The sequence below is a fragment of the Lagenorhynchus albirostris genome, chromosome 11 (genome assembly GCF_949774975.1).
Source record: "Lagenorhynchus albirostris chromosome 11, mLagAlb1.1, whole genome shotgun sequence".
Taxonomy (NCBI): Eukaryota; Metazoa; Chordata; class Mammalia; order Artiodactyla; family Delphinidae; genus Lagenorhynchus; species Lagenorhynchus albirostris.
In genome coordinates this window covers 59,763,055-59,833,605 of record NC_083105.1, presented here as the reverse complement: position 1 = coordinate 59,833,605, position 70,551 = coordinate 59,763,055, and the positions used below count along the sequence as shown (strand labels likewise).

Sequence of the window (70,551 nt, the reverse complement as noted above, 5' to 3'; positions counted from 1 at the left end):
GCAGAATCCAGCCCCAGGGCTGAGGGAGGGAGACGATTGGCATATCCAGCCAGTCTTTAAACAGGCAGGGTACCTCTGCTACATTCAGGCAGCGGGGCAGACACAAGACAGGGATTCTCCATGTCTGGGGCTGAGCTACGGGTCAGCCGTTCACTGTAAGTTCAGACCTATATTAGACTGCCAGTATGTGCAAGGACAAATAACCAAACCTTGCCCTAGAGGAGCTCAAGTTCCTGTTGGGGGGAAAACAGGCTTGTAAATAGATAATTCCCCCCCCCATAAGTGCCATAAAAAAGAGGTGTCTATAAAATCCACAGGAGCACAGAAACTTCCCACCTGGGGGTATCAGAGAAAAACAATCCAAAGAGGGGACATTTGAACTGGGCCTTGAGGAATGAGTAGGAGTTTGCCAAGTGTAGATGGAAAGTATGTGCAAAGACATGGAAGACCAATATGTGCTTGGAGAGTTATGAGTAGGGAGGCAAGGAGGCAACCTATGATAAGACTGGAGGCCAGATCATCAAGGATGGAGGTGGCTTGAGCAGGAGTCTGGACCTTTTCTTGCAGGCAGTGGGGAGCTACTAGAGTTTAGGAGAGTGACCTGCCCTGATTTGTGTTTTGGAAAGAGAAAATGGAAGGTGCAGAGGAGAGACGGTAGGCAGGGGGGTCCAGTTAGAAGGCTGAAGCATGTCCCGGCTGAGAGATCCCGAAGGTCTGGCCGGTTAGGACTAGGCAGTGGCCCGGGAGCTGGGAGCAGGCAGGTTAGATTTCAAGCCTCCATGAGTCTGGATATAGATACTCTTAAGCCTCGAGCTGCGGCGATTTTCCTCACCACCCACAGCCATCGGACCAGCATGGGAGCGGAGATGGGCAGGAAACCTGGGCTGAGGGTTGGGGATGAACCGGACTCTCCTCCACAGAGCTGGGGAACAGGGGGATTTAGAGCCAGGCCTGGCTGAAGGGTCAGACTTCTGAGTTCAGTCCGGCTTCAGCAGGGGGCGTGGCCATGAGAACAGAGATAAGCAGAAACCCGCCCAATGGGTGGGCATAGGGGAGGGGCCGCGCGGCGGTGCCCCCCGTCGCCAGCAGAGGGCGCACGGGAGACAGGCCGGATCTGGAGAGGACAGTATTGAGGTGGCCGCGCGGGCCGGGGCGCCCTCTGCTGGGGGCCTGTCCCGGAGGCCCGGACTCGCGGCTCCCACAGTGGGGTCTCCCATCTCTGGTTTACAGGTCCGCGCCCGCTGGGTTACACCCAGAATCCCTCAGGGAACTGGGGTCCTGCCCTAGAATATTGGATCCTAGATCTGAGACAGCCAGTTCTGGCTTGAACTCCCATAGCTCACAATTTACGTAAAATAATACTTTCTCATCCATTCTTCTTTCCAACCGCCTGGAAAGTGAACAAGACAGGGGGTACATCGCCATTTCACAGATGGGGAAATGGAGGCTTCAAACCGAGGTCACACAGTTAGTAAGAACAAAATTTTAAAACCAGGCCTCCACCCCAAGGCTATATTTGCTGTCCCTACTATGTGCTCATCAAGGTGTGGTCATTGTTCGCAGATGAAGGGTCACAAGGCAAACAAACTTGTGCCAAGCGGAATACCGGCCCGCCTGGCGCTGGCGGGGCAAGCTTCCCGAAGGAGCCCTTTCCCAAGGGTACAGAGAGGACATTTAAGGAAGTGCTCTGAACGCGCCAAAGGAGGGGGTGCGGGGGGCCGAGGTGCAGCGGGAGCCAGTGTGCAGACCTTCGTGGAGATCTGTGCGGCCAGCGTGCGGTCCGAGACTCGAAACCTGAGCTCATCCAGACACAGCTCGCCGCATCCGGCTGGGGATGGGCCCCCAGCAAGCCCCAGGTGGGGACGGGTCGCAGGACCACCCTGAGTCTGTCCCAGTGGGTAGTCAGAGTGAGAGCACCTGGTCGGACGCCGCCTACCCTTCGGATCCTGCAGCCTCTTCCGTCGGGGAAGGTTGGCCGCCTCCACCTAGGCTTCTGCCAACTGTGTCTCTTAAACTATTATTACCTCTCGCATGCCAACAACCCCTGACGGGCTTCCATGATTTCGGGTAACTTGCCTCCAGCCCCTGGGTACGGGGTATCATCATCCCCTTACACCATACAGCGCAGGTCTGACTCCAACAGGGAAGTCCTTCCTGGTGTCTGACCACCATTCCTCCTGCTGCAGCTAAACCTAACAAGTTAAAGTGGGTGCTTTAACTTTCCTTCTTTTAGCTAAACAATCCAAGCCTCCAGCCCCTTTTCCACATCCTATTTCCCCATCCTGACAAGGCCTCCCTTTAGCGGTCGTCGCGATCTTCGTTTCTCCTGCCTTTCGTGGTCAAAGTAATCCAAGGTGTTTTCTGATTGGTTGCCCCTCCCTTCTAATATCCCCTCTCAGTACAGGACCTCCCCAGCTGTACTGCTATCCAAGTCCCACTCGCCAGGGTCCATAGATGGCCTCAGTTTCCCCGGTAGGGAGTTGCGCTGCCTCTGTGGCGCCCTCGTGTTTTGTGAGGGTCCCTCCGCCAGCTTCTGAACAGGACACCGCCATATTCTTTCGTTCATCTCGAAAGCATTTATTGAGCGCCTACTCTGTGTCCGGCCCGAGTTCCTCGCCTCGACTCACTTGCAGCCCTCCGCTGCTCCTTAGGCTTAGAGGAAGGAGCGGGAGATCCAAGAGTGCCCATCTCCAGTCTGGAGCTCGAGGTGAGAGAGCTGAAGGTTATCTTCAGCCGAGTGAAGCCACCGGGGTAGGGTGGGGCTGGTCGGACGCCTGCGGGTCTGAGTGCTCCGGGGCCGCAGAGAAGACACGGCGCCAGGCGCCCCAGCCTCCCAGCGCTCTGGCCTTGCGCTGGATTTTCCATTCTTAGCGCAAGGAAGACCCCATGTGGCTGCTGTGGGAAGAGCGGCTGTTCCCAGCAATCCTTCATCCCATTTCCACACCGTAAAAACTCAGCAACTGCGACTTCGGGAATAGTTTTCTTACCAAATCACAGGAAAGATAAGACAGAAACAGTAGCACGTGTGACCGTGGTTAGACTTCTGGAAGGACTTCTCTAGAAGCGGTTGAGAGGACATCGCAATGAAAGGATGAAAGGAAACATGCCTTCCGACCTTCTCCTTCCCAGGCGGCGAGGACAGAAACATTTAGGAGGCGGGTGTGGGATTATCAGCCCCTGCCCCGCGGCTGCTTCCGCACTAAGGAAGCTCTCTCCAGCAAGGATGCTCTGGTGGCGTCCCCTCCGGGGACGGTCCCTCTGCCCACGCCCTAGGGGTGGGGGGGCACAAGGTCGTCGGGGACAGGGAGGGGACTCCACGTTCGTCACAATAGATTGTCACGGTCCTGAGGGGGGACCGTCAGGGCAGGGAAGATGCACCCCGCACACACCCTCTCTGAATTCCTTTAGAGAGCGGAAGAGCACTCACAAGGCTGCGCCCCTCCCCCCCCACGGACGCTGCTGGCGACCAAACCCGGGTCCGGGCAGTGTTAATTTGCATACATTTGCATACCCAGCTGCGCACAGCTGCATCCGGTTTTGGGCCATAAATTCGTGGCGGGTGGCTCCGGGCGAGCGGGCCCCACGCTGGGCGGGCGCTCCCTCCGTGCATCTCGGCCGTGCCTGTTCACGCCTCGGGCGCTAGCGGGTTCTCACGCCTCCCTGAGCCACCTCCCCCAGTTCGCGCCACCTTCCGGGCATCTGTCTGCCTCCCCCAGGCGCAGGCCAGGCCTAAAACCCCAAATCCCCGTTCTCCGTCTCTCTGTGACGCGACCCGGTCAAGCAACGAATTCATGTTGCTCTGATGCCTCGGGCCAGGGGCTTCTGGGCGGATTTTCCTGCCAGGACTAGTGCGTAGCTTCCTAGGTGGTAGTCCGGCCTCCCGAGGCACCTTGCCAAAAAACAGGTCTAAGTATGGTCAGCAGCTTAAAACTCTGTGGACTCCCTAGGCTGCAAAATAAAGCTTGTATTGTTTACTCTCACCAAGGAAAGCCCCTCACATCCTACCGGCATCTCTCTTCTTTACCTTTAGCCTTGTCTCCTGCATCGTAGCCAGACCCAGGCACACAACAGCGTGTGCTTCAGTTACACAAAACTGCAGGAGAGTCATTAAACTCCTCAGGAGCTCTCCTCCTCTGCCTGGCCTTTACCTGCTCCTCGTTTCCACCTAGACTGCCCCTCCCTCTTGTCTGCCTGACTAACACATCCTTAAATCGGTGCTAAAACGTCCCTTCCTCTGGGAGAAATTAGTTCCCTCCCTAATTTCTCTCACCTTTGGCAATTTGTAATGACATCTGTTAACACTTACAGTATAAACGTTTGGTCAGTTGCACCCACCAGATTGCTAAGACAGGGACTATGTTCGTTGCTGTGTCCCAGTTCCCAAGTTCCTGGCCCTCCTGCCCAGGAGATGTTCAGAAATACTGAATGAATGAATGAATGAAGCTGCAATTGCCCCAGGCACTCGGAGTAGGACACAGCTGAGACACCCGTGCTGGTCCCAAGCATCCTTTACATGACATCTGTGAGCCCACAGGAGAGTTCCTGCTCCCACCCCATTCCCTTTTGGTCCAAGCACCTCTCCAAGCAACAGAAAGATTGTGGGGAGTGAGAAACCAGGATTCTGAGAGGAGAGCCAGTGCAGTGAAAGAGCAGTGGACTCAGAGTCATGGGGCCTAGGGTCAAACTCTAGGGCTGCAAGGCCTCAGCAAGTAACTTCCTCCCACTGAGGCTGTTTCCTTAACTGGGAATAATAGGAATACTATTGACCACTTAATAGAGTCTTCATAATGATTGAATGAAGTAGTTCATGAAATGCTTACTCTGTGTTAAAAAGTGTTGGATTCCTTGATATTCCAGGCAGATGACGCGAGGATCCATCTTGTCCCTTCCCTGGGGAAGAGAGCACATCCGCTAACAATCTAAGCCAAGAACCTTAAGGGATGGAGGTTTCCAGAGCCTCTGATTTCACCAGTGTGCGTTCTGCAGGAACGCTTGGGACAGCAAGACGAAGTAGGGTGGAGGTCATACCAGCCTGTCTGATGAGGGCCGTCCTCACTGCTGTTCCCCTAATGGCTACCAGGGGGCAGCACAAACCCCCAAATCACATCACGCTGCCTGACCGCTAGAAGCAAGTACCCTCCGGGGCTAACCTCAGAACTGAGTCCTGGTCCCTGACTCTCTTGTCTGTTCTTACCATCCCCTCTCCTGTCTCCCCCGCCCCTCTCCCGGTGCCTCCTGTCTTTTTTGGTGGTTTCATGCTCTCTTGGTCAACTTACAGCAGGCTCCCAGGCCCCCTAATTGCCCGGCCTCCCCTTGATCATGGCCAATCTTGCCCTAAGTAGGCATCCCAGGACTGAGGAGGGCACAACTAAAAGCTCTGGGAACAAAACACAGCATGAAGTTCTGGGGAAGACAGACCTGGGTTCCAGGCCTGACCCTATCACTAATCAACTGCGACACCTCAGGCAATTCACAAAGGGCTTGGTCTCCTCTCAGAGTTGTGAGGTGTCAATGCATTCATTGCATGGAAAGCTCTACTTTGCTCTGTGGGTATCTTGTTCAACAGCCCCTGGGCAGAGTCAGAAGGATCCCTCATACCAGCCCTATTTCCTGTCTGGTCTCAACTTCCTTGAACTGGTGACAAGACCCATCATCTTTCTGACATCGTCTTGCATACACATACCCCTCCCCCGCCCCATTCCACAGACAGGACATTTGGTGAAGTTGTCCCCATCAAGACTCTCATCAACTTTCTTTTATGGCGATGGTGTCCAGGAGGTGCTGGACACAACTCATGTGCCCCTCCCTCATGTGGTGCCTTTCCTTCGCTCTCCACCGTACCTCATCCTTCTCACCTTTCTTTTTACTCTTTTCCTCTCCTTTTATACACCCACTTTTCTATTTCCTCTCTCCTCTTTCCTCTGGGACTTAGTTTCGACTTAGTTTCTTCCCATCCTCTAGAAAGCCTATCCTCTCTCCATCCCAGTGTTTCCCCTGCTCTCCTAGGGGAGCTCTCCATCGTCTCCCTCCAATACCCACCTCTGTCCTCTGCGCTTCCCTCCCAGGCCTGAGACACCACCAGGGCACTAAGGATTTAGGAGCCATTTTTGGAGATCCCAAACTCAGAAACCAACATTTTCTGGTGCTTCAAGGGACATAATGTGCAACCTCACTGCTGGGACAGCCTCACTGATAAGGGTATTGAGACCGAGACAGTCCCATGCAGAAAGCAGCAGGGCAGGAAGGAGGACTGGAGCTGGGGCCAGACAGTCCAGGCAGTGAGGGTCTTGCAAACCACGCTGGTGTTCTTGGTGAGTTTCACACTTGCTGGTGACGATGGAGACAAATCCAACCCACCTCGATGTCATACGTTAAATTATGTTCACATCCTGTTCACTGTCCATCTTTCAGAAAGTCAGTGTGTGATGACCATCCTCCAGCACCAGCCGTGTCCTGGACTGTGAAGTCAGAAGGCAGGGACGACATGTACTCCACCCGCAGAGCTCTTTGCTTTGAGAAGCCTTCAGGATACTCAGGAGGAGGCAGCAGGAGGCACGTGGACACAGAGGGGACAGAGAAACAGTTGAGGCCCAGACTTATAGGTCTGGGGCTCACGAGCCTTATCGTAAGTAATGGTTGAAGTTATGAGAGTGCTTGAGCTATCTCAGGAGGAGGAAACAGATGAGAACAAGTGTTGAGGGTGGAACACGGGAACCACCACTAGTTCGAAGGTACAAAGCTGAGTTGAAGCAGCCAGAGAGGTAGAAAGGGGCCTTCCAGACCCCAGGTCCTGGTAGAATTCATATGTAATACATTCATAATCATTTTATTTTTATTTATTTATTTTTAATTAATTTATTTATTTTTGGCTGAGTTGGGTCTTCGTTGCTGCATGCGGGCTTTCCCTAGTTGCGGCGAGTGGGGGCTACTCTTTGTTGCAGCGCACGGGCTTCTCATTGTGCTGGTTTCTCTTGTTGCAGAGCATGGGCTCTAGGTGCACGGGATTCAGTAGTTGTGGCATGTGGGCTTCAGTAGTTGTGGCGCACAGGCTTAGTTTCTCTCATAATAATTTTAAACAATAATTGTTAAGAATACATAGTGCAATTTGCATCCCACCTGGGCTACCAAAAACAAAAAAGAAAAAGAAAGAATACATAGTGCTATGGAACTATTTTATGATAAGTGAAAACATACAAAATGGTACACAATGTAAAAATAGGAATTTGTCTCCTATGGACAAAGATCTGATCAAGCGCACAAACATAGAAATATGTATTGTATTAACGTGATAGGATTATGCTTTTTCCACTTTTTTCTTTTATCAACTTTCTGTTATGATTATAAGAAAAGATAAACTATTTAGTAAAAAATGAAATGATTATTCAACATTTCAGCTGACTCTTCTCAGGAAACTGACACCTAGAAGGGAAAATTAACTTAACCAATATCACACAGCCTGTGAAAGACAAAGCCTGATAGAACTCTCACCTAATGATTTTTTTCCAGTGCCCGGGCTGTTCCCAGGCTGGTGCTTTGGCCCCAGAGCAAGGTCAGTTGTGAGCTTCTATTGCTTCCTAACCTCTCTCAATCCATACTTTATCCTGCCACTCTCTGTGCCCTTGACCTTCCCACATGCTTACTAGCCTTGCACTAGCATGCTGCCCCTGAGGCCCTTACTGGCCTCCTTGCCTTTCCACCTGAACAGACTCAGTGCCTGCCATTTTCTGCCTCTGATCTGTATGGCTGTCCTGGTGCAGAGCTAAGAGCAGCTTTCCTTTGCCGCGATTAATGACTTCCTCCTCTTGGCCCACAAGGCACCTTCCAAAGCCCGTCCCTAGCACAGTCCAAAGCACATCTCAATCATATTCATAAATGGTTTGGGGGTTATCTGCTGCCTGGAATTACCTAGGCCATTGCTTCCCCGCTGTTAGAGTGACTGAAGTTGGACGCCATGGAATTTAACACCTTCAGATGAGCAAAAACATATATTCAGAGAGTTATACTCAAATTAACACATCCCTCCAACTCTCATACACACACAAACCCGCCATTTCCTTGGGGGCAAAATTGGAGCTGTTTGCCCCATCCCTTCTTTGGAGGTGGTAGCAATAGCTATTCAGTTCTGAATCTCTAATGAACATTAGTGCACCCCTATCTGCAGCCAATGGGGCCCCTGTATGGCCAACCCCCGCCCCCCCACCAGCGCACTCTCCTCTCAGACCCTTCCTGGGACCGCCTGAAGCAGGATCGGGGATTGAAGGGAGGAATACCAGGATTGCAGGCCCTCCACCTCCCATGCCAGTGTGGAAACAGAAGTCATTCGGGGTGCAGAAGGGCCTTCCGAAGTAACTGAAAACATTTCCTAGATTTTCAGGGTGGTCATCCAGTCTTGAGCAAAGACTGTTCTAACTCAGAACACATGAGGGTAAACACTACATTTATTCACTTTCCAGAGCTCTTCAGCAGTGAAGTTCCAGCCAGCTGCATCAGAGCGAAGAAGACGATACGCCTGGACACAGGAGATGCAGCTTCGGAGGGCCTTGCAGGCCCCTCTGTGAGCATCCACATTCCTCGCATCTGTTCTGGCATCATGGCACATGCGCCCCCTGCACATCATGTTTTTCCAAGCCTCTCATCTCCCATCCTTCCTCATTTCATTCCAGTCTCCCAGTTTTTCACAAGGACAGCCTTGTACCCGCTTCTCTCCCTCCCTCCCTCTCTCTCTCTCTCTCCCACCTCCTCCATCCAAGCTTGCAATTTCACCCCCAACCATCCCTCCTAGCCCAGCTCCTTAATCCAAACCAGAAACCCTCTTCTCTGATCCAAACCCTCAAATTCTCAATGACTGAAAGAAGCGTGGGGTGAAGTAGAGGGAGGGGATGAGAGATCAGATCACTGTTCCTCACCTCCCTCTACAGGCAGACTGGGCTGCCTTTTAGGGTGAGGAAGGGAAACTGGGAACCGATCTGGGTTTGACCTGCCCCATGATCCCCTAGGCTGAGGAATGGGGCAACGGGAGTCCGCCAGGAAGAAAGTTTTTACTCCCATGCTGAAAGGCTGCAACAAACACACAGAAATAAGGATCCAATTGGCTTAGCTGGACACTAAAAATCAGTGACTTCCTGCCTCGTTACAACACCCCAGACTCCAGTCATCTCAACAGGGTTATGAAATTCTCAAAAGTGATCATCTTAAACATTCTAACAGAAACATATCACACAGGGAACTGACTTTGTAGGGATGGCAAGGTTTTCGCTCATCTACAGAATCATAAAGAAACAAATAAAAATAGAGACTGTTTTTCAAGGTTAGGAATCCCTGTTTTAGACATCATTGCTGAGAAAATCAGAAGGGCTGAGGGTGGAGAGATGCTTCAATCCCCAGAAAGAGAAAAACGGGCGATATTCCTCATCCCCACACCTCCAAAGAGGAAGTGGAAAAAAACCCCGTGTCCTTTTCCTTCCCTCTCAACCCCTTTCCTCAAGCCCCCTTACTTACTTCTACTCTTAGTAACATGGAAGTAAAAAACAGAGAAAAAAGGGAAAAGGAACTTATGATAAAAAAAGGGAAAAACAGGAACAGAGAAAGGATGAACAGGAGAAAAAGTCATAGAGAGGCAGGTAGTTGGGGAGAGGAGAGAAGGGTAGAGAACACATGGAAAGAGAGCATCCTGTGTCCTGGTCTAGGAGCCGATGTGCCTGCACCCTCCCCATCCCCTTTGAGGAACAGGTAGCCCCAGCCCTGCTCTCTCCCAGGGCTCAAAGCAGCAGCTCCATCCCCTCTACCACCCAGCTTCTCCTGCAGCCGGGACTGGAGTGGTAAGGCAGGAACTAGAGAAAGGGTGTGTGTGACAGAGCACAAAGGAGCACAGTCAGGCTCAGGTCTCTGAGAGCTGGCTCTCCAGGCTTTTGCCCGGAAGAGTTGAAACAGAAAGGAGCAGAGGGTTACAGCAGGGGTGAGAAGTTAGGGCGGAAACAGGCTGCATAGAGAGGTGCTGCATGGTATTGGAAGTAGCAGGAAGGAAGGGTCCATGCCGTTCCCACACAGCACAGGCAAGGGGCTTGGCGCCCCTGCCCTCCTCCCCTTCCCTACAGAGCTCACCTGCCCCCACTCCCACCCTTGCTGCAGCTGTAGAAGCAGAATTTCATAAGCTGCAGCAGCTGTGGCCAATACCTCGGCTCCCCACCAGCTTCCTTCCCCAGAAGACAGCAGTGGCAGGAAGGGGGAGGGAGAGGAAAGGGTGCAATAATAACCCCAAAAACCTTTTCATCTCAGCAGCCCCCATATTTACCAGCAAGCTCAATTCTCGGCAGCTCTCTCTCTCCCCTTGGCTCATAACCAAATGATCGCACAAGGCTCTGCTGAGAAGGGGCATGGGGCCGCTGAGCCGGCCTCACCTCCCCCAGTCTGGGAGGGGGCATCACATTATACGGAGAGAGAGATGCACCTGTTTCCAGAGGCGGTGTGGGGTAGAAAGAGCTCGTAAAGAGTCCCAGGTTGTTGCAAGAAAGATAATAATTTGATGGGGTTGAAATTAAATGTCCAAATTGAGGCTGCTTATGGACTTTGAAGGGGGTGGAAAGAACATGGGGTGCGGAGACCAGAAATGAGAAGAAAAAAAAGACAAAGAAAGAGAAAAACACACACGATGGAGCAGACAAAGGGGAGGAACCGTAAAAAGAATACAGACGCACAAATAAAGACAGAAGCTGAGAGGGGAGGGAGCTGGCACCTGGAAAGCAAGATGTTACAGCTGCAGAGGCGGTGGGGGAAGCAGGAGAGCAAGGGGGAGGATAAAACAAAGGCTGAGAAGCCACGGAGCTGAGAGCCAGACACTTCCATTCACGTGTGTTCACCGTGTCCACGACTTTAAGCAGGGGAGTCCGTGAGGGTTCTCACTCATCCTTTACCCCCCGCTCTGCTGGAGTAGCAGAGGGCACCGTACCGTGTGGCACGCTCAAACACCAGTTGGCCCAGCTTTGCTTTGTTTATCCCCCATACACCCCGCAGGTCACACCCCAGGCTCGGGGATCAGCTCCGCGTATCCACAGGCTGTAATGGGCTCCCCTCTGTGTAGCCGCTCTCAACAGTGGGGCTCTCAGCCCCCAGCTCACACTTCCTTCCAAAGGGCGGAGGCTGCCTGGGGGGCTGCTTCCTCCTAGCAGGGCGATTTCAAGCCGTGCGCTAAGCGCAGACTCCCACACTGCAGCCCTCCATTTAGGCTGTCTGGGCCTGCCTGGACTTCCATGAGCTCTGCGGCCCTTTAGCGGAGACAAAAGGGAAGGCACAACTGGCCGGCGGGGGCCTGGCCCAGCACACAGAGGCAGGGTTCCCGGGAGAAGAGGAGCAGTGCAGAGCTCATCTGAGTGACGGCCAGGCAGGCGTACCCCCTGACACGTCAGAGGGAAACAAAAACCAAGACACAGTTGCTTAGGAGTGGGAGTGGGTGTCAAAACCCCAGAGTCGTGCTTCCTGATGAGCCCAACGCAAAGTGGCACAATGGTGAGAGGACTAGAAAAAGATGGAAAGGGAAGGGGGTGAGCAGTCCCAGCCTTCAGTTAGGAAATAAATAACGTTCAGAAAGGTCTGGCTCTGAAGTGGACCAAATGGCTCTCCTGTCCCATGTTTATAGGGTCATGGACCATTAAACTAGCCAACCTACAGATGTCTTCATAAGACTTTACGAGATTAGACTGGGGAGACCCTATAACTCAGCAGCAAGAAGGGAAAACAAGAGGGAGAATTGCAGATAAGAGATGGTGGAAAACGAGCGGAGGTGCCTCCCGGGAGGATGTCTGGGTTCTGGGATCCCTCCGTCTTCACTTCTCACTCCTCTGTGAGTTTTTGCCCACGTATCCATTAGATTCAGAACGGCATCAGGCTTGTATCACCCAATAAATGCTTGACTATCCACACACTCTTTTTCCTTCCTAATCCAACCTCCAACTGCCCCCACCATGACCCACAGTCATTAGATCCTCCGTTTCTTTGGTATTTGTGAAATCAAAATCAAATCAAAAGCGTAACAGCTCATAAACATAATTCACATGTATTGGGATTTTCAAACCTGATTCAGATTGTTTGTCCATGTGGTTTTCCACAAATTCTAATAACCAGGGGCTGACTTTTCTAGGGGTCCCCTGGGTTCCTAAGGGTTAGTTTATTCTCTGAGCCATTTCGAGGAGACACCAGCTCCAAGACCAGGAAGGCGTACAGTCTGAAGGGGTTACCGGAAGGAGCAGGGAACAGGATACACGTTCTCTTATGCCCTCAGGCTTGCGCCACCCTGTGGCTATCTTGCGCAAAGTCAGAGACCGACAATCCTTAGAAAAAAGCCCTTGCTCTCCAAGCCTCCCAGCTCCGTCACAAACGCATGCGCAGCCACTGGATGACATTTAGGGCCCAGATTAACGAGAGTGTAAGACCCAGACTTTGGAAACCACCACTCAGTATCCGTATTTGAAAAGCAACCATTTATTAGAACCAATACAAGAGTATGAAAAGAGGGAAAAGAGGAGAGTGGAAGAGGGGGAGAGAATGAGGTCTGCATCAGATGTCAGTTGTGGAAACACATAAATTGCCTACTTTTAAACATTTACATTTAAAAGGCGAACATATATATATATATATCACTTATCCTAAAAAAAAAAAATCAAAAGCAGACATGTTTGGCTGAAATAAAACCCAGAAACACAACCAAAACTCCCCCACAAACCAAAAAGGTCCATAGAGAATTCAATTTCCCATTTTTCCATTCAGAAATCTGGCTACAAAGTGTGATCTGTTTTGCTACTCAGGATGGTACCGAGTGCTGAAAGAAACCCAGCCTCTGGAATCTCTCAGATCCCATCCTGTGGGAAGGGGTGAGAAGGCCTGTGGCCGTGGGCAAATCAACTCCTGGCTACTTGGCAGGATGGCAGACCGTGCTCTCTCCATCCTCCAGGACTCCACAGAACCGCCTGGTGCCGCCAGTGCAGTCAACAGAGGAGCAGAGTCCACTAAACACTGAGAACCAGAATGTGACCGCAGCAAGGGGCCAGGACCTTGTGCTTTTTCAGGGGTTACACATCTAGGGGCAAGGAGAGGGAAAGGAGAAAGAGCCCTGTTGGGGAGAGGAGCCAGCTGAGCCCCTGAACTGAGACGGAGAGCAAGGTTCTTGGGCCCACACCTGGGCAAATACAAAGTGTCCAAAGCTTTCCCAAACCAGAGGGAAGAAAGGTCAGTCAGGTTCAGACAGTGGACACCGAGAAAGAGATGACAGATGCTGAATACAGTGAACTGGATGAAGCTTTCAGGAGCATCACTGCCCAATTCTGAGTGTTAAGCTTATCTCTAGAAAAACAATTTTCCAAGATGTGGCTCTTTTTTGGTGGGGGATGGAAGAAGTGGTTATGCTTATTGAACCAGCTGGTTCCTACGGGGAGGCAAAGGCTCGGGTACAGATACCACGAAGGGGTGAAGTGACCCAGCCGTCCTGGGATCGGTTCAGGGAGCAGCAAGCCAAGATATAAATCAAACCCACTGTGTGTGCTCTGCTCCCGAGACAACCCAAGTCTGTCCCAAGCCCATGGGGTATGGGACCTTAATTCCCAACCAGCAGAGAAAGCAGCAGCAGCATCCCTGATTGCCTAATCCAATGCTCTTAGGTCTCAAACAGCCTCTCTTTGTGGATGCAAGACATAAAATAGACTAAGTGCTTTCCCCCGTAACATCCTAAGTTAAGTCTGCACTATTAGGACTTCAACATTCATGGAAACACTGTTAACATCTGAACTAGCAGCTTTGATGAGGGGTGGGGGGCAGAGAATTTGCCAAGGTCACTAAGTAGTTCCAACCTTGGGACAGCTCAGTGAGGACAAAAGCCTATGGCAGGCCTAGACCTCGGCTCAGGGCATCCTCCGTCGAGGACCCTAAAGTATTCTAGCAACTTTGATTTACAATGCCTCACAACACCCCTGTGAGGTAGGTCAGTATTATTATCCCCATTTGACAGATGGGGAACTGAGGCATTGAAAGGAGTGACTTGCCCAAGGTCAGCCATTATGTATCAGTTGAGGAGGTTGGCACCATAGTCAGCATCCACTCAATTCTTGTCCATCCCCGGAGCATTTTACATCTTAAGAGTGCACTTGGGAGCAAAAGGAAGCCAGTAGCACACCTCACCCTGCAAACCAGATGAACTCAATCAACCCACAAGTATTAACTGATGGCCCATTATTTATCTAGCACAACGCAAGGAACCTTGAAGAAAGAAGTTGCTTCTGAAAGTCATGTGTTAATGGGTGTCTTGAAAATAAAATTACAGTTTAAACATTAAGGGCATGAATTCTTTTTTTTTTTTTTTTTTTTTTGCGGTACGCGGGCCTCTCACTGCTGCGGCCCCTCCCGTCGCAGAGCACAGGCTCCAGACGCGCAGGCTCAGCGGCCATGGCTCACGGGCCCAGCCGCTCCGCAGCATGTGGGATCCTCCCGGACCGGGGCACAAACCCGCGTCCCCTGCATCGGCAGGCAGACTCCCAACCACTGCGCCACCAGGGAAGCCCAGAACATGAATTCTTTTGTAAAGAAATACTCACTTTACCTTAAGAGCTGAAGGACTAAGTCACACCAATTTCTCAAAGTTCTATACCGAGTAACCCAAATTCCTAAAATTCAGAGTGAAGTAAGACCACACTCAAGCAGAAAGCTAAGAACAACTTCCTCAGAGGTGGTCTGGGTAGTGCTCTGAGCTCCAAGGTTGGTGGGGAAAGGCCAGCCACTGCGGTGGCAGCAGCAACATTCTCTACAGGCTAAGCTAGGAACCCTAGCACCACCAAACACCCCCTGCTGCTACTCATCCCTCCCCACAATACCCAGGGCCAGCATCTTTCCAATCTTTCTGCCTCAGCTCAACCTCAGGAATTGCAGTATCTTCAAAAACAGTTAAGGATATAGATGGTGACACTTATTCTTCCATTCAGGGAGAGGGTATAAAGTGATCTCTATAACTAGTCAGAAGACACCTGTCATATTCTTACCTCCTGTCAGAGGCATAAGTCTTTAACAAAAGAAAGGCAAAAGAAAAAACATGTTCCCCCCTCCTTTGGATTTACACTGGATTCTGGGAGAAATCACTATGACCCTTACCCTAAAACGAAGGGGAAAAAAACTTAAAACCACAGACAGTCCTGGTTTAGAATCAAATCCTAAAGCTCCTGGAAACTGCAAAACAGTGACTCGAGCCTTAAAAGGGCTGTGACATGATGAAACTCTATCTTCTAAGGTCTTCTGGAAGGATCTCCAGGCAGGAAGCCCCTCCTTTCCTCCATACCTACTTGCAGTAGCCAGAGCAACAGGACCCTACGTACCTCAGGAGCTCGAAGAATGATTAATCAACACACACAGTATAATGTTCACCAGGGATGCTCTAGTTCCAGGAAGGACCAACCGTTCCAAGACCTAAATATAAACCTTTTTTCATTGATGGCTGATCACATTGGGCGAGACCAGGTGATGAGAAAGTTCAAGACTGATTAAAGCAGCAGTGACAGTTCAGATTCAGTCTGTGTTGGAATTTCTCAGAAATCATGACAAACTGGCCACTGGGGCCTGGGTCAACTGTGAGGGTCACACCTGGCAATGCCAGGGGACATCGCCAAATTAAAAAAAAAAGAAAAAAGAAAAAAAGGAGAGGAGAGAGAATGGCAAGAACTTCATTGCATTCAATTTGGCCTAATTTCTTGATAATAGTTTCCTATTAGATTTTCTGATTAATACTGATGGCTCTTACCTAGGCAGTGATAATTAGGTTTTGATCTATTGTGACATTAATGATCACAATCAGTTGACTTTGAAATTGTTTTAATTAATGGTTCTTCCCCTGTCGGCTGCCTCCAGTGCAGGTTCTGTCCCTTCCCCCACCACCTTGTTTTAACTCCTTCTCTCACTGACCTCAGAAACAAATATAGCATTGGAGGGTCTCTTTCTTCCCATGAACCAAGATTTTAAACTATCTTAAAATATTTCTCTGACAGAGGAGCAACATGTGATGATGTTAGGTGAAATGAGGACCAGGATAAAAAGCAAGAAAACACGCTCTCAACGAATAGGAAACATTCCATCTTAGAAAACCACCACAGTCAAGCATGATGTTAAAGTGGCAACGACAAGCCTGAAGTAACTCTAAAAAGACGAGATGAGGTAGTTTAAAATCCAAGAAATCCAGCGCAAGCAAAAAGAAACTAGAATTTTTATGAAGCTATCCAAGGAACCTTCACACTTGAGTCAACTTTCAATTATCCAACTCTCAATTATGCAGGCAAAGTAGCATTTTTCCTGTGATCACATGGTCAGAACTAGGACATTTCTTAAGGCCAGACTGTTTCTTCACAGGGCTAGGCCTCACCCTGGACCTCCCTAGGCTGATTAAATCCGAAACTCTGGGTCATGTGTATTTCTGGGAGAGGTTTCCACATAAGTGCCACAAGTCTCTGCTTAGAAATCCCCATCTTGAGGTGTTAAATAAAACCACACTGCCCAGAACAGATGCCCAGGTGTTACCAGATGTGCCCCAAGCCTTTTTTTTTCTTCTTGGCAAATCTTCTATCATTGGAAAGCATGTCCCTGTTTTAGGCTTCAAGCCAGCCTCATGTTAATTCCTTCAAAAGGGATGAGAAACTGAAAAAGGTGTGAGCAACACTGATGAAGTATCCATAAGGAATACATTTTACAGAACCCACAATACAGCAACAACACGTAACTGGATCTGCAACATAGTTAATACCTTCCACAAGCAAGGATTAACTACCTTTAAATACTTTGGCAAAGAGCCTCAAATAGGGACTGAAGCCAGGGGTTCTCAACCTCCACTCACCTTTCTCTTGCAGTAGCATTTCTAACCAAACCTGTTATCTTTATTTTCTGGAATAAAACAACCCTTTGTTGTGGTCCACCTATGGCCAGTTAGTTCAATTCACCCAAGATCACGTCTTTTCTACACAAGAACCAGTTGTCACCCTCCTACTTTAGGGCCACAAACTATACCAACCAGTCAGTTGTCTCTGCCCTCAAATATAAAATGTGTGCCCATTTGTAGCACTTACTACAATGAACTGGTAGTCGTTCATCCCACACCTGTATGAAAATTCTTTGAGGTCAGGGACTGCATCTGTTTGAACTTGGTATCCCCAGGGCCAAAAAACGTCCGTTGAATGAAATGCATGTTGATGTACACTAAGGTGGCCGGAATGTGGATGGCTCAATAGAAATCCACCATGATTAGTTGGGGGGCAGGCAATTCCGAGCATGTGCTCTTGGGGGCAAGGCTGGTAACATCTCTATTTTTGAAAACTTTTATGATTAGTGGTAAAGCCAAAATGAAACAAATACACTGGGTCCAGACCTTTTCTCTCTCTGACCTGACACAGGTATGCTTGCTTGGTGGTCTAATTACAAAGGTACAGATCTCAACACTCTGAAAACCTAAACCAAAAGGATGGAGTCATGGGTGCAAAATGAGCTTTTCCTTTGACCTAATTTGTGAGAAACCATTTCCACATTTCAAATCTAATGATATAACCCTTCCTGAAGTTCTCAGGTCACTGCGAACTTATTTTAGGTAGGCCCTCAAATTTGAACCCCTAAAGGCAAAAACAATCCCTCCCCAGCCCAAACACGGATCCCTCACTGTACCTTAGGTAAGCTGGGCTACACACAGATCAGACAAAACCACAAGATGAAAATCACAGGCACCTTCCCTGAGGCCAAAGGATTTGGCCTAAAGATAAGGAAATTGGATTGCAGGGAGGCTACAGCACAAGTACGAAGAGTTAAGAAGAACCTAAAACTGCAGGAACTACAGGAAAAAGACCAACTTTTCTTCAACAAAAAAAAGTAGTACGGATATACAGCTGGGGGCCAGCCAAGGACCATACCATAGACTTTCGAGCATTAAGGAACACCACAGGTCCAAATGCTCCCTTGAGCAGATGAAAACCGGACTGCAGGAGGAAAAATGATACGGCTCTCTCCAGGTTAAAAATGGATGCTTCCATCAGGGCTGACGTTCTCTAACAGCTGATCTTAATGTGAGGGGATCCGCCCAGCCCAGGGCTCAGAAAAGCAGCTATGCTGACCTTGGTAGACTCTGCTGGTCAAAGCTCTGCTACATTCTCTGGAAAGAGAAATCCTTGAATGCTGATTTCAAGAAAAAATTCAGCATTAGAAAGATGTTTTGAAAGAGGACTTAACATAAGAAAAATATACTTTGAGCACCTGAGACCTAGATGTTTAAGAGTGCTTATTTAGCCCAGGGCCACTGACTCTTCTGAGAGGAGAAAGCCCCATGAAAGCAGGTTTCTCTTTGAGGCTGCAATCCTCCAAGGGCCTGGACAGCTACTCAACACTAACAAATGCCAGAAGAACAGGCAAGCATCCGTCCCCTTTCTGCTGAGGGCTGATATCTGTATTGGCCTCTGGCTCCCTCTGTTCCTACAGAAGTAGCAGTGGGTAGGCAGGGAGAGAACAAGTTGTTTGGGCAGCACTCAGTACAAGACCATGATTCAGTAAACTGTGGACAGAAAAAGGAATGGAGCGAAGACTGGGGTGATGAGTAGTAGACGATACTGGGGGTTTTTTGTTAAAAGAAATCTGATTTTGATGAATGCCTTACGTATTACCTACAACCCTGGCAACCATGTGTCCCACGTTTCTCAAGACCAGTCTTAGTACCAAATAATTCGGTTGTGTTCTTTGTCCACAGGCTAGATTTGGGCTCTAAAAATATGGTCACTGTACTTTGCTTACATACCCACTGCTCCTGGGAGACACACTCTGGCTACATGGATAAGCTATCATTTTCTCCACCTGCCAACTTAAGAGACCCGGATTACCTCCTCTGTGGCTCTGGCCTACTTCTGTCCTATTCTGGTATACCCTAATTGATATCCTTAGCTACTTGTATGAAAAATCTCTTTTCTGACTATCCTTTCTTTCAGATGCCCATCAGATTAAGTACTAACAACTGTCAACTATCCAGCACTTGACCCAGGCCTTTAATTCCTTCAGAGTTAAGGAAGATGGAGATAAAACCCCTACCCACCTGAGGTATGGGTTATGCGTTCTCACCCAATCACATTACCATTCAGAAGGATTTTCCTGGATGGCTGAAACCAAAAGCTTCATTGTTCCAGTCTGTCATGTCACTGCAGCAACAGCTGTCTTCTCAACCGTGCAGTATAATTTTTGACATAATTTATACAACCACACAGAATTCAATCAGCAGCTGAGCAGGGAAGCAATGTTAACAAATGCTATGAATGGGTATATGATTTGCATATTATTCGGCTCATCTGTGGACTGGAGCAATCTCTCCATTCCCCTCGTTACTCTGAATAATCTAGAAATGGTTGAATGCTCCTGGCCAGACAGCTATATATGTTTTAAAAATCAAAAGCAACCACAAAAACCTCAATGGCTGGTGAACTCTAGAGTTAAGGCTATTTCAAGCATTTATTCTTATCTCCTCAGCTTTGGGCTGGGACAAGGATGCTCAAAACCCTGCTATTTCTTTACTTTTAGTCTTGATTCTCTAGCCCCCTTCAACTACAAGAAAAAAAGGGTAACGAGAAGCAGGGTGTTTCTTGGGGAACAAAGGCAGAGGATATAATCAGAAAAATAATCTCTCAATATAATGGTAAAGCAGGAAGAAGCCAAAAGGGAAGTATTTTGCTGAGTAGGAAGAGGTTGTGTCAACATGCTACTGCCGGGGCCTGTCACTCTCTGAGGTTGATGGTCTTCCATGGAAATGCATCTAAAAAAAAAAAAAGATACAACTAAGAGTTTGAGGATGGAGAAAGGGAAGAGCGTTAATACTTTGGGGACTCTTGGTGGCAAATCCAGGAGTCATCAAAGCAGGACATTTATGATTATAAACACTATGAATACTTAAAATTGATACTGTGGCCAATGGCTCCCCTCTAAGAATTCCCCACTGAAAATAATGGCATGGAGGGAAACTTGGGTCCACTGAGAAGTGAGGGTCAGGTTTGAAGCCTCTTTGGTAACAGGAATGCTTTGGGAGGCCACAAAAGTTGGCAGGGCTGGAGGGTGCCTAGCACCTTGGCACAAGCAAGCACCAGGCAGTCACTCACACCTACATAAATAGATAATCCAAATGGGAGGGATGGAAGGAAATAATACATATATACCATATGTGATCATAAAGACAATTGTACCCTACCCCGTCATCCTCATGTACTAATAGCTACAAATCTCCACAGTCCATAATCTTGTCATTTTATGACAGCCTACACCAACTTGCAGAAGCAGAATCAGGGATCGCTGGGAGACAAGGCCAAAAGTCCTGGGGCTAAAAGGAGTGCCTTGACAAATCTGAATGTAAAATTTCAAGCCCTCCAAAGGATGGAGCTATTCTGGGAGGATGGGTGAGGATGAACAACAGAGGGTGGCCCAGAAGACCACACGAGGAACCCTGTATTCTCCTGGGTACAGCTGAATGAGGCTGGGGAAGCCCCAACACGTAGGCAGTTGCTACTGGCTTTTTAAAAAGATGGGCAACATCTTTTCCAACCCAACATCTCAAAACAAAGGCTAGCTGGTCATCAACATGTTCCAACAGCCAAAGAAAGAAACTAAAATTCATCATCATTATAGCAAAATCCCCCACTAAAAAGCGACCAACCCTGAAAAGATCAAGACTCTAAGGTGATTAAAAAGTTATAACTCATCTTGAGGTCACAGGGGAGCAGAAGGAAGAGAGCAGGGCAAAGGAAAAACTGGTGAGAATTACACACAGTATGTAAATGCCTGGTCTTCACAGAGAGACACCTATCATGAATCAGACCGTCAGTTATGTTACAAGAGAACCAATACCGACATTTCTCCTGTGGAGCACAGTGATAAGCACATTTTTTATGGATGTGTTTAGGATAGAAGGGGGTGGGTAGAGGGAGAGGAGGCAGGGAGGTGAATGTATTATGTACAAAGAGAAATGGCAGAGACCACCCCCTCCTTTAGCTCTTTGCTGTTTCTTTCTCTTTGTTTTCCGCATCCTCAGGATATGCGTGCCACGTCAGTCTCTCTTCATAAAATGCTATCACAATTTGTGGACATTTAACATTAGCTTCTTTTGCAAGAACCAGGTCTGCTTCATCTGTGTCTTTCCTGGAGAGAAAGAATATGAGACTTCAGAACGAGAGGAAGAGCGAGAGTCTGTCCAAACATAGATTTATGTTATTAAATTATGATTTAGCTGACTTTATTTCCTCTCCATCTTGATTTCAAAGGGAAAAGGATCCTAACAGTTCCACACTTTCAAGGAGAAATTTAAGTAAATGAATCAAACTGTCAGTAAATATCATTTAACCACTACATCAGAAAGAAACAGAAGTCTGCAGCTAGAATAGATCGAAAACAGCAGGCTTCAACAAAAGGCTGAAAACTAAACTACTATATAAATTCTGCTCCATAATTTTTATTTGTGTGTACGAGCATGTGAATGCACACACGATCAAGCCTACATTCAGCCCTATTGATTATGCACAAATTGCTCAATCCAGTTTCTGCATCATCTGGATCGTGAAACGGTCCTAACCCCCATCTTGTGGCCTTTTTAAACACTCATCCTTTTGGTCAGAACTGTGGATTGGAACAATAAGAAAACAGAAATTTAAGTCATCAAAGAATGTAAAATCTAGTCACTAAAATGAAATGTAGGAATTAGCTGCAAATTTCAAGTACCCAAGTTACACATGCTCTACTCTCCGGTATAACAAAAAAATCTAGCAAGTTCCTTAACTAACCAGGATCCCAAAACAAGAAAAAAAATATTTTAAATTAAAATTCCACTGAGATGTGAGCAAAGACAACTAACTCCTTCTCTAGAAGACAGAGATGTTGAATTCATAGAGGTGAGCATTATGGATGAGAAGAGATGGGGGAAAACACACAGCTCAGAGCAGCTACCCAAATTTGGACAGTGGTCGAAAAAGCTAGTTAATATGTGAATGTAAGTCGTAAGTCCCATATATGGCTGAGTGGGAAAAGCAGTCAATACAGCTCCTTACTTCAGAGAGAGTATAGTGATTCTTTAAATATAGACTTCTGGGTAATTTACCAGCAAAATTTCGATCAGATAAAATATTAAACCTCTTGACTATACAACTTTTAATGTAATTAGCTTCCTTTGTGGCACTGTAGCACGAACCCTCTATTTAGAGACCAAACTTAAATCACAAGCCCAGAACACTTGGAAACAGAGAGGTAGTGAGGGCCACACCATAAATCACTTTGTCTTTAAGAAACCAAACTGAAGGGAAGTAACCACACTTTCCTTTAAGAGCCATTCCCTCTACCGGATGAAATAACTTGTGCTTTGGCCAGTGTTATTTTTAATGCTTTTCTTTAAGATTATTTTTCTCTTTTAGACATTATTCAGTGGTCTTGGTCTTCAACGATGGCAGAAAGCCTCACTCAACTCCTATCCCATGGCCACAGGCTCATGGTGTGACGGTAAATGATTCAGAACTGTGTAAATAAACGGTTAGGTCACATTTATATTGCTTCCTACCTCAATTCTACCATTCTCTGGTATGTGGGCTAATATAATTAGGCTTCATACCAAAGCTTTACAATGTCTTAAATCCATTCTGAACCATAATTCCCATTTAATACTGACAGTTGGTATCAGTTAACAATTTAGATCACTGACGACCAAAATTCTTAGTTGGGGAATACTCCGTCTTCCCTCCCTATCTTCCATACGAACTCAAGCCACTGGTAAGGAAACACAATCGCAGAGTGAGGCCCAATGTCTCTCACCATTTCATTAGGAACATTAAATCGCCACAGGAATCTGTCGCCCCAATGATCTTTTCTGGTTCCAATCCTCTCTCAAAGCCCCGAGCGATATCATTGCTCTGCTATAAACAGAAGATGAAGAAAGGTTACAGCTTGGAGATAAGAGTAAAAAACCTCCCCATTTCTCAGCTCAACAAAGCACAACCTAAGTTAATATCACCGGACACCATTTTTGTCACCCAATTCATAAAGTTCTTAGAACTTAAATACAATACTGGGTCAGCCAGTGACAATGATGCTAAAAGATATTTTTGCAGGAAGATGCAGTTGTCCTTCAAGTATTCCTTCAAAGGGTTAGGAGTGGTCCCTAAAACTGCGTAATATCCCTTAAAATATTCTGGAGTCATCATCTAGTAACTTCTCTAATCCCCTAATCTAATCTTGATATGATAAACAGACTACCCCTAAACTGTTGCTTCTGAGATGATAAACAAGCCCACCTGAACTAAGTCCTTTTTCATTTTATAAACTTCAAATATAGCACCTCTCAATCTTTATTTTCTAGACTTTTAGTTCACCTAACACTGACCAATATTTTTAATACTTCTTTTCACATAGTCATCTATATTTATGAAAGAACAGAGATAAGAATGATTCAAGGCACTACCATAAAATAGAAAGTTTCTTTCAGAGCTCACATACTGTAATACCCACACACTTGGGGAAGAGGCCCTGATCTGTGCCTATCCCCTCCTGATGGAGATAGGTCATCAGCTTTAGAGAGCAGAACTGGACAGTGATTTAAAACAAACTGATAAATCCTTAGGGGATTATCCAAACTTGGTCAAACTGCAATCTAGATAAGGAGCATAGGGTCTGATTCAGGTATGATGGCACTGGTGAGAGCAAAATGGTGAAATTTTATACAAACCAGGTAATTTTAAAAACCTCATTATGGAGGATAATGCCACTTATCTAGTGGCAACACAAAAAAAGATTCAGAAAGACTGCCTAAGTGAACGAAATCTCTGTCTGATTTTCATGATAAAATCTCTTTGATCTGACATTCACCTTGCTTTCTTCTGAGAGATACATTCAGCATCCAGGTGGTCCCCAAAGATACCAGAACCCACACTGGGAAGGAAATTCCATGCATGAATCAGGGGACATACAGACTCAAAAGCATAGCCTCTTTTGGGGGGTGCTGAAAGGGAGGAGATTCCCAGATGTGCACACAGCTGCTCACAGCTGGAATGCTGGTGCACAAACCAAGTCGTAAATCGTAGCTGGCGGCTGAAAACAGTTTGCCACATAGGGAGGGAAGGGAAGAAAACTGTTCAAGCTGCTGAAAAGGAGCGAGGTGAGGAAAATGCTAAAATCATTACACAGGCGGTAATCTTACATCAGGCATAACGCCGGCTAACAAAGTTCTTCTGCAGTGGTCTAAAGAAAGAAACGAAATCCCCTCCTGCACCTTTAAGATACACAATCACCTATCTTCCCAGCTGCCTACCTGACAGCCGCCAGCACTGCTGAGAATGCTATGGGCCCCCAGATGAACATTACAATGTAAGGGACACGTGGGGTGGTTCTCAAGGTCAGCAGCAACAGAACCTGGCCTAGGAAAAAAACTCTCTGCACTGGCCAGCGTCTCAAAGCCAGGTCGCTTCTTTTGAAAAGGACAGAAGCCTTAGGTTGAGCCAATACACACTATATGTCACAAATAGCTACAGAAGTCTTATGCTGCGTTATTTTTTGGTCTTTTTACTTAGCTAGAAAATGAATCAAATGACAAGAGCCAGAATACAAAGGGCTAAAAAAAAAGGAAAGAAACAAGTCCTAGCTCCTTAGAGAAGGGAAGGCATTCTCAAATTATTTACCAGTACACTGTATCACAATGATATACACACCTCACCAGAATAGGGCAGTTTTGAAAATAAGACTGTAAAACATAAAATTAACTAGGGAAACAAATAAGGAGACAAACAAAAACCTAGAGTCCACTTCCACTGGCAGCCTCCAATCTTTCACTCTTATTTCAATTCTTTTTGGAAAGCTGGTCTCCCATTTTCTTTCCTCGGGAGACCAGGAATCACTTGTGTTAAGTCTCTAGAAAATACTGATGCCTAGGTCTGACCCACAGAAATCTGAATTTAATTGGTCTGGGGTGCATCTTGGGCACTGGAGGTTTTTGAAGCAACCCCCCAGTCCCCTGCCATGACCCTAATGTGCAGCCAGGGCTGAGAACTGATGCTCTAGAAAGATGGGTATCCAAGGAGAATGAAGATAAATAAGGATGCTTATGGCAGTGATGCTAGAAGATTCAGAAGCAGACTTACGCTTTTATTTTATTAAACTTTAAGGGTACAGTACATCCTTCACCACAAAAGGCTTCACAACCTTGAAATAAATGAAAGGAGTGGAAGCTGAGGGGTGGGGTATGTGTATATGTGTGCCCAGAGGGAAAAGATATAGACGAAAAAAGGAGAGAGGCAATAACTGCTTATGGCTAGTTACTTGAGAGCTAAAATTCAGAAGAATTAAGGCAACTGAATCAAACCAAAATTTCATAAACACACTTTTCCAAACTGAACAATAAAAAGATTCAAAAGGAAGATGAAAATTAATTTATTTGGAGTATGTAAAAATATAATAGGATAAAAAGAGAATATACATGCCACTGAACTGTTCACTTTAAAATGGTTAATTGTATTTTATGTGGATTTCACCTTAATTAAAAAACGAAAGAATATAAAGGGTTGAAAGTAAGTGCTACCTTTGGAACAAAAGAAAAGTGAAGCTTTTTAAAAGCTCCTTTATATCCTTAAAAAAATTCACCAAAGACTCTCCCTCTCTAAGATAATTAGCCACTTATTCTTGGATAAGGCACAGAGTAGCTGAACGTTTTATGGGATTTATTTTTGCCACCCTAACGCAATTCAGCGAACACATATTACGTTTCTCACTCATCCAGGAGGGGGCGCTGTGGTCGATCAACATGTCTCCCTGGAAGCTCTTTTGTTCAACAATTTACCTTGCAGGCCATCCTTAGAACAGAAATAACCAAAATAATGCCCTTGTTTTGGAAGGAGGGGTATTGGGGGAGGCAGAATAATAGTTTGCGGGGGGAAAAAGGAGAAATAAAGCTTACCTCTCTCTTTTTTTTGGATTTGATATCATCAGCACTGTTTGAGAAATTGGATTTCCTCTTGTTACCTTCTGACTTCTCCCTGGGTTTGTTATTTTCACCTTCCTTCATCTTCTTATACTTTTTCATAAACTCAGAAATTAGCTCAGGGCAATCCAAGTTTTTCTCGGGTTCCCAAGTATTGTGCTCCCTGGGCAAAAAGAATGGAGAAAAAAGGAAAGAAATGAGGGGGGCGGGGAGGAGAGGGAATCCAATGCCTTTATTTTAAAGACGACAAGTAGGCAAAAAGGAAAGAACCTTGGCTTAAAGGAGATAACAAATTTGATCCTAGGAATCTAACCAAGAGAAAAAATATATCCACAAAAAAAACTTGCACACAATTACTTATAGCAGCATTTTAACAGCCAAAGACAGAAAACAATTCAAATGTCTATCAATTGGTGAATAGATAAACAAAATGTGGTATATCCAGACAATGGAATACTATTTAGCAACAAAAAGAAACACAATATTAATATATGCTACAACGTGGAAGAACCTCAAGAACATGCTAAGTGGGCTTCCCTGGTGGCGCAGTGCTTAGGAATACGCCTGCCAATGCAGGGGACACAGGCTAGAGCCCTGGTCTGGGAAGATTCCACAGGCTGTGGAGCAACTAAGCTCGTGCGCCACAACTACTGAGCCCGCACTCTACAGCCCGTGAGCCACAATTACTGAGCCTGCGTGCCACAACTACTGAAGCCTGCACGCCTAGAGCCTGTGCTCCGCAACAAGAGAAGCCACCGCAATGAGAGGCCTGCGCACCACAAGGAAGAGTAGCCCCCCCTCACCGCAACTAGAGAAAGCCTGCACATAGCAACGAAGATCCAACGCAGCCAAAAATAAATAAATTTATATATATATATGTATATATATAAAGAACATGCTAAGTGAAAGGAAACAGATGCAAAAGACTATACATTGTCTGATTCCATTTACATGAAACCTCTAGGAAAAAGACAAATTTAAAAACAGAAAGCAGAACAGTGGTTCCCTGTGGCTAGGGCTTGGGATTACATACAAATATTTAGGTTCAAGGGAATTCTGGGAGGTTACAGAAATGTTCTAAAACTGGAGCATGCTGATGGCTGCATACTCTGTAAATTTACTAAAAATCACTGAATTTTATACTTTCAATAAATAAATCCTATGGTATGTAACTTATACCTCAATAAAGCTGTTAAACACTCAAATATAAGTTCTGCTTTGTAAGTGGCAAAATAATGTGATTTCATACATATAATCATCTATGCAAATGCTGAAGAGAAGACAACCTAATTCTAAATGCACTCCAGTTTATACTGTCTTAAATATGTTACTTATATTTTGAAGAAATGCCAACAAGTTATTAGAAGATTAAAATAATTAGAAAAGAGGTAGTAAGGGCTTAAATCATTAGAATACAGACGAACCATAAAAAGGAAAAGACTCAAAACTGGAATTTGGAGTGCATTAATTCAATGCTCTGGATTCAACCTATCGTTACTAGGTATACATTTTTCAAAATACATTTTTATATTAATAAGCAGAAACAATCCAAATTAAAAAAATTGTGTCTAATTAAACTTGGATCAAGGGAGTCCTACTATGAGGAAAACAAATAGTTGGTATTCACAAAGTTGTTCTCTGTATCCCCAGCATAGGTTTTAGAAAAGCAAACCAACTACCATCTGCAGTTTATGGAATCAAAGCAAGAAATGTCTCTACACGGAAAAAACTAGACCAGGCATCCTCTTCACTCCTAGCCAGTGGCAGAGGTTCTTTTGGTTATATAGTAAGAATTAGCTACATTAAGCTATATCTGTAAATATATCATAGCAGTTTCTATAATCCCTTCATTGACTGAGGAAAATTTTTTTACGTTTATGCACCATTCATTTTAGATCCTTCATTGTTTTTGTTTTTTGAATAAGGCAGCTTTAAATTGGAATGGTTTGAACACATGCCATAATAACTAAGTAGCAGAATGATGGGAAAATCTGAGATATTTACTCTAGACTTCAACTTTCTGCAAAAACAGCTTAAGAATGAAACAAAATTTATTTCTAAAACATTTGAGCCAAAACCGGAAAAGCCTCTTCCTCATAGCTCTTCTTTCAGCAAAAAAAAAAAAAAAAAAAAAAACCAAAACAATTTCCTCATACAATAACTTTCTCCTAAATCCACAGTATATGTAAGTTTACTATCCCAGGAGAAATTAAGGCACGAAAATCAAGAGACATGCCAACACTGTAGCATAATAAGTAAGCAGATGCAGAGGTAGGAGAGAATCTCTGTTGCTAGCAAGGAAAGCCAGTCTTCTAATGAGATTATCCCTTTTCCTACCATATTGGTATTGTTGTTTCTACATCAATCAATTTTCACCCAAAAGATAGCATGGTATAATTTATAAAGAATCTGGGTTTTAGCGCCAAAGAAATCTGATGCTGGATCCTTGTTTCAGCACGTACCAGTTCTGTTATCTTTGGCAAACAACTAATTTCCTCATATGTAAACTGAAAATACCTCTAAAGGCTGTTATGAGAATTAAAGAGAACACATGAGGTAGAATATGACCACTGCCTAGTAAACAGTAGGTACTTAGTTGTAGACAATGCTGAAGAGGCACAATCTGTTCCGGTCTTTAATGATAAACTCTGGATATTTCTGACAAAGTAAGGACAAATGTTTAATCTGGGACTTCCTTGGTGGTCCAGTGGTAAAGAATCCGCCTTCCAATGCAGGGACGCGTGTTCGACCCGTGGTGGTCGGGGAACTAAGATCCCACATGCTGCGGGGCAACTAAGCCCGTGCGCCACAACTACTGAGCTCGCACGCCTCAACAAGAGAGCCCGCGTGCCACAAACTACAGAGCCCACATGCTCTGGAGCCCATGCGCCACAGCTACAGAGAAGCGCACGCACCCCAATGAAAGACCCGCATGCCCCAACTAAGACCCGACACAGCCAAAAAAAATAAATACTAAAAAAAAAGGTTTAATCCATCTACCCTAAACCTTTTCTTTTCCTCTTTTATGTATGTAAGGTACCAGTAGCTGAATTATATAGTCTTGAAATTCTTCAAAATGCCCTACAATTTCCAGTGGTGATGCACTGGGCCAAATAAACACCCTCAAAGTCTTTAGGTGTATTTTAATTCCTTTCTCATGGTGCTCTAGGCCTCTCAAATTTATAGTTCACATCTCTAGAAGATGTTGTGATACCACTCCTCTTTAGAAATATGGAGGGAACATTCTGATTGCTGTGCTACCCACATTTAGTGCTATGTGTGTGTGCTACAGATGCTAAGCATCGTGCAGTGCGTAAACTGCCCCACCTAAAACACCAACAGTGCTCCAGATGAGAAACTTGATTCACACAGTAAAATAACCTTAAATATATTCTGAAGGTTCCTGTTCATAACTTTCTCCAAAGGTACTGGCAAAACATTCAATCTTTTATCATATTTAAGTCTCACACTTCAAAGTTGTGATGTTCAGTATGGTAACTACTAGCCACATGTGGCTAATGAGCATTTGAAATGTGGCTGCTATGAACTGAGACGTGCTACAAAATGTAAAATATACATCAGATTTTGAATTCTTAAGCATGAAAAGTAATGTAAAATTTTATCAATAACTTTTGTATTAATTAATTTTGAAATAGCATTTTGATGTAGTGTGCTTAATAAAATATATTATTAAAATTAATTCCACTTTTCCTTAATGTAGCCACCATAAAATTTGAAATTACATATGTGGCTTGCATTACATTTTTATTGGACAGCACCACTCTGAGGAGCTTAAACCAGTTCCTAAAAGCTCACTGGGGTCACAGAAACCCATTCTTTGTTATCAGGCATCCTGAGAAGAGAATTAGTGAGAAATTGAGGCAAAATGCCTAATGATTACACAGCTTCATGTATTTCACTTTTCAAGCTACCTCTCCTATGCTTGTGTGTCTAGTTCTACTTATTCCAAAGGAAAGAATAACCTACTTTAGCACTTCAACATAAAGTCAGTTACTGCCTAATTCTGAATAGTCAACACTTCAGTACCATTCTTAAAGCTCACTGACCTAAAAAGAGGGTTTTATAATAATAAAAGATAAATTGAGAGATAAAGGGATAGATTATATTAAAATGTTAACTGTAGAAACTAGGTGGTGTGTATCTGAGTGTTCACTCAATTTCTTTTGCCTTAGCTGTATGTATATTTGAAATTTTTAAAAATAAATATTGGGGGAAAACTGAGGTCTCAGATTTAAGTCTCTCATTAAGATGAGTGTTTCATCCTAGGACAATCTTGAGGTCCAAGGATCATTATCGACAGCTATGGGCTATGGGATCAACTACGACTTCTTCTGCTTAAATGTATGTGCTTTAGCTTAGTTACATCCAAAGGAATAGTAACAGCAGCAGTTTATACTTACATTGCGCTTATGTGTCAGGCTCTACACATCTCCCCAATGTCTCTATGATATAGACTATTTCTAATCCCTATTTTATTGAGGAAGAAAAAAGATTAAGGAACTTCACCAATGTCACCCAGCTCGTATCATAAGTGGTAGAGCAAGAATCTAGACCCAGGCAATCTGGTCCCCAGTCTATGCTCCTAACCAGTTCATTATACTGCCTCTCAAAAGCATTCTCATTAGAACATCAGCTCCAAGAAGCAGGAGATTTTGCTTAGTTTATTGCTGTGTCTTCTGACTCTTAGAAAGGAGTGCAGGTGGTGAAAGAAAAAGATGGTGATGGTTCACAGGGAAATGCCTGTGTCTGTGTCCACCTGCGCAGAGTCCCAAAGCCTGAGAGAAGGCACTTACTCGGAAAAGCCTTTCCACTTCAGTAGATACTCCACTTGCCCCTTAACCACACGCCTGTCTAGCACCTTCTCCACGACGTACTCCTCCTCATCCTCTGAAGAAGAACTGTCAGCTGTCCGCTTGGTTTTCTTTCCCATGTCTCACGCTGTTCCACCTGAAGGACTAAGGCCACCGGGTTCCTGCAAATGGGAAGGACAGAAATGATCAGAATCCATGTGAGCAGTTAAAACTGTCTGTTCTGGATGGGATGCAGGGGGTATAACACAAAGTTGCCATGTACCTTTTTCTTGCATCTTAAAGCATCCTACAGATGAGGCCTAAGAGTTTAATCAAAAATGGGCAGATCCCCACTTTCTCTTCCGCTGACAAGATCAAAATTGTTAGATGGCACAATTATCTAACTCCTCTAATTTCAGATTCCATAAGACAAGTAATGTGTGGGATTTTACTCCTAGCTAATTCTATAACTGTTTACAAGTCATAAACTCAAAGACAAGTATGGAAAACCTTCAGTTAAAAGAACCGTGATAGAATTAACACATTTCCCTCCAAGGTTAATAAGGTTTTTTATAAAAATGGAAAAAAAAAAAGTAATAAGAAAAGCCACCAAAATCTAACTTTCCTCTGCTCTGAGCATCCTGAACAGTCTCTTAGCAGCACAAAAAAAGTCCTGCTCAGGCATCTTTCGCCACATTTTCAGTGACTCAGTACATTTCCCTTAAACAAACTGAGCTTGTCCCTTCTGAGCATCCATCAGCTCACAAAAGCAAGGCTGACATCTCAAACACATTAAGCCTCCCCTTTCATTTGGGGATGGGAGGGAGGCAGGAAGGAGAAAAAGATTTTTGAGTCCTAAAAATCAAAATTAGTCATTGAGTTGTTCAATAATTCTTAAGGCTCAACTAATCCAATTATTAAGGAGGAACACCTCTCCTCTTAACTGGAGTTGACTTTGGGCCAAAGGAAGAAGAGGAGGAAAAAGAAGTCTGGTCCCAGACTCACATCAACATGAAGCCTCAAAACACAGAGGAACCATTCATAGGCCCAAGGAAAGCTGAAGCAAGGCAACACAAATGGAAATTGAGTTAAGCTCAGAAATATGCACAACCAGGGGTACTCAACAGAGAGTCTAGTTTTTTAAATTCCCACAATCATTTTTAAGAATTCTTCCTTAACCATGTTAAATGGTGCCTAGAGTCTGGATTACAGAGTAGCAGGAATTGTTTTCTTAGCTGAACTCTATTTTTATTTTGCTGTAACCTTTAAAGCTTTTTTTCAGCACTAAAAATATTTCCATCCTGATCAGAAGACCACCCCAGGAATAGGGAAGGTCGCTACTGATCTCGGAATTTTGTTCGAGTAGCATAAAAAGTTGCATTTATCAATTTACTTCAAATTAGCAAATTTTAGGGAATTATTCCCAGAATATATAGTTGGAAACCATATCTCCAAAACTTACTAGCAATAGGTCTGCCCACCCAAAAAACTGTTTGTACCCATTACTGCTGCCTCGTAATAAAACTATGTCTTCATTAACATACTTTATTTGGAAGAGGGGGTGGGAGGATGGGGTAATGTAGGTGAGGGGTTTCAAATAATTTTTCCATGAATTCAGGGGAAAGTCCTAAGCTTCGAGAAAAAAAATCTGATTTATTTAAAATAAAAGCAGCCTCCACAACCTCACTAGAGACAGGAAATGTCATATTCCAAGGAGAGTAACCCACCCCCGCCCCCACTCACCTTGGAATTTCCGGGAGCTGAGCAGCTTAGGTCAGAGCGCCAGGGTTAAAACCAGCCCCGGGTTAGATGCATGCAGTGAAGCATTGTGGCTATGGCCTCCCCTGCCTCACAAGGAAAAACAAGGATTTACATATGTGCTCTTCAGTTTGAGGGAGAAAAGAGGAAAATCTACCTTTACACCTTCATGCAAAAGAGGAGCCCCAGAGGCAGCAGATGAATGGGGGTTCCCTCCTTTACCTACCGGATCGCCCCAGTTCTTTCTTTCCCTCTGGGCTAACAGAAGGGGCCTCCCCTCCCTGGTCTGGGGCTTGGCGGGCTGGCAGCTCCCCCGCCCCCACCCAGCTGCCTAGGCGCCACTGCGCAGCTGTCCCAGTCCGTTGCCATGGCAACTGGCAGCCTTACTAGACTAAGGGAGGGGCGGGGGGGAGAGGCAAACGGAAAAGTTAAAAGGCTTAACTTTTCTATTCAGTGAAGACTGGGTGGAGAAGTTGGAAGGTACCTCCCTTGGCCTCAAGGCTAAGGCATTCAGAGCTCTAGGGAATTGGCGCTTGGATTTTAAACCCAAAACTTGTGCTTATTCCTCTAAGAGCACTGGGAATTAATCAATAGCATTTTAAGATCTAACAGGATTATAGCTCAACTGGGGGGGGGGGCGGGAGGCGGGGAAAGGCTAGCTCCTTCTTCAAGATCAGTACAAACTACCCACCCCCTAATCCAGCCCACCAGAAGCACTTTAGACAAGGCCTTTTCTACCATCTGTCACTGAACAGTTAATTAAGATTGCTGGGGTGGGGGTGGGGTGCAGGGACTAACCGGAGAGGGGGAAGGGAAGGATTTCAAAGATGCTATACAACTTCCCCTTTGGGGGGAATTACTGGATACAGAAACAGAATGTAGCGACTTGAAGCACTACCAAAGAACCTTTCAGCTGAAATTATAGGTAGAAAAAAATTTAATTCTTAAGTAGTTTTAAAAAAGAGAAGGGAGGGAGCAGTCCAGTCACAACCATTACTATTAAAACCACTTCTCATTAGTTGTTCTTGTAATGTTATAAAACAAATTTTCAAATAATTACCCACCTGGAACATTAATTATACAGTATAGTAATCTAAAACTCTGTATATTAAGAATCCCTAATACTTGAAAAAAGGAAGACTGAAATAAAGAAAAGAGAATTAAGACTTGCAGTCCCATGAATTCCTTTCTCCTGGCCCTAAGAACATTTCAGAGAGCTCCAAAACTCTGCTCTCTGCTTTACAGATACGGGTCTTTTAGAGATAGAGGCTGCTGCCATAGGAGATTAAGAAAAAGGGACAGTCAAAAGCAAAGAACCCGACTGAGGAAAAAAAAGAATGGTGGTTCTTTTACAGTTTAAGGGCTAGAGCCTGGGCCAGATAAAGCATCAAGACTGGTTATTATTTTGGTTATCAAACAGAAGAAACTGTAGGGTGTGAGGGCAAAGTGGACAGTTTTCAACTACGAGGATTTCTTCAACCTTGAATAGACCCATCAGGAAATCTGAGTAAAAACTGCCTTTCTCGATTCTTCCTAACTTTTTAAAACTTTTTGTAGTTAAGGGATATGAAAACAATGCCAAAGGAATTAGATCAGGGTTGTGATTCTGTGATTAACTTGCCATGTGTGATCTTGAGTAAATAAATTTTAGCTCTAACCCCAGAATCACTAAAGTGGGCCAAATAAATCCCCACTGCCTACCACCTAGGGAAAGAGTGAGTTTATGTTGAAACCAAAGGGCTGTTAAGTCCCCCAACGAGAAGCTTTTGTAAAAATATTACAGGGCCTAGTACAACAGCAGCAGGAAATATGTGACCTTCCAAATTCCTAAGCCATTAAACCATATCACATGCAGTAACTCCTGCAGTTCAACATGTTAGAGAGCAAGAAAGGAGGAACTGTGTCTTTGTTAACCAGGTGCTGGTAAACTAATAAACCTTCAGAGAAAATGCAGGTAACCCTTTCTCTCAAGGGCAAAATTCTTACTCCTTAAAATTCAGGAAAGCATTGGAGATGGCAGAATGAAAAGACTTAACAGCAATTCTGTAAAGGGATAAAGGACATTTTAGCGAAACCTTTCAGGCGAAACAAGGGAATTCAAGGAGGAAAGGGACAAAAACATTCAGGTGTCCATCCTTCTCCTTAAAACATCAGGAAATAAAGAGCCAGATCAATTCCCTCCTTCCCACTCTTTTAAGAACTGCCTAAAAGGCACATGGCTAAGATCCCTTTCTCTTTGGGAAATGGGTTTTGTAACAGCTGACAAATCAAATTGGGCCTTATGCCAGGAGTCAGAGTCCAACCATAATATTCTGTAAAGAATGGCATGCAATTGTCTTGTAAATCTCCTGGACAGTCACAGACCAGAAGCTAGCAAGGATGACGACATAGTTCTGATGGAATGTGTCTTATCTTAACCTTGAAGTTACAGATCTGCTCAGGAGCAGCAGTAAATGAGAAATGCACTCAGACACCGGAGGGGACGTAATTCTCTTTTAGACAGTGCGACCCAGTGTATTAGGGTCAAATGAAACACAGAGTCAGACGGACAATTTAAGGGCTAGAGCCTGGACCAGATAAAGCATCAAGACTGGTGGTTCACACTGAGCTTGGACGGGAGCATTCCAGTGTGAGAAATGAGACATGGCTGGCAGGATGATGGCTTGATTAAGGTAGAATCCCGATACCATGACAGAGAAAGAGAGGCTGAGCCTCTGAGCACAACCTTATTATCCTTATGGAAATCTCCATGGGAAGGGGTGTGAGCTTCTCAAGTTTCTAGAGTCTTTCAGACATAACAGCTCTCAGCCTTTTCTTGAACATACACAGGAACTCTCTGGTAAAGGCATCAACAACCACAGAATCCAGCAATTTAATGGCCCATCAGATCACGAGAAAGAGCAGGCCCACCAACTCTTCATATCAACGATACAAGGCAAATTCACCTTACAGGCCTCTGAGTGCTGGGGGAAAAGCACCTAAACCAGGGATCTGGTGAAAATTCAGCCTTGGACAAACATCAAAGAGCTTTGCGGTCAGGCACAGTCAGAACCCACATTCCAAGTCGATGACAGGAAACTTCTTTAACACATGAATCTTCCAGAAAAAAAAAGGGAGGGGGGAAGAGGTGAGGAGGTGAAGCAGAAAGAGAGGGACAAAAAAAGCCCCACACATTATACGGGTAAAAGAAAAAAAAAAAAGGTAAAAACTGCCAGTGCCCAGAAATTACAGAGAAGGCATTACTGAGAGCTGGAGCAATCCAGAAGAACAAGAGACATAAAGATTAGCTGTTTGCATCAACCAGTCAATCCTGGAAACAGAGAACCACCCACATGAGATCCCTGGTATCTGTCTACTCTGTCTAGTTCAGGCTCTGCTCTAGTCCCTCCAGTCACTACTTTTCAATGTCAACTGTCCTGGTGGCTTTTCTTAGATCTCGGTGTAGCACACTGTATTTTCATCACGACTTACGAGCAAAAGCATATATATATATAATATATATTCTAAGTTTTTCTCTAAGTTTTCTTTGTATTGTTTAAAAAGTAATGAAACCGACGGCTAAGCTGCCTCACTGAACTACCTACTAAACTGACATTAGTCAAACCAAATGTCAAAATGCATAATCAATGAGCTCTTTATTTTAGAGTTTCAATATAAATTTTATAAGCCCACTAAAAAGGCAAAATCTTCTATAAAGAAAGTCATTCTAAAGAGTAGGAAAGGGCGAGGGCATATGCAAAGGTCCCTATCACATATATTAATATGCCACTGATGGGTGACTTCAGTTGGTCTAGGCTTGAGAAACTCCCATTTCTCCCCTAAGGCCCTTGGGGAAAGCTGGTGGCTTATGCGAAGATTAAACTGTCAGCTACAACATTGTCTTCAAGGCATCCTCTTTATAGCTTTATTGCAGCAAATAAAACAGATGAAAAGCAACCAAATTTACAGAACCATTTTAATCTGGTTTGTGTTCTTTGCTCTTTATAGATCTAGAAGTACCAATGGTTTTAGGTTTGTAACACATACAGCATAAAACTAAAATACCCTCTATAAAGATGTTTTCTTCCACTAGATTTATGATTTCCAAAGTATAAGCCATGTGACATTTTAACAAAAACACAGCATAGGGACGGCACATTACAGCTGTCCCGGCTGTCTCAGGTTTTGTTAAATGGGCTGCTAACTATCACTCCACCTCCACCAAAAGCCTATGGGCACCCAACTCAAGAGGAGTTAAAAGCTTTCTAAATGTCTATTTAAGAGACTGGATTAGGAAAGAGTTGAGGAGGAAGATTAACTGTGGTCGTTAACACCCCTGTCATTAACAAGCCACATACAGAGAACACAAACTTTATTAATAGAGAGGAGTGTGGAAAGAGGAAATGGTTCTCCCTTGGCTAGCAGAAGCTCCAGTTCATGATCCTTCAAAAATCAGGCCAAGGCACTGCTTCAACCAGTCACAGAATTATTCTGGGGGCAAAGTATCCTATTTGTTGATTATCTAAGCCTCCCACTCCAGCGAGCAAGGGAGTAAAGAGCCTTTTGTTCTTTTAGATTAAAACATCTACATTATAAATGGAGATAAAGGGTGCCTTATAAATTTCATTTGACTGTACTGTCCTCCAAGCTCTGAATGCCATTAAAAAATATAAATGAATGTGTGCTATAGCAATTCTCAGAACTGCTCAAAGCGTTAAGTCTGGTTCATTGGTATATTTACCACTAACACACAAATTCTTGATAACTCATTACCAGATCACAATTCCACAAAATAATAATTTTACATGAGATTTTTCTTTTTCCTTTATTCAAATCTACTGAATTTCTTCTCCCAAGTGTCCATCTTCTCTAAATTTAGTTAGGGCACACCTAAACCCATCGCTGGGCAAGAGGTTAGATAGTCAATTGTTCCAAGATTCATGAGAAAGTAGAATTTGTATCACTATGGGCAAATGTCTTCCAGATGGTGCTTCCAACAACTCTATCCTTGGAATGTACTGAATTCATCTCAAAGCACCACAGTCTCTAGTGAGTGTTAATCTCACACCCATTCCTCTCTATTAATTAAATGTGATGAAGCATGAACTAGTAGATCTTGTCACCTTTCATGAAGAACCTAGCAATTTCATCATAAATCTTAAGAAAAATGACTAAGAGCAACGTTTGAGTAGATTACCACAAATCTTAGATTTTTACATACCACTTTGGCAATTCATGTTCACAAAATATGGAAGGGTTAAAAGAGAACTGAAGTATCCACACCAAATAAAATTATGGCCATAGAGCAGTTTCTAAACAGCCATAAAATTAAGACTCACACTTATCTAGCTTGTACAGATTTTGGCCATCAGCAGTTTAAGGGTTACAAGGGCCCCTTCAGGTCATTTCAACAAAACCTCTATTTGAAGGAAGAGCTTCTACTATGGCAAACAATTTACATTCTAACGTAGTCTTAGTTTTGCAAAGACATTCAAGAGTCATAAAAATTAATTTGCATAACCAAACTAAAATCTCTTAACTGTTGAGATGGTATTAGACTTTAAATCAATATGCTAAAACCTGATTAATACATCCTGACAAAAAAAGGAGTTTTTATATAATTGGAATAAGAAAGATATCTCAGATTGTAAAACTTCAGGAGTAAAAGAGAGCATTCCTTCAACATATGGCATAGTTTTGTGCTCTGCCATTACCTTGGTGTATTAGCAACATGAATTATATTGAAGTCATAGCCTACAATTTAGATAAATAAAATCAAGCCAGTATTGAACTTTTTCCCATCCCATACAACGGTATCCTTGGCAGCTCCTTGGCCATCTATTATGATCCTGACCAATTTCTCTCTGTGGCAATTTAAAAGCTGTAAAAAAATACATAATGGGTGGTGACAGGAGAAACAAACCTACACCAGAAATTATTGAACCTTGTACGTCTCTGCAAGCGTCTCTATTGACATTTAAGTGTGAGTTACTATGCCACAATATCATAAAAGTGTGCTCTACACTTCAGATATCTTGATAGTTAAATGCAAAGAAAGGCCATCAGATAAACAGCTAAAGGGATGGCCAATCTCAGACCACCCAGCTCTTCCACTGAGCACTCTGACACATTGCTTATGCCAAATAAGATGTTTCTCTCTTTTTGTCTAGCTTCCAACCATCATCCCAATTTAGATCCGATGCCAAAAGGATGATACAGTAATACTGATCCTTGCTCTAAAATTGGTTATGGGACATTTATTGAGGGCCAAATAGGTGTCAAGCATTGCATAAGCAGTGAGCCTAGCCCAGTCTTCAACTTAAGGACTAAGGATTTTAAGATTCTCCTTAGTTAAGTCAGCACTGGTTAGCACCATCCCCAAAGGTTATTACAAAAAAGCTACTAAAGGGGTAACTAGTTAACAGTGGCAATATCAGGACTAGGAATAAGGAGATGTGGGTCCTATCCCAACTAGATCACTGAAAGGTTGAACTGGACAGTTCACTTAACTTTAAGGGTGCTAGCTATTTGCCCTACTTATCTCATAGGTCTGCTGTGGGGGTAAAAAAACTAAACACTTTTAAAAATATAAAGCAGGGGCTTCCCTGGTGGTGCAGTGGTTAAGAATCCGCCTGCCAATGCAGGGGACACAGGTTCGAGCCCTGCTCCGGGAAGATCCCACATGCCGCAGAGCAACTAAGCCCATGCACCACAACTACTGAGCCTGCGCTCTAGAGCCTGTGAGCCACAACTACTGAATCCCGTGCACCCTAGAACCCATGCTCTGCAGCAAGAGAAGCCACCGCAATGAGAAGCCCGTGCACCGCAACGAAGAGTAGTCCCCGCTCGCCGCAACTAGAGAGAAAAGCCCGCGCACAGCAACGAAGACCCAACACAGCCATAAATAAATAAATAAATTTATTTAAAAAATATACATAAAAAGCAGGGAAGTTAATAGTAGATGAAGTTAAAAATAATGAACACGTAGTTAAAAATAATGAACACGTTGGTGTTTCCTCCTCTTCTATTTTCTGGAACAGTTTGTGTAGAATTTGATATTATTTCTTCTGTAGAAGTTGGGAAATTCAACTGTGAAGCCATCTAGACCTGGAGTTTTCTTTGTGGGGAGGGTGTTAACTACAAATTCCATTATCCTTGATACACATAGGGCTAGTGAGGTTCTGAATTTTTTCTGAAGTGAGCTTTGGTAGTTTGTCTTTCAAGGAAGCCATTCATTTTACCTTAGACATTGAATGTATTGGCATAGTTGTTCATAATACTCCCTTATTACCCTTCCACTGTCTGCAGGATCAGTAGTGATAGCCCTTCTCTTATTCCTGATATTAGTAATTTGTGACGTTTTCCCCTGATCAGACTTGCTCGTTAATTTTATTTATCATCTCAAAAAACCAACTTTCAGTTTCATTGATTTTTCTCTACTGGTTTTTCTTATACTTCATCAACTACTTACTGCTTTTACCTTCACTACTTCCTTTCTTCTGCTTACTTTGGGTTTAATTTGCTTCTTCTTTTTTTAATTCAATAAATTTGACATGTAACACTGTAAGTTTAAGGTGTAGAGTGTGTTACTTTGATACATTTGTGTATTGTAATATGGTGGACAATGTAGTGATATTTATGTTACATAACTGCAGTACAACATTATTGTCCATATTCACTATACCATGCATTAGGTCTTTAGGGTTATTTACTACTTGTTACAAGTTTGTACTCTTAAACACCATCACTCTTATCCCTTCTTTTTCTAGGTTCTTAAGATAGAAACAGACTCTAGATCTTTCTGCCTTTTTAATTAAAGCATTTAATACTATAAATTTTCATCTAAGCACTGCCTTGGCTATATCCACAAATTTTGACGTTATCATTTTTTTTTTGACGTTATCATTTTTATTCAGTTCAAAGTATTTTCTAATTTTCTGTGTGTGATCTCTTCTTTGATCCATGGTTTACTTAGAAGTGTGTTTAGTTCAAATATCTGGGGATCTTCCAGATGTCTTTCAGTTACTGATTTCTAATTTAATTCCATTATGGCCAGAAAACATACTTGTATGATCAAATCCTTTTAATTTTGAGATTTGTTTTATGACAGAAGATGGTCTGTCTTGGTAAATGTTCCCGTGCACTTGAAAAAAAATGTGTATTCTGCTACTGTTGGATGGAATATCCTATGAATGTCAATTACATCAGCCTGGTTGATAGTGTTGTTCAAGTCTATTCCGTACTGACTTTCTGTCTACTTGTTCTATTAATTACTGAAAAGGGGTGTTGAAATCTTCAATATAATTGCAGATATCTACTATTTCAGTTCTATTGTTTTTTTAATTAAAAGAGGGTGTTGAAGTCTCCAGCATAATTGCAGATGTCTATTATTTAGTTCTATTGTTTTTTTCTTTCTTGTACTTCGACACTTATTATTAGTTGTATAGAATTATTGTGTCCTCTTTTTTTTTTTTTTATTATATCCTCTTGATGAGTTGATCCTTTTATCATCTAACCTAGTGTTAGCTATTTGCCCTACCTACCTCATGTCTATTACGGAAAAAGAACAAGAAAACACTCGAGAATATACAGGAAACAGAAGGTAAAATGTTGGATGTTAAAAATAACTTTAATGAATTTGCTTACTATCTGTAAGTTTCACCTATGCTTGTCTCTAACTACACATATGAGGTTTGCCTATGTTTCATCAGATTCCTAGACATAATTTATTGTGAAATACTGAACAAATTAGCAGTATATTACCCTCCACAACTCCCTGTGAGGTAATAAGTGAGTCTTACTAATTTAGGGATGAGAAACAAGGCACAAGGATTTGCCTCAGAAACCAAACTTAAGATAGATTTCCCAGCCTATTGGCTGATCTCTTTAGCAGAGGGCATTTTATTCCAACATAATTATGCCTGCTGGCTCAGATATGAACTTGCTTTATTCTAAGAATTGTAGATTACAATCAGAGAAATACTTGAATTCAATTTGATTCCTCCTCTCCATGGAAGAAATAAATAATGAGTGTGTTATGAAACTTGATCTTAAAGTAGTCCTTTCAGTGACACCATCTCAATCCTATGCTTTCTGGTGTCCTTCCTAGCAATGAAACACAATGGAACAGGCACTTAGTAAGTCTGAAGAATAAGACTGCATGTTGGGACTTCCCTGGTGGTCCAGTGGTTAAGAATCCGCACTTCCACTGCAGGGGGCACGGGTTCGATCCCTGGTCAGGAAACTAAGATCCGGCATGCCAATTGGTTTAAAAAAAAAAAGGACTGCATGTGAAAAATTTTAAAACTAGGTCCATGACCTATTTTCAGTTAGAAAAATCTGTCAGTGCTATTTTCTTTTCTTAAAATTCTGCTTACTCCCCTCTCTTTAAAAATAATTTTAAATTGAGGTATAATTGATTGTAAGTGTTTAAATTTGATGAACTATTCTTACTGGATAGGAAATCCAGACTACACAGTCCACAGCCTCATTAGAAAGAGTGAAAAGTGGCCCAGCTAGTCCATTACATTCTTTTTAGAAAATCACACACAATTAACAAGTACAGTTTGTCATCCTGTGTTAACATCCTGAGAAGTTGACAAGCAGCCAACGAAGTCTTCTGTCCCTCAAGTCCTAGGCAAAACCACCAGTGGACTACATTGGCCCAAAATATAAGAATGAGTTCTTGATTTGCATTTAAAATTAACTTCAAAAATAAACTCCAAGACAATTTAGGAGTCACTTCATAAAAGTCCTAGGTCCAGAAGGCTATTAGTTCTCACCTATCCAATTTCTTCCATATAAGAAACTAAGGACTGGGACTTCCCTGGTGGCACAGTGGTTAAGAATCCACCTGCCAATGCAGGGGACACGGGTTTGAGCCCTGGTCCGGGAAGATCCCACATGCCACAGAGCGTCTAAGCCCATGCACCACAACTACTGAGCCTGCGCTCTAGAGCCTGCGAACCACAAGTACTGAAGCCTGCACACCGGAACGAGAAGCCACCGCAATGAGAAGCCCACGCACCGCAACAGAGTAGCCCCCGCTCACAACTAGAGAAAGCCCATGTGCAGCAACAAAGACCCAACACAGCCAAAAAAAGAAAAAAAAAGAAAAAAAAAGAAACTAAGGACTGAAGAGGGCAATTGGCTCACTTGGGTCTCCTGAGCCTTCCCCCGCCCCCCAGCTGCCCCTCATTTTTAAAAATAACCTTTCCTTTTTGAATTAGGTAAAATTTATTTGGATAGGAGTTAGAGAACCAGGGTATAACAGTCTGAATGATGGCCCTCCAAAAGTTATCCATGACCTAATCCCTCAAACCTGTGAATATTACTTTACATGGCAAAAGATGTGATTTAAAGATGTGAAAGGAGAAATTTATCCTGGATTATCAGTGGGCCTTAAGTGCAATCACATGTATCTTTTTAAGAGAGGCAGGAGTTCTGAGACAGACACGCAGAGAAGGCAACATGAAGACAGAGCAGGGAGAGATGAGGCCATAAGCCAAAGAAAACTGACAACCACCAGAGGCTGGAAAGGCAAGAAAGGGACTCTCCCCTAGGGCCTCCGGAATGGGCTCAACACCTTGATTGCAGACTTCTGGCCTCCAGAATTGTGAGAGAATAAATTCCTGTTGTTTGAAGCCACCAGGTTTGTGGTAATTGCAGCCACAGGAAACCAAGACACAGGGGAAATAAAATTTTAAAAATCATAAACCAGACATATATAAAACCAATTACTGATACAAAAAGAATTGTGCTTTAAATGACCGAAAGAATGCCTAAACCCTTTAATCTTTCATTTCAAAGGGTAAGTTGAGGCAATCACAGGATGCAATTTATCTAAAATTATGGCAGATCTGAGAAGATAAATTCAGAAAGATCTAATATTTACACAGCTTCCAACAAGAACAGTGTAGGTCTTCCCCCAAACATGCTATCTGGTAGAGCTCCCGAACAGACTAAACATGGGCAACAGTTGTCACTGTGGGTGTTCTGCCAACACAAGTGTAAAGTTGTCATCAGAAAAGAACACGTGGCTTCGAGTGGCTTACAGAAATCCAACAAATCTGCGTCCTGGACTCTGCACAAGCCAACTCTTCTCAGGATGACCTGGACTCCTTCCCATTAGTACGATGATCAGCTAAAGCCATCCTCTACAAGGAGGGAAGGAAAATCAAAGTTTATGTCAGGAAAAAAAGACAACTGCCCAGAGTCCAAGTTCATAGATAACAATGTGTAAATATCAGCCATACTAAGTCAGTTGTGATATCTCACACTGTAATTTATTGCTTTTTAAATCAACATCCAGAGCATTTAGGCCCAGTTTCACATAAGGTAAACGGAAATAAAAATAGACCAAGTAAAAGGACAAGAAAAAATGCTTTACCAGGGGATGTTAAATGGGCTATTTCAATAAGATATATAAATCATGCTATATGGTAAAATAAAATACCTTGATAAAAGCAAAAAATAGTAGTCTTCCTTGGAAACCTTTGTACCCTGGATACCTTTCTCTCTTTTCCAGAGGTACTGTCAAGGGCAGTGAAAATCACCAGAACTTCCCTAGATAATATAAAAATCCAGTCACTTCAGAGGTATGTTCTTTCTTTCTCTTTCCCCAGTTATCATCTTGCTCACCTCCTGCCCAGACAGAAGCTTTCTACTTACTGTATTTCAGACAGACCAGCGAAGATGTGTTATTTTCCCTTTTAGTGAATAATATTTCATGTTTGGATGCAATAAGATGCTTCTAAATTCTAAGTGCAAGTGCCTGAAATTTAATTTTTGTAACAAAGGCTCAGCATTTTATATTGTTAACAGAGAGGAACAAATTAACAACCAAACCAAGTTCTCCAAAAGCAAGAAATAAGTCTAAACTTAGGATTTTCAATGTGATAGTCTCAGAATTTCAATGAAAAATTACCCACCAGAAAGAAATGTTTATCAGACCTATTAACTGTGACACTGTAAGGGAAGTTACAATAAAACAAACAACTTTTATTTGCACACCACAGTAAACCAAAAAGTCTAGCTTCAAGTCCTGAAATTTTTCAGATTAAAATATACCATTAAAAACATCAAATAAGGGGTCACTGATTACAGCCAAGTAGGTGGGGCTGGAAATGAGATGAATCTACTCGGAGTAATCTAGGGTGGCATGATTTGGTTACCTATTTTTCAGTCAGTATTTCTTTTCCCCCAGTGTACAAGTCTCTACACAGCTGAAAAATCAGATCAGCAGAAATCGACCTGTGTTTTTAAGAAAATGAAATAGAGTACTATAGATGAGAAAATGTCAGAGAGGGGCTTCCCAGGTGGCGCAGTGGTTGAGAATCCGCCTGCCTATGCAGGGGACATGGGTTCAATCCCTGGTCCGGGAAGATCCCACATGCCCAGAGCAACTAAGCCCGTGCGCCACAACTACTGAGCCTGTGCTCTAAAGCCCATGAGCCACAACTACTGAAGCCTGCGTGCCTAGAGCTCATGCTCCGCGACAAGAAAAGCCCCCACAATGAGAAGCCCACGCACTGCAACGGAAGAGTAGCCTCCGCTCACCGCAACTACAGAAAGCCCACGTGCAGCAACAAAGACCCAACACAGCCAAAAATAAATAAATAAAATAAATTTTATTAAAAAAAAGAAAATGTCAGAGTGCTTTGCACATTTATTTGCATAATGAAACTTTAAAGGAAACAGGATTAAGTCAAATGAGAATGTAATAAGCACCTGAAGCAAAGTCTACCTTCTTCAAAAACATATTTGCCATTATTTTAGGAAGCCAAACAAACACAAGATGCAATCAACGTTCAAACTGCAAGAAATGGTAAAAACCTTAATGAAATTTTCCTTTTATCCAATCAAACAATGATCATGCTATATCTGAAGACATAATCATGAGGATTTAGTGATCCATTTACCAAAGGACACTTCCTAAACACTTCACCCATCTTCTCCCTCTAAATTCCAATTGGCAAAATAAAAGATTTTGTCAAGATAATCAACTCTACCATCAGTCATTTCAGTCAATGGTTTTCAAGTGGAGATTTTGCACCCCTCCCTCCCAGGACATTTGGTGACATTTTGATTGTCACAAGTGGCGGTGTGGGGGGAGGTGAGATGCATTTATCAGGCTCAAAATATCAATAGTGCTGAGCTTGAGAAACCCTGTAGTAGATCAAGATTGTATTCCTTTCAGACCTAAATAAATTAGGGACAGATACCCTTAATCTATTTCACTTTAGTTCTTATAAACTAAGTAGCTGCATTATTAGCATACCTACGAATAGTTTAGAAGCAAATACAAAATAGGTTTTCCTTTTGCAAGTGCCAGAGAACACGAAAATCTCTCCTCTGGTTCACGATAAGCTCATCTAAAATCATCTTCCTTTTGTACAATGTCAGAAAGGTCTCTACTCATAAGAGAACTTCATATGTATTTGAACTTATTACAGTATTTAAACATTTTTCCCTTGACACTAAATAAATCAGTAAATATTAGTACAGTATAGACTCTGATATAGCCAATATGCAATGAAAATTTCTGTTTTACTAAAATACACTCGACTGATACGAATGGGCATTACTAACAAGATATGAACTGCATATAAAATACTTTGAAGGAAATATAATCAAAAGGCAAAAATATAACCCAGGTGATGAATGTGTCCTCCTGTCTCCAACACCCTAAGTATCATCCTCCTTAAGCAACTTCCTTTTTATCCAAATCCAGATATCCTCAATAGAACAGCAGAAAGGGCTTAGGAGATCTGTAATGGTGTAAAGAAAGAGATATATATGGAGAGAAAAGTTCCACAGAGAAGAGCCTAAGATAAAGGCACTGGGGACATGGACAATACTTGCAAAGCATTTAGCATAATGCCTAGCAGGTATCAATACTAAGTACTCAAAAAAAGCTACCTTTTTAAAATTTGTATTTTTAAACAGAGGATCACCTTAGTTCTTAACTGAAAAATAGAACTTTTTTGAGGTGTAAGGAGGTGTTGAGAAGTACTTGCTTATAACTGAAAACACAAAAACAATTGGCTTTTAAATTTAACTTGAATCACAAATTATTATCCCTGAAAAGATTTAAACATTGGAAATCGGACCTGTCTCCATCCCACTGTATCCCTAGAGGTAACACGCTTTGGTATGTAGCTTTCCAAAACTTTTTCTGTGGATTTACAAATCTCTTTGTCCGTGAAAATATGCATTATTACAATTATGTTGATTTTTCTTGGGTACCTTTCCACAACAATACAAAGAGATTTATCCTATTCGCTCTAACATTTCAAGTCCGTCTTCCTAAAGAAGCGAGGTCTCAAAGTCAAAAGACCTCCCTTGTTGCCCCCCCCGCAAAACCTAAACATTGCTGGATGGTGGGATGTACCTACATGGGGAAATAAAGCCAAACTCGAGAACTATAGGAGCAAACTTACAGGTTCCCTACCAGAGAAGTGTGTGGCCTAGAGACCCAAAGGCTTCGTTCAAGTCATTGTGAATAAAATACCCACCCCCTCGCGCCATCGCAGGCAGTGACTCCCCATCCTTGCATCCCCAAATCTAAGACCTCCCTCTTTTGGAGCGCTGATTGGACGGCCAGCCCGAGCGCTTTACGTAAGCTGTCCGCCTACTGGCTCCAGATTTGGTCCATCCATTTAACTGCCCGACTGCCGCATCCCCCATTGGAGTCAAACCTCTGCCTCTTGGAGGAGCCCAACCTACCGCGCGCTTCGTGCTCATTGGCTCAGTGAGCCGCTGCTCAGGAAGAGAAAGCCCGCCTCCCACATACCGATGGCCCAAGGACCGGTCAGTCGGCTGCTAAAGGAGGACCCAATTGGCCTATTCACTCGCCAGTCAAACTCTTCGGCTGCAAAGCTCCACAGAAACTACGGGAATAAAACATCCCGCCCCTGTTCTTCCATTGGTTGGGTGGACCCACCGCTCCCCCTTCACTAGCCCCCACCCCGCGGTCCATTCATTTCACACAATAACGGGGCCAACTGGAGTCGGTTCAAGACCTCGTATGCGTAGGCAAGACTGTCCGCCACTTACCCGGGATCGAGACCGATCACTCACGCTAACGTCTCCCCTGTTCCTCGGTGGTGAGGCCGGACCACAGGCCGCCGCTGCCGCCGCGTTCTGCGTAACGCCAACCGCCCGCCAAAACGGATCCTTCCTTGCGCCTGCGCGACCAATCCTGGGACTGGACCCTTTCCCCGCCCATTACGCCTGCGCAAAAAGGGGCCCAACTCCCGCCACTACGCAGGCGCCTTAGGTTCGCCGCTGTCTCCTGCCCGCCATTTCACGTGTTCCAAGCGCCAGGCGGAACTTCTTAACGCGCCTGCGTAAACTCGCCATTTTACTACACATGCGCTCAGCAGGCAGTCGCTGCCAAAAAAAAAAAATTGTTACATGCTAACTACTTTTCTGATTCATAGTATCAATCATGGTTTGACATATGAGCTGAACGTAAAATTCGTAACGTAGAGAATTAAAAAGTTACCTAAATAACCTAAGTGCATTCAAACATGAATGATTGGTTGACTAGCCTATCAGACTAGTTAATAATATTACTCGGGAACCCATAGACCCCCCCCCGAGGGGTGGAGACTGCGTAGAACGCCCAAACGGATGACGTTACACAGCACTGCAGTACCAGAGACCAATAGTAGGGGGGGAGCAATTTCAAATATCCAATCAGAGCTACCCAGGGGCGGAGTCTACCAATGCTGAAAGCGAGGAGGCGGGATAAAAGAGCGAGGCCGAAGGTAGGCTGGCAGATACGTTCGGTAGCTTACTTCTTTCTGCTCGTGGACGCCGCCGAGTAAGCATCGTTGACGTCTCTCCCCACCCTCCACTGCCGTTATGTCTAAGTCAGAGGTGAGTAGGACGCTCTCTCCACCTAAATTTTCTTTTTCGCGCCTTCCTGAGTTCAGTAGGGTTCGGCCTGGTTTGGCTGCTTGCCCCAGCCGGTTCAGCAGTTCTTCGGTCTCTGCCAGGGCCTACCCCTCCCTAAGTTGAGGTCGCCATTTTGTCCTCTTCGCCATGAGGCTGCCGTCCTGCAACCCTTACCTATCACGCAGGCTCGGTCCACCTTGCAAAACTCTTAAGTACATTCAATATGTTTTTTTACCTTGTCTCAGTGGGCTACTTTCTTAAAGAGCATTTATAGTCGATATTGGCGATGTACTCCTTCCTCCTAGTCCTTTTGTTGCGCGTGCGTCGAAGGGAGTGAGGGACGCATGCGCTCGGCGCCTCCCTGCCCACCCAGCACCCAACAAACCTCCCCCAGTGCGGAGAAGCACGTGGCTTGCTGCGACCAGAAGGAACAATAAGTGTTTCGTACGTTGCTATCTAGTTTTAGTTTTGGTTCTTGTAGCTGGAAGGTGTTTTGCGTTATAGCCCCACTTACCGCTTTTTTTCCCCCTACTCATAGTCACCCAAAGAGCCCGAACAGCTGCGGAAGCTCTTCATCGGAGGTTTGAGCTTTGAAACAACCGATGAGAGTCTGAGGAGCCATTTTGAGCAGTGGGGAACGCTCACAGATTGTGTGGTAAGACTTGAAAGAGACAAAGGACCGTAGAACTCGTTGGTTTTTTTGGCTTAGCTTGCTGTATTACCGTCTGAATGTTAATGGGATTATAGTTTCAAGTAAGGTGTGGCTTTAACTGATTAAAAAGCTCCCAATTGATTAGCTTTAGATGGTTAGTGGGAAATTGAAGGGCTTCAGACAAAGGGTTGGTATAAAGTCTCCTATTGCCTTACTTAAGGTAGAAAAGGCAATAGCTTCTGGGGGCTTACCACGTATTAAACATTAAAGGTAATGAGGGATCCAAACACCAAACGCTCCAGAGGCTTCGGGTTTGTCACATATGCCACTGTGGAGGAGGTGGATGCGGCCATGAATGCAAGGCCACACAAGGTGGATGGAAGAGTTGTGGAACCAAAGAGGGCCGTCTCAAGAGAAGTAAGTGATCTTCCCCCCCCTTCCTTTAGTCATTTGGAAGTGTGCCACTAGGGGGACTTAACATTTAGGGGTGTAACAAACTTAAAATTCTTAACTTGGGGATAGGTTTTGTTAATATAAGTTAACTTAATTTTTTTCGTGTTAGGATTCTCAAAGACCTGGTGCCCACTTAACTGTGAAAAAGATTTTTGTTGGTGGCATTAAAGAAGACACTGAAGAACATCATCTAAGAGATTATTTTGAACAGTATGGGAAAATTGAAGTGATTGAAATCATGACTGACCGAGGCAGTGGCAAAAAGAGAGGCTTTGCTTTTGTAACCTTTGATGATCATGACTCTGTAGACAAGATTGTCAGTAAGTATCGGGTGGCTGGCATTTGCTAAGGGTTTTGAAATCCATGCTGTATTCTAAATGCTGTGTTGGTGTTTTCTTTATCTCCAAATTTTTTCAGTTCAGAAATACCACACTGTGAATGGCCACAACTGTGAAGTAAGGAAAGCCCTATCTAAGCAAGAGATGGCTAGTGCTTCATCCAGCCAAAGAGGTCAGTTTGTTACTTAATTAAACCTTAAACATAATTCTGAGCAATTCCAATTTGTACAGCCTAACACTTAAAACTCGTCTCTTCAGGTCGAAGTGGTTCTGGAAACTTTGGTGGTGGTCGTGGAGGTGGTTTTGGTGGGAATGACAACTTTGGTCGTGGAGGAAACTTCAGTGGTCGAGGTTTGTGTGGTTATAGTTTACTAATGAGAGTTAATGGTAGAATTATAATTACCCCCAGATGTCTTATCCGAAGTTACATTTTAATCCAGATGTAGTTCTGGCTTCTCACTAACCGGTAGTTAGTCTTGCATACGGAAATAATTTACTGATTTAACGCTTCCTAAAATTTAGACTTAGAAGGGGGTGACTTGTATGCGATCCACATACTTCAAACCTGGTTTTTGTTTGTTTTAATTCTGCTTTTCTCCAGGTGGCTTTGGTGGCAGCCGCGGTGGTGGTGGATATGGTGGCAGTGGGGATGGCTATAATGGATTCGGTAATGATGGTAAGTTTTGTTTTATTTAAGGAACCACAGATTAAAAGTTTTGGCAACCTTTAGAATAGGCTAATAGAGATTAAAAGTCTAGTGCATGATAAGCTCAATTCTGACCTAATAGCATGTTGTGAGCAGGCCTTTAGCTGTCATGCTATCACAGAATTTGACTGTTGAATACTTTTGTCTTATTGAGAAGAATTGTATTCTTGTAGGTGGTTATGGAGGAGGCGGCCCTGGTTACTCTGGAGGAAGCAGAGGCTATGGAAGTGGTGGACAGGGTTATGGAAACCAGGGCAGTGGCTATGGCGGGAGTGACAGCTATAACAACGGAGGAGGCGGAGGCGGCTTTGGCGGTGGTAGTGGTAGGTATCCAGTGATCCAAGTACTGGTGCAATAGCTAGATTAGCCTTTTAGTATGGGGACTTGATGCTTTTGTGTGTTACGCTGCATGGTACTTTTTTAATTAACGGGCTTGCAATGCTACCTCCTCCTAGCTTTAAGCTGGGGCCGCCTCACTCCCAAATAGATAGATGGATAAGTGGATAATGGTGTCTTCAGTTGGAATTAGATTAGATTCTAGCAGGATTTAGTGTCTTAACTCTTGGGGTCTTAGGCACTTAGTTGACGTATCCAGCATGTGTTTGCTGTGCTCCTGAATGGGTAAAGGTCTTCAAGGCAAGAGAATATATTATTTGCTATACCGTCGTGAGTTGGGTAAATTTTTTTTAATTATTGGATTATTCAACTGAATGCCTTGCCCAGGAGGGATAAAATAATACAAAGATAAACATTGAAGCCACCAGTTTTGGGAGCAAGGCAGATCAAGCAACTTTTTTACTTTGAACACCAGAATTTATCATTTTCCCCGAGTAACAGATAAAGGTCCTCTTTTCCATTCTTAGGAAGCAATTTTGGAGGTGGTGGAAGCTACAACGATTTTGGCAGTTACAACAATCAGTCTTCAAATTTTGGACCCATGAAAGGAGGAAACTTTGGAGGCAGAAGTTCTGGCCCCTATGGTGGTGGAGGCCAATACTTTGCCAAACCCCGAAACCAAGGTATGGTGTATATGTGGTATGGGAGGGCTAAACTAGTACCGTTGAGGAAAATATTAGACCTTTAGGCAGGGCAGGTGCAGGAAAACTGACAATTTAAAATCTTGAGGAAATTTTAAGTGACTGGTAACTTGTAGTTCAGTTAGGAAAATCATGTGAGCCCAAACTTGTGAATTTGAACTTATATAATACAAATATGAAAGCCCCAAATATAAAAAGTATTACCGTTATTATTCATACTCCTAAAGCTTAAGGGAACAAATTCGTTCTTAGGTGGCTATGGTGGTTCCAGCAGCAGCAGTAGCTATGGCAGTGGCAGGAGGTTTTGATTACTGCCAGGTAAGTGAACAGCTTTTTTTGTTTTCACTTAATTTTCTTGTAATTGATAATGAACACAGTAACCCTAATGTAGCTGAGCAGTGAAACATAGTTAACATTATAATTACAGTAAAATTGTGGATATTAAGTTAATATTCAGATCAGCAAAATTTGTGGGAAACAACTTGCTATTGGATTGTAGCCTTGAGTCTTAATATGTTTAGATTAACAACTTTATTCCATATTGTTCAACAGGAAACAAAGCTTAGCAGGAGAGGAGAGCCAGAGAAGTGACAGGGAAGCTACAGGTTACAACAGATTTGTGAACTCAGCCAAGCACAGTGGTGGCAGGGCCTAGCTGCTACAAAGAAGACATGTTTTAGACAATACTCATGTGTATGGGCAAAAAAACTCGAGGACTGTATTTGTGACTAATTGTATAACAGGTTATTTTAGTTTCTGTTCTGTGGAAAGTGTAAAGCATTCCAACAAAGGGTTTTAATGTAGATTTTTTTTTTTTTTGCACCCATGCTGTTGATTGCTAAATGTAATAGTCTGATCGTGACGCTGAATAAATGTGTCTTTTTTTTAAATGTGCTGTGTAAAGTTAGTCTACTCTGAAGCCATTTTGGTAAACCACCCCAACAGTGTGAAGTTAGTATTCCTTCAGGGTGATGCCAGGTTCCATTCAAAATTTATTTACAACCTGCTTTGGTGGAGAAGCTACTGTCTTCTGAAACCTTGGTGTAGTTGAACTGACAGTTACTGCGTTGTGACCTTGGAGTTCACCGTGAAAAAGGGTCACCCAAGCCAAGTCATGGAGTTTTTTGATTATTAATATATGATTGTTGGCACATCCTATGCAATATATCTAAATTGGATTATGGTACCAGATATAGATGGGAATGAAGCTTGTGTATCATCCATTATCATGTGTAATAAATAAACAATTTAATACCCTCTTGAATGGAATGACAACTGTATGGATTTGGGACTGGCAGAGCTTTGGACCTTCCCTACCCACTACCCCTGATAATGTTGAATGCTTCTATCACAGTTCAAGTTCAAAACTCTGCCAGGGAATAGAAACCAGATGCTGGCTAATGCCACCCCATAAATCCACAAATTAGAAGTTTTGGGGAGACCTTTTTAAACTGACCAGTATCAGTAAGGAATTTACTCTTAACACAAAAACAGGTTTACATTAAAGGAAAACTGCAGTTTTTGTTCCGGTTGGGTGGGTATATATAGGTTTCTGGATTGACACACTAGTAATTATCTGTATGGAGATCAAAATTGGGTATGGTGAGGAGCCATGTTATTTACTTTAATTCATGCTAACTGCAGTTTTCCTTTAAATACGGCACAAGATGACACAAACATTCTAAAATGTTGGTTGTATAGAAAATGACTTCTAAACCTTTATAACAGTTTACTTAATATCCAATCATTGTTATTTGTACATAGCTTCCTTTGAGCCCTCCCTTTGGTACCCTCAATTTCAGTGCCATTGTACTTAGTAGAATAGAGATTTGTTTATCACTAGGACTGTGTATTCCATCCCATGGGTGTGTTACTTGGAAGTTTGGGGAGGGGGTTGGGTGGGGTTGGGTGGGAGGTGGAGGTGGGTGGGAAAGTGTGGGTAATAGTTCCATGGGCTTGATACTGGCTGAGTTTGCAATGGCAGGTGGAACCTTAACTATTGAGGGAGTTTGCAGATACCTCAGGATTCGTGACAATGCCTTTAAAGATCCAGGAGAGATGTTCAGCTACTAGGAACTGCTAGCAAGTATAGCGCGAATGGCTCCGAGGTCAGACACTCTACAGCTGAGAGTAGACACTTGTGGTATGTGGAGTACAGATAAGCCAGGGGCAGGCCACGGCACGCTCCATGAAAGCTAGGAGGGAGTGAAGTTTCAGTGACCATCGCAAGGAAGGAGGCAGACAAGAGTAAGGCACACCTGACTCTTAGGACTAGCAGTCAGAACCAGGAGAAAAGGTTTTATTGCTATGCTGGTAGGTAAGAACAGATTTTACTTACATCCATATAGCTCTCTAAAATCCAGCTTTCTTTTATATTTTCTTTAATATATTGAGCCAAAACTAGTCCAGTTAAGCTGAACTTGGTTTTTCTGGAAATGAATTGCTTAAGTTGACACCCTACTCTTGGCGGCTCCCAACTGAAGGAAGTCAGCACTTTAATTACTTCTACAGTGATACATTTTTACCCTTTAATTTCTATATTTCCTATCTTTTGACCTATTAACTTAAAACAATGGCTCAAAGTAATATATTAGAATCTTCCCCAGAATGCTGGTGGGAGGGTGGGCGGACCATTAGTGGGGGGTGGGAGGGCTTAGCCTGAGATGGACCTTGTCTCTGAGAAAAGCTAGTTCTTAAAGGCTGTTTACTTTTCTAGGGAGGAGTGTGCTACCACAGGCTTAGCAACTCTTAAACAAAATTCCAGTTCAAGCTCATGGCTAAAAGGTAGGTTTTTATAAAGTAACAGTGCTTAGTATTCCTAAAGTAAAATGCCAGGCTGTGCCTCAGAACTAAAAAAAGTAAGATCTATTATCTAACAGACTGTAGCTGGCAAAAAGCTATTAAAGCAATTGGATTCTCAGTAAAGAGAATGGATGTAGTTGTAGAGTCTTTCACTTGCTTATGTATATGCTTTTTTCTTTTTTGCAGGACCATCCTTATGAGGACCTTTATCTGAGCCACTGTGCACTTCATTTTCACTGCCATGCAGTAGTCATTAGCTGCTGCGCAGCTTGAATTAATCATTCAGTTTTGTGAATGGACTTTTTAAAAATAAAATGCATTTAACTTGGTTTTAGTTCTTGTTTTCTATGTCGTCTTCATGATGTTTATGGTAAATAACTTGAGATAGTGCATGTTCTTTACTAGGTCAAGTTTGAGAATGGGAAATGCAGGAGTTAATGGTAAACCAGAAGAATTTTACCCTCATTCCTTAGCAGTGTTTCCACGTAGTCACTGTAAGCTGTTTAAAGAAAACTGCATTATACATGTTTCAAGCATAGCCACGTGTTAATTCAGATGGAGGAAGTACTGGGTTTGTTGGAAGTGATTCTAATGCTGTGTATTGCTATTTTTTAAAGTTTGTCCCATCAGCACCCATGGTTTAGTGAAATCAGAGAAACTGGTTTAATTTCACTGCAGGAGTAAATCTTGACCCAGAAGTGAGCTGTTCGCTACTGCTCCTCTTGAACAGGTCTTTTTTGTAGCTCTCCTGGCAAGGGAAAATGGAATTGTAGTGAAGGCCAGCTGTTGAGTTTGAGTCTCTTCTGAAACTGTGCTTATCTGTTCAGTTCCTGAGGGGCATAGTGGATCTCATCTTGGGTGAATGAACATTTAATTGGTCTATTTCAGGCTTCAAAAATATTGAGCCGGGGTAAGAAGGTAAAGGAAGTCCATACAACAATGGTTTGGAGGGATAGAACTGAGACTACCAGTTTGCTTAAAAGTAAATTCCCTATTTTTTAAATGAGGAAATAACCTGTAGGAAGATTAATACCTTGTTCAAATTCTTGTGACCACCCTTCCGTCTTTGGCCTTAGGTACTGTTAAATATGTGTATCTGAGGGTCTTGCCTGCTATGGTGTACTCCATGGGAAGTGTCTCCTGTTGACTATCCAGTGCCTAGAATGATACCTCAGCTTATTGGGTGCCCAGTAAATATTGGTTGAATGAATGAATGTTTAAATTTGCCTCTGAATTAACCATCTTTGTGAGTTTGGTTAGAATGAAAAACTTCATTCTGATATCCCTTAAGCAAACTAGTCAAATTGAACAACTAATCTCATTACCACTTGATCCCACATGTTCAGGTTTTTGGAAAGTTGACAGGTTGGACTGTCTTCAGATCTATTAGGAAGCTTTCATTCCCTAGAGACCACTTTTTTCCTGAATCTGTAGGCATGAAGATTCCAGTTTGATCACTTCTGTCTGCTTTTTTGTCTCAACTAATGAATATCAAAACTTGGAAGTAAGGTTTCTCTATTGAAATGGAGCTAGTAAAATTGAATAGAAGTGTAAAGAAGCAAAATGTAATTTATATAATTCAGTGATTGGGAAGAGTGGGAACCACCGCAATTCCAAGCAAGGAGATGAAGGTGTGTGGAGGAGGTTTGACTGGACTTTGATCCATGTGGCTAAGAATTCTGAAACTTAGTTGTGTTCGAAGAAAAAATATACTAATAAAAGGCCCTAGATCTTCAAGGATCTAGAAAGGGGGGGTGGAGGCACCGAAACAAGTATTGGGTAACTTCTATCTAATGTAACCAGGGAGATGGAAGATTTCACTGAAATGCATACTGTGCTCCACTGTGGAGCAGACTTGGTACCCAGACCTGGGTGTGAAATCCCCTGAAACTTGGGTGTCCAATCAAATTCTCTCATTGCAATCAAGAGCAGCTCACTCAGTCTTCTGAGAGAGCTCTGGCATATCAGGGCCCAGGCTGAGGGAGTCCTGTAGAAGTAGGCATGAGGAGGGGAAAACGGCCTGTGGGCGTTCTAGGATTCCAGTGCCCCAAAGTTTGTAAAAGGAGTGGCCTAACACTCAGGGACCTCTCACAGAGGGTCTACTCGGCTCTGGCAACAATCCCAGCTCTATAAATAGGGGGCCACCCGAGAAGGTGTGGTTCCACAAATCACCCATGGCCCCTGGCTCTGAGAAGGGGAGTGAAGGTGGTAGATATCACACTGCTCAGGCCCAAGCGTCATGTATCCACACGTCCTCATACAGAGCCGTAGGGGAAAGAAGCAAGCTCAGCAGAACTACCTCCCTGCCACCAACAGGCAGTGAGCTCTGAGGGCACCCCCTTCATCACCCTCCCTCGAGAAGGAAGACACAGCGGAAAGCTTTTTCTGTAGAGTGCTTTATATACCAAAGCTCAGACAAGAGATTGGAGACCTGGGAAACGGAATCACGGAAGAGAGATTCCAGCCCTCCCCTCACGTCCTCGCCTCCGGGCAAGCCTCACTGAACACACCTTGGACCTTCCAAATGCCAGGTTTCCCACTGTGGTCCCTCCTGGTCTACAGAACTCAGCTCCTTCTGGGCCTCACGGTTGGGGAGCACCTTTATCAGAAGAGAATGAAGGAAACCTCCATCACCAGCCCCAACCCTCCGGCCAGCTCAGTCTGTGGCCTCCATCTTGGTCCCCCGGGGCACCAGGAAGATGGCGCCATCAGCAGCCTGGTGCAATGCATACTCTTCAGGGGAGTAGCTGTTGCCTGCCTCATCCCGCAGGTGCTGGAAAATGTCACGATACAGCTCCGTCAGCTGTTGGCGCATGACCTCCAGGGTCCGGTCGGCCTCGCCTCGGGCCCGGAGGAGGCGCTCCCGCTCACTGCCCAGCCGCTCCAGTTCCCGCTCCAGCTGCACGATGGTCTCCAGCTTTCTTTTGCGACAGTTCTGGGCGGCCACCTTGTTCTTGCCCCGCCTTCGGATGTCCCGGACTAGTGCCAGCTGGCTCTCCGTCAGCGGGTACCGTGCCAACAGCTCGTTGAAGTCATCTACTGGCAAGTTGACGATCTTGTCCGTAGGGAAGGGGATCTTCATGGCCAGGGCTCGACGCTCATCCCGACTCCCCGCCTCCCCCCGTGCAGTGGGCTTGGCCCGCACGGGGCCCGAGGAGGGCTCTAAGGCTAAGGGGGTCTCGGCAGGTGGCAAGGCATAGTTGGGGTGGGCCAAGGAGTTGGGCATTAGTGAGTAGGGGTACTCCACTGGGTACATCTCTACGTACTCGCTGCGACGCCGACCAGCCTCCGTCCCCTCCAGCTCAAGAGATTCAGCGTCACTGTAGTTGAGGGATAATCCTGAGTCGGATTCTGGGTCTTCCTGGGGCTTGGATGGCCCCGCTGACAGCCCAATGTCCAGGAGGGCCAAGGGGTCTGGGAGGGGCTCACTGAGCAGGCCCGAGAGGGTCAGCGGCTTGGAGGCTGGTACGGTCATGTTGCCATAGGCGTATGGGAGGTCTGGGACATGAGATGTGGGTGCTGGGAGCTCATAAGGTGGTGAAGAAAGGGGAAAGCCAGCCTCCGGGTGGATTGAACAGGGGCAGTAACTTGGAGGCGGCGGGGGCCCAGGGTATGGGGCTGGCGGCTCGAAGGATGGCTCACTTGGAGCGTTTAGGCCCTGCAAGAAAAGACACCAAAAGGTTTGGAGACAGGCTGAGGAAGAGAAGAAACCAGCTGTCTCTCAGAACCAAGCCGGGTCCCCTGAAAGACCCAGTGAGATAAGCACAAGGGAAGAGAACGGTGCTGAGTATCGTTGAAAGCTTCTGGCAAAGTTGTGATACAGTTCGTTCACGAGGAAAGCGGCTTAAACAAGAAGGGAAGTCACGCAACAATTATGGAATCCCCTCCTCTTCAGGAGAAGTTCTTACTGTATTGAAATGGCTCATGTCCCTTTATTTCCTTCAGGAAGACAAGGAGTGTCTCCAGGATGACCCTCGGAACCCTTTTCCTGCTGCCACTATCTAGGGTCAAAGGGTCAAGTTCAGACCCTGGCCATGCCCTGGGTGCCCAGCAGAGGGAGCTGCTGTGTGGGAAGAGGGCTTAGGGCAGATCCTGAGGGCCCAGGCATGGTGGCAGGGAAGAGAAGGGGGTGGGCAGAGAGCCAGGTCTGGGGCTGAGAGTTACCTTGGGGAGCCGGCACAAGCTCTGCCCTCTCCCCTTCAGTCCCTCTGTCCCTGCCCAGGTGCAGAGAGGAGGAGAGAACGTGCTGGAAAAGGGCCCCCAACCCACATCGGGGAGCCACCCTGCTCCAGCCCAGCTGGGGACAAAGGCATCATTGTTAGGCCAACAGACACCCCTTTGTCCAACTAGCAGGAGGAGAGGACCCCGGCATAGTCTGACCCCCCTTCCCAAGGTCAGAACTACAGCTCTGCTACCTGAGGGAAAGGGGACCCCACCCCACCCCCACCCCCCGCCCCGGCTGCTGAGGGCAGGGGGAGGAAGTGAGGGAAGAAGATGGGCAGGATTGGAGGAGGTCAGAACAGAAGAAGGTGAGGAAGGGAAGGCGGGACAGGAGGTGGGGCAGAGAGACGTAAGCAGAGTGACTGCCAAGAGAGCTTACACCCCCAATCAGATCCTTCCTTCCCCACCACTCCTATCTCCTGCTCATCCACACTCCCTCCCCCTCAACGCTCTGGTCTTCCATCCAGATCGCCCTCTGACTCCAGCCCTTCCTTTCACTGTGCCTGGAACATTTCCATCTTGAGACCCTGGGCTCTGCTTGCTCCAGCCCCCGGCCTCAGTCCCAGCCAGACTCCCTGTTTCTCTGCTTTTCCCTCCCCCCACCCCTGCCCCCTAACCCCACTCACCTGCAGCTCAGTGATGGACATGATCTCTTGCCAAGTCAATTCCATCTCACCCAGCTCCAGAGTGGGCAACTGTGTCACCCTGTTCCTGCTCTGCTGGGGAGGACACGGGGGCATCCTACTGGGCCAGGGCCTGGTCCAAGGTCCCGAAAGCCCAAATGGTCCCAGCAGTCTGTGTCAAAGGAGAAACAGGAGTTAGGGCCTCTCTTGCCACAGGTCAGCAATTTTGTCCTCCTCCATGGAGAGGCTCCCTCCAGCTTCACCTGAGGGAAGGAGATGCCTCATTCCCCGCCCTACCCCACCCCCATTCATGCTGTACTCATCATCGGACAAACTCCTGAAGCTAGAAAGCCTTTTTCTGCCGTGTTGTCTGTATCTCACCCGCTATGGCTGTAGGCAGTTCCTTTGGGAGCACAGTAGGTTTTTATCTTCTTTTCGGACAAGATGCCTTCACTTTCCCCTACTTCTTACTCCTCAAAACTGTATCACTGGCCAGGACAAAAGTCACATCATCCAGTGTTTTTTATTTTTCCTGTTTCCTGCAGCAACATCAGGGATCACTCCTGCTCTCCTCCTCTGCCCTCACTTTTAGGATCTCAGTCTTTTCTTTCCAAGATGAGAGCGAGTGCTTGGGGATCCCCAAGGAGTGTGTTGTGGGAAGAGCCAAGCAGACAGCCCCTCCCCTTCTCTAAGATATGGCCCAGGCCTGGTGACTGATAGCAGCCCTGCCCTCTCCTCCTATCCTGGCCCTGGGCTCCCCTGCCTGGGCCAGATAAGAGGTTTATCAGCAGCAGGCAGCAGAGGAGGAATGGTCTCTGGAGACACTGGACCTCTGCCCTGTGTCCCACAGGGTCATCCTGGCTATACCCCACTCCACACAACCAGGGGTCTTTTCTCTCCTGAGGTCATATAATAACCACAGCAAAGACTTATTTGGCATTTGTCTAGAACCGAGCTGGTGGTTTATAAGCACTCGTTTATGAGATTGATTTCCACAAAGATCCTGTAAGTTCCATTCAGAAGTTGAGACTCAGGCTGATAAATAGCAGAGTCAGGTCTGGTACCTAGAGTTGCCGACTCCACTAGCCCATCCCACCTTCCAGGCGCCTTCCCAATCCTGCTCCCATGTCTCCTCCATTCGCTGAGACTCTATTGGCGGTCGACATCAATCAACTCTTTCTGTGGAATCTCAGACTCTTTTTTTAATTTATTTTTGGCTGCACTGGGTCTTCGTTGCTGCGCACGGGCTTTCTTTAGTTGCGGCGAGCGGGGCCTACTCTTCATTGGCAGTGCACGGGCTTCTCACTGCAGTGGCTTCTCTTGTTGCAGAGCATGGGCTCTAGGCGCACGGGCTTCAGTAGTTGTGGCTCACGGGCTTAGGTGCTCCGCAGCATGTGGGATCTTCCCCGATCAGGGCTCGAACCCACGTCCCCCGCATTGGCAGGTGGATTCTTAGCCACTGCGCCACCAGAGAAGTTCTGAATCTCAGTCTCTTTTCTCTTCTAAGGAATATTTCTTTAGAGGCTTGAATACACACTTCCCTCCAGCCCCCTTTCTTTGGATCTGGGCTCTAGCTGCAGCTCTGCCACAGGGCAGCAGCATGATGTTGGGCAAGCCATCACATTTCTCTGAGCCTCTGTTTCCTCATTTGTAAAACCAGGGAGTGAGACAAGTTGAACTTGGAGGTCCCTCTCTGCTTGGATAGCTCAACATTCTCAGTAACCCCTCACCTCACCTTCATCTTCTCCTCTCTGTCAACCTCTCTCCTCATCCCACCTCCCTATTCCCTGACACCCATCTCACCCTCATCTGTTCTCCCTGCCTTCGGCAAGAGACTTCAAGTAGATGTGACAGGGACCTCCTGATCTCTTAGGGCCAGACACCACACCCTACCTTTGCCATGTAAGTGAGGGCAGGCAGGCTGGGTGGGTGAGGGAGACTTATAGAAGGACAGAGCATAGGACTGGATGACCTTAGATCACCACAAGGTTGGCCTATCACAGCAATTTAATATGGGATCCACTCTTTGACTCACCACAAAATTGGTGAGAACTTTAAATTGTCCTTTCAAAGGAGGATCTCCCCTAGCCCCTGCCCCCTAACTCTAACCCTAACCCTAACCCTTGTTATATTGCCATCCCCAGAGCTGGGAGTTGGTATAGGCACAGGCCCTTGGCAAGTGGGCAGAGGGTGGGGTGTTTATGTCTGTCCAGGATGCCATTTCAACACCGGAACCCCACCTTCCCCCACCCAGGTTCTGGCGGAAATTGCCCAAAGGCAAAGTGAATGGAGAAGGGGTTTAGGGGGCAGGGACGATGACTCTTGCCTCACAGTCCTTCTCTCACACACACACACACACACACACACACACACACACACACACACACACACACACACACACACACACACACACACACACACACACATCCCATTTTGTCCCTCATAGTTTCCCAGATCTGACTCTTAGGTGCAGTACAAAGATCCTGTCCTAGGAGGCAGGAGACCAGGTTCTCTAGCCTTCCAGATGCATGATCTAGGGCAAATCGCTTCTTACTCAGACTCTCCTATTAAATGGGGACAGACTTGGAGAACCTCCTTGCAGTAGATTGCATCTGGCTCAGGCAGTCACAAACTTTACTGTGGCCTGCCTTCATCTGGGGTGCTTGTGAAAATACAGAATTCTGAAAGCCACCCTGGACCTATCGAATTGACTTCATAGGCGCAGGTACCCCGCAATCAGCATTTTAACAAGTGGCCTGGTGTTTTTGATGCCAGAGGCCCACCCTACTTTGAAAACTACTAAACTGGTCCAACCATATGGACTTAAAAGAATGCAAAGGCAGAAGAGCACCTGGCAAGTAATCTCCAGACTTCTCCTGGCTTCACACCCTTGACCCAGGCAAGGCTGGGTTCTAGGCTGCCCTAGTCTCTGAGACTAGATATCAGCCCCTCCTCATACAGACCAGGAATTTAATCTTCCCCTCACCCTGGGACAGGGAAATGAGAATCCAGAAGGGCTGCTGGGGGAGGTGGGAGGTTAGGAAAGAGGCAGTTAAGGAGCGCCTCAGGATCAAATGCAACCAGCTCTCTGGTGCAGTGGCAAGTTTGCAGCAGGCCGAAAAGGCGTAGTCTGTTTTTCCCTAGACACTCAGAGATGGGTGGTGGTCTATACAACAGGCAAGGTCAGGAAGTCTACCTTCAACAGGTCTTAGGAGTCTCCCTTCCTGGAGACGGGCCAGGGGGCTGGCAGCCAGAGGTATGAGGGTATAGTCAGAATTGGATCAAATAGAACATCACAGAGGGTACAGAAGCTGGAGAGATACTGGGAAAGTGGAACATGCCTCCCATGTGTCCCTTTTCTTTTACAACAGACGGTTCCCACTTTCCAGTTTAGCCCACACTTTGAGGTCACACAGACATCTTGCTCCCCAACATTGCACATCAGGTAGGACGGACACCATCTCCAGAGACTCTAACCCACCCTCTTTACTCTCATCCTGATGGGATTACCCGGAAAGATCTTATCACAATCCCTGAGTACAGTACACACAGAATGACATGGGAGCTTTACGTTTCAGGATACAGAATGAGGGCCATTTGGGGAGGGATGCTGGGGAAAGGAAGATATTTGGCCTCATCGGCAGCCCAGGGCTCTATAACACCTTGACAAGGGGGAGAGACAGAGAAAGGGCTCGCCTCTGGGACGCTGTTGTTGTTGTTTGTCTGGGACCGTGTACTGAGGCTTACTAGACAACCCCTCCTCTCCAGGTGTCAATAGAGGCAGGGAAAGGATGGGGAGGGATCAGTAAAACTTGGGGTGTGGTAAGGCAGATGAGCAGCCTATTCAGAAAGGTTAGGAAGAATCCCCAAGGAGGGAGAGGTACACAGAAGTGAGAGAAAGAAATAGCCTGGAGGGAAAAGGGGCTGGGGAGAGAGGTGCGGAGGGAGAGTGAACGGGGTAGGTGGGGGGCCAGTTTTGATCACAGTAAGGTTCAGTCTCCTGGGGGCATACATGACTCAAACAGGTGCATGGAACAAGGGAGAGAGGGACAAGTTTCTGCCATCCTGTCACTTGGTCACTAGACCCCCCAACTCCAGTCCTTCGGGGGCCAGTGACTAGAGAATCTCAGCCCCAGCAGATGTGATACCTGACCTCTTCTCTTCCACTGTTTCCCAGCCCTCTACCTCCCAAGCTGCCAAGATTTCCAGTCAGAAGAAACTATGCTGGGGTGGGATGCCTTCCTCTCCCTTCCAGTTCCAGCTACTACCCTAGGCCCAGAGAAGAGAACGGGCAAAGGGAGGTGAGAACTCAGCACCCTCTACCCCTAGCAGCCCATCCTGCTGCAACGACACCTCCCAGCAATCCAGGCATCCACTGTCTCGGGTTCCTTAGCATTCCCCAAACCTCCCAGATGGCTGGACAGGGCAGTGGGATAGGACGGAGTAGGGGAAAGGAGGGTACCATATACCTGAGAGTCCATTGGCTGCCCCAGGGCAGCCAGCCTGCTGAAGGGTTACTCAGTGTCACTCCCCAGCCCCTCAGGCGTGCCTCAGGGGACCACTGTCTGGTCCCCATCCATAGCCTTTCACCCCCAGAATCCCAGAGGGCTCAAAAAGCCATCTAGGTCTTCTCCCAGAGAAATTCCCAAAGATGTCAAATTCCTGAACCAGAGGCAGCCTGGAAAGGTCTGAGATCTCCGAGGAATGCACGGCAAGTTGCTTATTTTCTCCCGCTGCCTCCTTCACCTCCCCAGCTTGCCCCTGGGTCCCCCTGGAATCCTCCTCCCACCCTGCCCCTCAGGCACCTGTGGCAGGGTCCAAGCAGGGTGAGGAGAGAGATGTGGCTCCGGGTGCTGTCTCTGGGGAGGCTGGGCCTGGGCTGACACCTTCTGGGTGAGGATCCCTGCTACCTCTGAGAACCGGGGAGGGCCGTGCCCTGCGCCCAGGCCATCGCTGAGCGCCCAGTGTGTAGGCTCGGGCCCGAGTGAGGGGACCTCAGGGGCCGGCACACCAGCCTCCTCTCTGAAGCCCTCAGCCTGAGTTCTCCGTCCTTCCTCCAACCCTCCCCTTTCCCCGTGGCCCTCCTCTCCTCCTGCCCCTTCTGGCCAAGAGAGGAAACTTGAGCCCGGTGTGGTTTCTGCCCGCACCCCACCCCCACCTTGCTCCCAGCCAGCGGGGGCACGCATGGCTCCAAGCCTCTCCCAGCCCTCCTTTTGAGCCCAGGAGTCCAGCCAGCTCTGCGCTTCTCCCATGCATCTGATGGATTCCAACCTGATGATCCGTGGCAGAGTGACCTCTAGACTTTATACAAGTTGTAACCTCCTTCTCTTTGCCCCCTTGACTCTCTGAGGGGCAGGGAAACTGAGTCCTGGCAAGGTGGAGGGCAGCTGAAGAAAAGGACCAGATGTCTAGCATCCCAGCTGTTAGGCAGGTGGGCATTCAGGGCACTGCTTTAATTTCAGGAAAGCCTGGGCTCTGGGCAAGGGGTAGGGGAGCTTTTGGGGGGAGGAGGGGCCGGCTGCTTTGATGTGTCCTTTCACCTGTAGCCTTCTCCCCTCCCCCTGCAGCCTCAGATGTCCTAGGACAAAGGCCTCTTTCTTGGACAGGTTTGTTGTCAGTGTGTGAGGGGAGTTGGGGGTGGGGGAGGCTCCCGGCAGGGACATTATTCACCTCCCTTAAAGGGGACCCTAGATGCCCTCTGTCCTTTCTTCCAGGCAAGGCACCCCAGCCACATGGCAGCCACATACACTGGACAGACCAGGACACGTGTGTAGGATATCAGGTCCATCCCCCAGCACCCACGGCAGCTCTGGGGCAGACCAGTAAGTACACCCCAGAAGTCACTCATTCATCCATTTGCCTCAAACTCACAACCCAAGTCCCAGGCCAAACAGATCTCTCTGCAGAGACTAGGAGAAAAGCCTTGCTTCCTCCTAGCTTTTAGTGGTTTTCAGCTCTAAGGAAAGTCCTTCCTATGTCTAGCTTCACTCCTTATAGCTGCAGCTTACACTTTTTTTCTATTTTTTCTTCTTATGATGTTCAAGTTAAATTGGAAACAGTTAAAGACTGGGGAGGCAGGCAGGTGCCACCCAAAGGCAGAGCTGGCATTCAGCCAGCATTCTCTTAGAGGGTTGCGTTCACTATTAAAATAATGAAAATATTCTGTCCCTGTTGGTGAAGAATAGCTTCTGGGAGTCTTCCAAGTGTCCCCACCATTCCACCACTATGTCAGCCACCCCGATTCTCTCTCAGGACCACCCCCACAACCCAATAACCCAACCAAGCAACTCAAGAGGCAATGTGATACCCACCTCTTTGCAGCCTCCTTGCAGCCTGTGTGTGGGGGTTTGAGCAACACCCATGCCAAACCCATGGTTCAGTGTTTTGAATTCCATCCCCATCCCAGGAGGTCATAATTCTACAGGCGTGATCTGTGTAGGGCAGGAGGTGACCCCTGGCTTCATTGCATGTTACAAGTGGGTTCAGAATCTCTTGATGACCTGGGTATGAATCTGGGTCACATACGTGAGCATTCAGATAGCTTTCTCATTTATATACTTATTTGGGCCCCTCAGAGGGGATGAGGGGTGGAGATAGTCACACTTGTGACTGATTCAGTAATGATATCGGGTTACAGCTAGTCGACAAACATTTACTGAATGAAAGCTACCAGTTCAGGACGTTATTTGTGGCATTGCAGATACAACTATGGATAACACAAGTTGTTCAATGAATGAGTGGATATTTACTGAGTGTCTGCTCGTTCATTCATTCATTCAACAAATATTTATTGTGTATCTACCATGTTTCCTACTCCAGGAACACAAAGATGAATGAGACATAGTCTGTGTCCTCATTAACTGTCTAGGCAGGGAATTCCAGTAATAAAGGTCTATATAAAGTGCTGTGGAGCTGAACTGCTGCTGGTGAAATTCATAGCCGGCTTCACAGAGAAGATGACAATTGAGTTGGGCTGTGGAGAATGACTCAGGGTTCACCAGGAAAATAAGGGGAGAAGGGTGTTCCAAACAAAGGTGTGAAGACATAGAAGCATCAAACACAGAGGAGTATTTGGGGTTTCCTAGGATGGGGTGTGAGGTAGCAAGTAGTAAAAGGTAAGCCTGGGAAATTTGACTGGGGCTAGATAGTGAAGTCTTGAAAGTTAAACTAGGGAGGTTGTATTTCATCCCGTGCGAGGGTCATAGATGTGTTTGAAGCAGTTTTCTTGTTTGCGGGGACAGGCATGGTCGTGCAGGCTGAGCTAAGTGAACAGACAGCCCTCATTTAGGCGACGGGCCAGAGTGTCTCTCCCACCTCACTCCACTCCCCTCCCATAGGAAGAGGCTGTTACTGCGGTTCCCAGGCTCTGTCCTGCCTCCAGAACGCTCTTTATAGCCCTCAGGGGTGCGGATGATTCCTTTAGCTCCCTCCTCTCAGATCCCTGAGGTCCAGAGTCAACCTCCTTCTATCTTAAATCTCTTTCGCTTGATGTAAGATGAGCAGGGGATTAGGAGCCTGAATGGGTTGGATAGTGTCTGCGGCTGGGCAAGCCAGGATACCTAAGATTTTCCTATCCCTAAGATGGGATACCTAAGATTCTCCTGCTTCAGCAAAGGTGGCAGAGACAGAATATGGAGAAAAACATGACCACATATCTTTACTGTTATACCATTCTCCATCTATGCTGCTCAGGCACCCCCAAAAGGCTGACTTGTCATCACCCCCTGCCAATCCACCCCACCCTCACCCCAGCGCGTGTGCACACACCACCACCACCACCATCAGGGCAAGCCACAAGCAGTGTTGCCAAACACCCCGCTGGGTTATGCAACCAGCTTCCCGAGTAGGGCGGGTGGCTAGAGGTGGAACCTGGGGAGGGCCACAGGTCCCGGAGGGAGGTGGCTGCCTAGCCTGCTTGCCTGCTGGGCTGACCGCAGTGGCCCCAGGGGGCGGGGGCAGGGCTGCCCTTTTATCAGTGCCCTGCAGGGTTGCACCCGCCACCCCCTGGCTTCCTCTCTCAACAGACGGAAAGGGAGGCAGCCACAGGGTGCAAGGGAGGGCTGGGCGTTATCCTAGGCTGCAGAGCCCGGCGGTTACCCCGGATGGCTGGGGGAGGTGTTGGAGGGGGTCTGGGACCAGGGAATAGTGAGGCCCCTCTTACTAAAGTAAGAAAAGGGAGATAAAAACTGAGGCCCAGATGGTGGAGACAGATCTCCTAAGCCATCCACTGGTTTTTCCTTGTGTTCTGGTTTGGGTGAGGATAGAATAAAAAAGTCTTTGAAGAGGTTCCTTTCCACAGATAAGAATTCTTAGAGGATTGACTCAGGAGTTGAGGACATTGAGCCCCACTTTCAGGCCAAAAGGGTCCAGAGAGTGGGTAGGACTGAGGTTCCCAGACCTGGGCGACTATGAGTTATGCCCTGCTAGCAGAGCCCCGCACGGAATCCAAAACAGATGAAGGCTGATAAATGAGTCCAGAAGAGTCCAGAAGAAATAACCCCTGGAGCTTAATTCTAAATCTAGAGAGAGGAGTAGGTTGCATGGTGTAGAGGAGAATGAGGGAGGGTCAGATCTTGAACCTTAAAACCTGGACTTGAGTCCCTGCATTCACGGGTTACGTGGCTTTGGGCAGCTCAACCTTTCTGAGCCTTGCTTCCTCACTGGGGAAAATGGAGATAATGGAGTTTGGGAGAAGATAAAGGGAGTTTTGGGGAAGCTAAAAAGAGATCAATAAGAGAGTGAGTCTGTTATTATTAGGAGATAGAAGCTTAGAAACCTGGAGGCCAGAGTGCCTCAGGGGCTTGGGAATTGAGAACAGTCTATCTGGAAGCCAGACTCTGGTGGAGAGATACCTGGGCCAGAACTGAAGCTGGTAGGCAGCCTGGTTCTGGGAGAGAACCAGGACCAGGATACAGCAGTGTTTGTGGGGGAGGGGTGGTACACTTCCAGGAACTAGCTCCGGGACCATGGCTCTCCCACCCCAGCACTATTGGGCGGGGCCAGTTGTAGCCACACCATGGGCATGGTGCCAGCCTTACGGGCTTCAGTCACCTTCCAGGAACCCCAAAACCCCCACCCCCACCCCACCCTGTTGCAATCCTCTGCAGTGGGCCGAGCTGCCTAGGAAGTCCCACCCTCTGCTCCTTAGAGGATGGAAGGCTTGATGCCTGACTATTTATTTCCTCCTTTAAACAGGCATCCTGCTCATTCCAGCCTCCTGTCTTTGCTCTTCCTGCCCCCTTGCACCAGAGTGCTCTCCTTGGCCCTTTTTACCAACCAGGGGCAGTACAGAGTGGAAAAGAGATCTGGGTTTGAGTCTCAGCTCACACTTAGCAGTGTGGACTTGGGCAAATTATATAGCTTCCTTGAGCCTCGGTTTCCCCTTGGTAACTGGGGAGAACAGAGCTTCTTGTTACGGATCAGATGAGACAATGTACACATAGTGCTTATACACAAAGGACATTAATGTTGGATCCCTTCCTCTGATCTACTCTCCAAGACCCAGCTCAGTTCAAGTTCTGTCTCCACAACATTTTCTCTGGCTACCTCAACACTTACACATATTTCTCTTGTCTAACTCCTTTTGCAATTATTATATGTACCAGAGAATTAATAACCTCATTTAAATATTTTCTTTTCTGGGACTTCCCTGGTGGCACAGTGGTTAAGAATCCGCCTGCCAACGCAGGGGACATGGGTTTGAGCCCTGGTCCGGGAAGATCCCACATGCCCCAGAGCAATTAAGCCCGTGCACCACAACTACTGAGCCTGTGCTCTAGAGCCCATGAGCCACAACTACTGAGCCCACGTGCCACAACTACTGAAGCCTGCGTGCCTAGAGCCCATGCTCCACAACAAGAGAAGACACCTCAATGAGAAGCCTGCACACCACAACGAAGAGGGGCCCCCACTCGCCGCAACTAGACAAAACCTGCACGCAGCAATGAAGACCCAATGCAGCCAAATAAATAAAATAAAAAATACAAATAAATTTATAAAAAAATTTGTTTCTTTTCCAATTGAACCATATGATTTTGTGTTTTGTTACATCATCTTGTAATAGTGATGACATAAACAGTATTATACAAAACTTATCATGAGCATCATAGTTTAATGGTGAAGAGCACAAGTTTTAGAATCAGAAATGCCTGCATTCAAATCTTGGCTCTGACAGTCACTTTGAGATCTCAAGCAAATTCTTTAATCTCTCTGAGCCTAATTTTACCCATCTGTAATTTAGGGATAGTAACAATTCTTACCTTACATGTTATTGTGAGAAGTTAACAAGTGGGTATGTATGTTTAATTTAGTGATTCAGTGTCTGGGATATAGTAAGCACTATTAAATGACACATATATGGTACATCTATTATTATCAAATAAATATATTAAATTAACTTATTGTTAACTAATAGGTAAATTTCTTCTGAGGGGTTGCATTTTATGTTTTGTCTTTTTTATATATACCTCAAGGTGTGTAGTTCTGAGTACAATATATTGTCACTCACTCAACAAATATTTATAGAGTATTTAACAGATTGCTAAATTTGGAGGATACCAAGATGATTAAAGAGTGAGCTTTGGGGGCTTCCCTGGTGGCACAGTGGTTGAGAGTCTGCCTGCCGATGCAGGGGACACGGGTTCGTGCCCCGGTCCGGGAAGATCCCACATGCCGCGGAGCGGCTGGGCTCGTGAGCCGTGGCAGCTCAGCCTGCGCGTCCGGAGCCTGTGCTCCGCAGCGGGAGAGGCCACAGCAGTGAGAGGCCTGCCTACCGCAAAAAAAAAAAAAAAGAGTGAGCTTTGGGACTCCGTGCTGGTCCACTGGTTAAGAATCCGCCTTCCAATGCAAGGGACACGGGTTCGATCCCTGGTTGGGGAACTAAGATCCCACATGCCGGGGCGGGAGCAGCTAAGCCCGCGTGCCACAACTACAGAGCTTGCGGGCCTCAACGAGAGGGCCCACGCTGTTCAAAATACAGAGCCCATGCACTCTGGAGCCCGCTCCACACCTAGGGAGAAACCCGAGTGGACCGCTTGCTGTAAGGAAAAGACCCTGCATGCCTCAACAAAGATCCCGTATGCCGCAACTAACACCCTACGCAGCCAAATAATAATAATAATAGGGAAAATAAATAAGTAAAATAAATGCCACACCAACTAAAATTAATAAAGTGCCAAATTGGTTCAAATAAATAATATTAAAAAAAAAAGTGAGCCTTGCCTTTGAGCAGACGCATGTATAAACATGTGATGTGATCTGAGAATGGATAAGTTACATTCGGGGAAACAGAAAAAGG

General features: G+C 45.3%; 3 protein-coding genes and 1 long non-coding RNA gene across 12 annotated transcripts; 2 read left to right on the top strand and 2 right to left on the bottom strand.

The window, feature by feature from the left end:
• Positions 1–15,823: 15,823 nt before the first annotated feature.
• On the bottom strand, positions 15,824–47,809 carry CBX5 (chromobox 5). Of its 7 annotated transcripts, XM_060165996.1 has the most exons (7): positions 47,578–47,805; positions 43,976–44,085; positions 43,575–43,676; positions 30,787–30,965; positions 25,949–26,135; positions 22,819–22,919; positions 15,824–21,162 (listed from the first exon to the last, which is right to left on the bottom strand). In XM_060165996.1, exons 4-7 carry the CDS (start codon positions 30,921–30,923, stop codon positions 21,012–21,014), a joined length of 576 nt encoding a protein of 191 aa, XP_060021979.1. In that variant the 5' UTR covers positions 30,924–30,965; positions 43,575–43,676; positions 43,976–44,085; positions 47,578–47,805; the 3' UTR covers positions 15,824–21,011. The 7 variants fall into 7 exon arrangements, with proteins under 7 accessions (XP_060021979.1, XP_060021980.1, XP_060021984.1 ...); XM_060165997.1 differs by lacking the exon at positions 43,976–44,085; XM_060166001.1 differs by lacking the exons at positions 43,575–43,676; positions 43,976–44,085 and having other exon boundaries at positions 22,819–22,916; positions 47,578–47,809.
• Positions 47,810–48,375: 566 nt separating this feature from the next.
• HNRNPA1 (heterogeneous nuclear ribonucleoprotein A1) lies at positions 48,376–54,740 on the top strand. Of its 3 annotated transcripts, XR_009543475.1 has the most exons (12): positions 48,376–48,405; positions 48,962–49,078; positions 49,346–49,492; positions 49,638–49,848; positions 49,946–50,038; positions 50,125–50,217; positions 50,468–50,542; positions 50,746–50,895; positions 51,436–51,591; positions 51,862–51,927; positions 54,326–54,393; positions 54,598–54,740. XR_009543475.1 is itself a non-coding variant. In XM_060165994.1 (11 exons), exons 1-10 carry the CDS (start codon positions 48,391–48,393, stop codon positions 51,915–51,917), a joined length of 1,113 nt encoding a protein of 370 aa, XP_060021977.1. In that variant the 5' UTR covers positions 48,376–48,390; the 3' UTR covers positions 51,918–51,927; positions 54,598–54,740. The 3 variants fall into 3 exon arrangements, 2 of the variants coding, with proteins under 2 accessions (XP_060021977.1, XP_060021975.1); XM_060165994.1 differs by lacking the exon at positions 54,326–54,393; XM_060165992.1 differs by lacking the exons at positions 54,326–54,393; positions 54,598–54,740 and adding an exon at positions 52,162–52,873.
• Positions 54,741–56,829: 2,089 nt separating this feature from the next.
• Positions 56,830–57,937, bottom strand: NFE2 (nuclear factor, erythroid 2). The gene has a single exon (XM_060165125.1). It carries the CDS (start codon positions 57,884–57,886, stop codon positions 57,068–57,070), a length of 819 nt encoding a protein of 272 aa, XP_060021108.1. The 5' UTR covers positions 57,887–57,937; the 3' UTR covers positions 56,830–57,067.
• A 6,473-nt stretch (positions 57,938–64,410) lies between these two features.
• LOC132529801 (uncharacterized) lies at positions 64,411–65,037 on the top strand. Its single transcript, XR_009543577.1, has 3 exons — positions 64,411–64,686; positions 64,823–64,861; positions 64,970–65,037. It is a non-coding gene; the product is annotated as an uncharacterized LOC132529801 (long non-coding RNA).
• The last annotated feature ends 5,514 nt before the right edge of the window (positions 65,038–70,551 follow it).

Bases quoted from the DNA above. Each gene is read 5' to 3' on its own strand.
- HNRNPA1 (XM_060165994.1), top strand. The intron at 50,218-50,467 runs GTTTGTGTGGTT...GCTTTTCTCCAG, and splicing joins AGGAAACTTCAGTGGTCGAG to GTGGCTTTGGTGGCAGCCGC. The intron at 50,896-51,435 runs GTAGGTATCCAG...TTCCATTCTTAG, and splicing joins CGGCTTTGGCGGTGGTAGTG to GAAGCAATTTTGGAGGTGGT.
- CBX5 (XM_060165996.1), bottom strand. From the start codon at position 30,923: ATGGGAAAGAAAACCAAGCGGACAGCTGACAGTTCTTCTTCAGAGGAT. The intron at 26,136-30,786 runs GTAAGTGCCTTC...CTTTTTGCCCAG, and splicing joins AAGTGGAAAGGCTTTTCCGA to GGAGCACAATACTTGGGAAC. The intron at 21,163-22,818 runs GTGAGAGACATT...CTTTCTCTCCAG, and splicing joins TTAATGTTCCTAATGAAATG to GAAAGACACAGATGAAGCAG.
- NFE2 (XM_060165125.1), bottom strand. From the start codon at position 57,886: ATGACCGTACCAGCCTCCAAGCCGCTGACCCTCTCGGGCCTGCTCAGT.